Source organism: Xenopus laevis, chromosome 8S, assembly GCF_017654675.1.
Source record: "Xenopus laevis strain J_2021 chromosome 8S, Xenopus_laevis_v10.1, whole genome shotgun sequence".
NCBI classification, from domain to species: Eukaryota; Metazoa; Chordata; class Amphibia; order Anura; family Pipidae; genus Xenopus; species Xenopus laevis.
Window position 1 is genome coordinate 38,674,947 of NC_054386.1, and position 62,077 is coordinate 38,737,023.

A 62,077-nucleotide genomic window follows, 5' to 3' on the forward strand; every position below is an offset into this window, starting at 1 on the left:
CTATTGAATGTGCTCCATGCACTTCCATATAGCTGCACTTGGTGGTGCTGACTTAGGGCTCTTACACAAGAGTGTTTCTTGCTCCGTTCCCCTGTGGTCAGTTTTAAGGTATTCAACCACATGGGATCGCAGCAAAAAATGCATTCTATGCTGTACAATGAGACCGTACTCACACAGGTCCTTGTAAGCGCCACCTGTTTTCTGCACTTACAAGCGAGTATGAGTACAGACTCATTGAGAAGAACAGAATGCATCTCTTGCTGCGTTCCCATGAGATTGAATGCATTAAAACCACAGGGGAACGGAGCAAGAAACGCTTGCCCTTTCTCCTGATTTCTGCACAGTTGAACTTATTGTCATAGCGGAACCCTACTCCCATCAGCATCTAGCATTTAGAGTCCTGCATAGGATTGGGTACACGCAGAATACCGGCAATGTGATCAGGACTCGGCCGGATTATACTTGATGTGCCCATTGTGTGGGTGGCCGCAGGTACCCGATTCGATGCAGTGAGGTGGACTACAAGTAGCCAATCCTGGGATAAACTAAAGCGATCATGTGACGTCAATGCAGGTAGGCCTGCAATTGATGCTGCTTGTTTTACACATATTGGTCAGAATTACGGTTACAACAGTTCTATTGTACAGATATTTAGGGAAACCTATAGCACATACATCAATATAAACATTGCATGACAGATCAGACAACAGTCATGGGATGTCGGCTGCTCTTTGTTCCTAGGCCTCCGATTGGCAATGAGTATTATGACCAGGCTGAGTATATGGAAGGCGTACAGCCAGAAGCAGAGCGCACCGATGAACTGGAATACGAGGTTCTCTTTTCTTACAACATTATATCTGTATGTCCTTATTTACTTTTCATTTCATTTATTATTATAATCTTGCCCTCTCTCGTTATTTATCTCCTTGCAATTTAATTTGAACACAGATGAACTATATGCAAGATATTTTACTCCAAGAAACCAGAAAAGTTAGTTAGGTTGAGGTATATACGTAGGTTGCCGTTTTCAGTCACTGCTACTCATATTCTAGAGCAGGGATCCCCAACCTTTTGAACCTGTGAAAAACATTCACAAGTAAAAGGAGTTGAGGAGCAACACTAGCATAAAAAATGTTCTTGGGGTGCCAAATAAGTGCTGTGATTGGCCATTTAAAAGCCCCTGTGTGGATTGGCAGCCTAGAGGAGGCTCTGTTTGGCAGTACCTCTGTTTTTTATACAACCAAAACATGCCTCCAAGCCTGGAATTCAAAAATAAGCTTCTGCTTTGAGCCCACTGGGAGCAACATCCAAGGGATTGGAGAGCAACATGTTGCTCACGAGCTACTGGTTGGGGATCACTGTTCTAGAGTAAGGACATATTAATACTACCACCTGTTGCAACAAACGCCTAAAGTTCCACCTACCATAGATCAGTATATGGAAACTTTTCAAAAATTTGACAAAAACGGCCTCAATCTTCCTGATCAGATCCCATAGTAATATATAATGCCCTTACATGGAGTTTGAGATGCCATAACCTGGTGCCACCAGGAATGAGTTCTGAAGAACATGGGGCAGTAGACAGTAAAGGAATACTTCATGCATAGCATTAGCACAAACAACCCTTTCAGGTGGGACAGAGCCTATACACAGAGACACCAGAGGTACTACTATGGCCCTTTACCTCCTCATTTCTTTTATTTCTTCCAAGTCAGCATTTCATTTCTTCTTCAACATCTTTATGTTTTTTTTATCCCTGTTTTCCTTATTTTATTACCTTAATTTAACCCAGCCTGGTCTGTCATTCTGTCCCCCAATCACTTGGCCACACTGTCACCATTCTCTAAATGTCCCCGTATCTCAATGACTTTGTGTGTGTCCCTTTATCCTCCTTCTCCGTTGTGGGTTTCCCTTTCTCTCCTCCTTCAGGAAGTGGAGCTGTGCAAGTCTACTCACCAGGACAAGCTTGGGCTGACTGTGTGTTACCGCACAGATGATGAAGAGGACCTAGGGATATATGTGGGGGAGGTATGAAGGTTCTCAAAAAACAATTATCCCACCTCCATTGCCAATATCCTGAATATTCCCTGAGACATCTTCAATCATGCCATCTTCTTTTCTAGCAAGAGCTGATTTTGTATTTCCACTAAAGCACTGCATCAGGTCTATAGGATGATTCAACTGAAACATTCTACTTTATATGTAAAAACAATCATTAAATCTGTGGCCAACACAAGGCAAGGCTTACCTGAAGCTTTATTAATTTAATGTTCTGTCTGACAGGTGAACCCGAACAGCATTGCAGCCAGAGACGGACGGATAAGGGAAGGTGATCGTATTTTGCAGGTAATTCTGTAATAAAAAACATTGAAATATGGTCAAGACTAGGGTAGGTTAAACTCCTCTGAGTATTACCAGATTGACCAAAGCAAATATACAGAACTAATCTTGTGCCCAGTGATTCTATCTATTAGTGATCATAAACTAAGAGTTTCTTTGCTTTTAGATTAACGGAATGGATGTACAAAACAAAGAGGAAGCGGTGGCCATTCTAACGCAAGAGGAAAGCACAAATATTTCTTTGTTGGTTGCTCGTCCAGAGACCGAGGTGAGAAAATGGTAGAACTCAGGGAGTAGGATGTTTAAGCACTCAGCAATCACATCCCCTGAAAATGGGTATGTTTGACTACAAAAAGCAGTTGAACACAATTTGACATAGAACTGCACTGGCCAGGGGTGACATGGTTGCATATATAACACCTTTGATGACAGTGCCTTTTAACTAGAAATGGTGTATCCCCCATTTTGAGATGTAATAAAATATTCTTTACAGAGGACTGTTAAAAAAAACCTTAAAACGCATTTTACACTATGATGTTTCTAATACTCAGCATGAGTACCATGGCTAATGAATGGTTGAATGGATGAACAGATTAAAGTCAAGATGTAAAATTAGGCAGGCAAGTGACAAGATCTGCCCTGGCTTTTCCTAGATGGGAAGGCGATGGAAAGATAGTGATAGAGAGGATTTCCTGGATGATTTAGTTTCTGACAATGAGGAGGAACTACAAGCACAAAGGCTGAACTCCCCACCTCAGCAACAGGTAACAACAGCTGCATTTACACCTTTCCAAGCAAGATCACTTCTTATCATTCCATATTCCCTTTCATATTACTAAATGGCACAGGCTTTCCCCTTTATTGCAGTTTTGGTCTTGCTTACCCAGGGCCACCTCAACCAGTATCATCACTTGCATCCAATTATTCATTCAGAAGCCATCATTTCAGATATTGCCTTTTAAACAAAATTCTAATTTGCAGGTTTCATGTCCAGTCAACCCCCATATTGTTCTATCATCATTATACCAGATGCTCCAACTCTCACAAGCCTTTAAATCTTATGATCTTATGAAGTTTTATCATTTCTTGTTTTTGCTGTAAATTACATTGGCTATACTTTATTTTCCATAGTTGTCTACCTTTATTCTTAATTTGTGGGGAAAAAAGAATATATATCTAGAGTCTATAAATATTTCTCTTCTATTGCACAGAATTTTTAAGTCACAGTTTTTGCATCTCTGGACATCCCAGATTTTACAACCCTGATCATGCATTATAATAAGCTTGAATATTAACTCCTTTACTGATGTGATGTTTTCTTTTTTTCCTAGGCTGAGATTGAGGATGTTCAGGCCAGCCCCAAATCTCCCCGGCCTTTCCCTCACCCTGCAGGGCTAAGCAGGAGCCAGGAACTAGACAGTGGTGTGGGGCGGACAGATGAGAGTACTCGCAATGACGAAAGCTCTGAACATGACCTCTTGGGAGATGATCAAACAAGCAATGCCAACACTCCAGGAAGTCAACGTCGCCTGCGATTCCTTCGGGGTGACTCGCAGCACCCACTGCAATGCAGAGAATTCCATCACAGCCTAGATTCATTGCTGGCAGCAGATGGCTCAGCTCCTTACAATGAGATTCTTCCACCAGCAGCTGGGCTGACCGACGAAGAGTATGAAAGATACCGTGAGCTTTTGGAGATAACATGCCACCTAGAGAATGGTAACGGGCCTGCTTTCCTCTATGCTTCCCGCCAAGGTGGGCTAGACGTAAACCGCAATGAGAGTGTTCTTCGAGAAATGGCTGTGTTGGAGGAGGAGTTACGCCACCTGGAGTTCAAGTTCCGAAATGTTTTAAGGGCGCAAAAAATGCAACAACTTAGGGAGCGTTGCATGAAGGCTTGGCTTATGGAGGAAGAAGACAGTCTTTATGACTTTGGAGGAGGTACCGCGAACAGTGAAGCCTCCACAAAACTGCCAGATATCACTGAGTTGCCTGAGCGCTCAGACAAGGACAGCACCAGTGCATATAACACTGGGGAGAGCTGCAGAAGCACACCTCTCATGATGGAGCCTCCTTTGCCATTGGAGAGTCCAATTAGAAGGATTAATGACCCTAGCACTGCATCAGGTGCATTCTGCCAGCCAACAGAAGGTCACTGCTCCAATGCCAACATGAACAGACTGCATGCTAAAAATGTGCCACCCTATCCTGGAAGCCCTGAGCATGTACCTTCCAAATTCCGTTCACTTTGTCGTGAAGGCAGACACCCTTCAGAGGAAAGATTACGGAGGGGTACAAAACCTGTGACTGAGCTGGATAAAGGCAGCAGAGAAAGCAGTCCATATCTCAGCAGGCGCCAGCGTTCCCAAGGAGGGGACCGTTACCGTAGTTGCTTGCAGTTGGCACAACCAAGGAGCCTGGATGAGTTGGATGCTGACCCCACCTGTGGTAAAAGTATAGGGGCTTCACAGGGCACACAGTCCCAAGCAGAGCCACGCATGGAATGGAAAGTAAAAATCAGGAGCGATGGTACACGTTATGTTACCAAGCGCCCTGTGAGAGACCGCTTGCTGAAAGCCCGAGCAATGAAGATCAAAGAAGAGCGTAGTGGGATGACCACTGATGATGATGCTGTAAGTGAGATGAAGATGGGCCGCTACTGGAGCAAAGAGGATAGAAAAAGACATTTAATGAGAGCACGGGAGCAAAGGAAACGACGGGAATTCATGATGCAGAGCCGACTGGACTGCCTGCGAGAACAGCAACAACAACAAGGCTTAGAAGGCAAAGGGGAGATGAGCATTATTGCTCTGAGCCACCGTAAGACCATGAAGAAGCGCAACAAGAAGATACTGGACAACTGGATCACCATCCAAGAGATGTTGGCTCATGGGACTCGATCAGCAGATGGCAAGAGGGTCTATAACCCTCTTCTCTCTGTTACCACAGTGTGAGCTACATGGCAGAATGTATGATTACAGTCCTCTTTGCCAAATAAAAGGTTCTTTATGATTCATTGCCACTGTCCCTTCATGTTAACCTTTTCATGTTTCTTACACTCCACTTACAGTTCCATACACTCTCTAGAAACTTCTTCCTCTTGCATTCTGTTTTTGAAGGAGACCTCAGAAAAGTTAACACAGGGTGAACGCTCATACCAGCTTTTGTACATTTTTTGACTTGTAAAAGACTTTTTCAGCTTCTTTAAATCTTAAGCCTATACCTTCCAAACCACTTGATGGCATATGTATGTTATATGGGTTAAGTAGACAACATGGTCCATTCCTAGACAAGACTCTTTCTTAAATGGGACCCAGGCTTACATGGATTCCCAGCTTGGGCTGATGCTCCTCTAGAATGCCTCCATATGATACACAACAAGAGAATTCATGCCACTCTTCTTAATGAAAACAATTGTGACATCTCCAACTTGCTATATGTCATCCTTTGCCTGTTTGAAGAAATATGGTCATAACAATGTATGTATCTTACAGATGAATAACTGTCACCCCATGGATAAGAGCACATAAGACGACTGTGAGAACAGTTCTTTGATTTTTAATAAAGGACTATAGCACAAAGTCAGAGGTGGCTGTGGTATCTGGATACAAGACTTGCCTTCCTTATTAACCCTGCCCACCCCGTGCAGGCTCATGTCTTAGAAAACAATTGTCTGTTGTTATTTCCACTGTGATTGTGACCTCTGTTTGATTCTAATTCTTGTTGAGTTGCCACTCTATTGTTTGTCCTGGAATGTGTGATAAATGGAGAGGGCGATGCAAGTGAAACGTACAGTGCACTGACCCTTCACTCCTCTTATTTTTTCTCTTTTACATTTTAAAGCCTGTTGGTCTCTGATCCTTTCAAATTATTGATTTCCATAGAATCTTATATAGCTATGTGGGATGAACAACTACATTTTCCTACCTTGCAAATTTCTTTCTGTGTACTGCTTTAGAATAGGACAACTTGTCCTTAAAGAACATGGGAGATGTTATTTAAAAGCTTTCAAGGATTTTTTTTTATTAAAAGACAAAAAAAAGTTTCTATTTGGTTCAGTGAATCAATAAACTTTAAAGCCATAAGAGAACAAAATGTCCTTTGCAAAGGTCATGAAAACAAGTTTGCAAAAGCCAAACCAAGTTTTTAAAGAGCAAGTCTTACAAACAACTCCTTGCGCAGATTATTAACCTGTGGCGTTAGCATTGAACATGGGCATTTTAGATGGTGACTTACTATGTCTCCTTATATCTAGACAGGGCTTCAGGGAGAACCTTGATGAGGGCAGAATGAGCATCCAAACCGAAGAGAGCAAGAAATGTCCATTTCTGACTTCCATTATGATTTTTACAGCTAGTATAGTGCCTGCTAAGAATTTGAATAGCTGATTCTCCATAAAGTAACGTTTCCCTTTCTTTACTACAAATAAGTTATCCCCTTGTCACCTGCATTCAGTGCAGTCATATATGGTACAGCTACAGGGGACCCATTGTTGGTGCTGCTGTTAACTGCTACTTCAAGCAATATCCAGATTGCTTTGGACTCTGGGAGTGGTAGTGATAAATCAGCAGATAAATTTCAGGTTTGACGCCCAAGCTAATGGAGGGGTGCAAAATCTCTTTCTGGAAAGTGGAGTGCAGTAATGCACAGCAAGTTGCCTTGCACACTGAAGTTTGTAGTTCATGACAGCTGGAGCATGACACCACTACTAAATGAAGTCACACCTTTGTACTGTAGCTACACCATAATGCACTCTAACAGCACTTAAAGAGGAAGAAGTTATACACAACATCCCTAGCTACCAGCTTTGTGTTCCCGACCTGAGGGAGCATGCCATGGATTAAATAGCACAATAAAGATATAAAAGTGGATTTAATTAGAATGGAATGAGACCATTTGGAAGGATATTAAAGCAATTAATTTGCAATAAAAGCTTAAATTATGAAGGAGATTCGGTACAGCTATCATGTTAATGGAATGGAAATGTGACCATCAGGAAGATTGCACACTTACAGTAGAGATGGGCAGCCTATAGAGTGCCACAACCTTATGTTTTTGCTGGATAGTGGAAGTTGTATTTAAAAACAGATGAGGGTGACCATCGTTTATGTCTTGTTCTACTGATTAACAGGATCTTATGAATGGAATAAAGGGCAAAGCTTTTGATTTAGTGCATTTTGTAGCTTGATGGGTGAGGGATAAAGTGAAATGCATAATTCACAATGATAATTGTCATGAAAGTACTCCAAGCTCTTTTTTAGGCAACTCCAACTCCAGTCAAAATGAATAGAGGGGTGACTTTAAGTGTTGTATCCCCCCCACACCGATCAAGCTATTAATTTAACCCATGCGTCATGCCTTAAAGGTGCCACTGCTGCAGCCCTCCTCCAAATGCAAAACTTTCCAAACATGCCTGCACACTGCTTTGAGACAAAAGGTAATCAAAAACTTGTTGCATGGTGTTAAGTGCAGCACCAGAAGGAGGAGATCATTTCATTGTGGAATTAAGTGACAACAGATGAGGTTACATATCCTATTAGTGTTTTTCTGCACCAAACAGACACTGCCCAGTGACTTTACCTGTCCTTGTCATTAAAGTAAGGAAAATTACATGTACTTTACTGTATTTCATGTTTAAAAAACATTGATAAGAAGTTCCTTCTATATTATGTTATACATGAGGGCAAGAAGCACAAGCAATTGAAAATGCCTGGAATATGTGGACATATCATATTCACTTGCAATTTATCTTTACAAGGCTTTTTGGCAGGGGCTGAACTAGAGAGGAAGCATCTAGGGGGAACCAGGGGGTATATGGGGACCCGCGAGGCCCAAATAATGGGCAATTTCAACATATATTGGTAAAATAGAGCAACCTCTGGATATGTTGTGGGCCCTAATATTAATTTGCTGTGGGGCCCAATAACATCTAGTTACACCACTACTTTTTGGGAAAGCTCACAAAGCTAGGATTCCACTCAACCCAACAGAATGGGCAGGACTTTGACAACATGGCCAACAAAATGGCTAACTGAAACAGAGCTGATAAACACAAAGCAATAAGAGCAGGAGAGAAAAAACAATTCAGAACTAGCATTCTTTTGTTGGTGTTTGTAGCCTTTCAATGTGGACTTGAAAAGCACTCTTGAATCTAAAAACTCTACCAGTTCAAGAACATGTGGCTGAGGTATAAAACTTGTACAGACATAATAACTAGGACCAGGATTCCTATAATTGGCTGCCCCTGGATGCCCTGCCCCAACATGTAGTGGTACCTTCCTCCAGCTAATTAAATAGTGGGGACAGCGACCTCAGGCTGATTTACCTTGTTGTTGGCTCTACGTTTCCCTTTCTTTAACTCTAACTGCATTGTTATTGTATCTCATCTTCTCTTTGCTTCTGGGTTGAGAATCTCAATAAACTGTTACCCTTCTAATAGGAGGGAAAATGTGTGACTGTCTTCCTTGTGCTTGTGTCTCTTTCCTACATATAAAGAACAAATCATCTGAGCCCATCTAACTCTGGTTTATTGAGGTGGAATGGATCTCTGTTTATTAGCAGTACTAAGAAGACTATTTGCCGCCAAGACACCTTCGCTGGACCTTCTATACTTCTAACCTCCACTGGGTTGCTGTTGTACAACACAATTGCAGCCGCTATATTGCTTCCCTTAACTGAGCTATTTGTTCATAAACAACAATATCAACAGGAACTTTATTATGAATGATATAGGCAGTGTTGTAACCATATATCAATGGGATCAATGTCCTTAAAGCCACAGTGAATAAAATTTGTTTTAGAAATATAAATTTGAATTCTGCCTCACTGTATCACTGGGCTCCTCAGTATCTAGTGGGTTTGGAGACTCTTATTTTTTCCTTTGCTGAGGTCAGATATGGACACCCATTTATTCACTTAATCTTGTCTAATCCCTCTACTGGTCCATTCCCTCAAAAGCCTTTACCACTCTGTAAAACAGCTGTGGCTAATGTACAAAAAACAATCATGCCTTTCACGTGTTGTGTGGGCTACATGGAATCCAATACCTTTCTGTGCTTACCCCTTTGTAAAAAGAGCCTGAGAACTAGACTGCAGGATTAAACAAACAGACTGAGTTACAGCTGTTGTCCCAGGGAGGTACTGCTACTCAGTTCCCTAGGGGGTTGCAAGCTAGGTGTCAGGAATATATGGGGGCACAACAAATAAGCAACAATTTGTTTTTTGTAGGGAATGTGTTTTTAACTGTCCTTTAAAGTATGGTTTTTTAACCCTTTGTTTTAATATAAATTAAAACGTATGTTTTAACCTCTTTTCGCGCCATCACTGGGGGAAACGGCGTGAGAATTATATAGTAGAAATGGGATAATAGACTCTGAAAAGGGACTGCGGCTGTAGGATAGAATGTATAGTAGGGAGAGATTGTGCCTATAGTAGCAGTGTGGTAATAGTCTTTGGGAAGGTAGTCTGACTGTGGGATAGCGGGTATAGTAGGGAGAGATGGTGCCTATATTAGCAGTGAGATAATAGTCTCTGGGAAGGGGCTGTGGGATAGCAGGTATTGTAGGGAGAGATGGTGCTTATAGTAGCAGTGGGATAATAGACACTGGGAAGGGACTGTGGTTGTTGGTTAGCAGGTATAGTAGGGAGAGATGGTGCCTATAGTAGCAGTAGGGATAATAGTCCCTGGGAAGGGGCTGTGGGATAGCTGGTATAGTAGGTAGAGATGGTGCCTATAGTAACAGTGGGATAATAGTCGCTGGGAAGGGACTGTGGGATAGCAGGTATAGTAGGGAGAGATGGTGCCTATAGTAACAGTGGGATAATAGACTCTGGAAAGGGACTGCGGCTGTGGGATAGAAGGTATAGTAGGGAGAGATTGTGCCTATAGTAGCAGTGTGGTAAGTCTTTGGGAAGGTAGTTTGACTGTGGAATAACAGGTATAGTAGGGAGAGATGGTGCCTATAGTAGCAATGGGGATAATAGTCTCTGGCAAGGGACTGTGGCTGTGGGATAGCAGGTATAGTAGGGAGCGATGGTGCCTATAGTAGCAATGGGGATAATAGTCTCTGGCAAGGGACTGTGGCTGTGGGATAGCAGGTATAGTAGGGAGAGATTGTGCCTATAGTAGCAAAGGGGATAATAGTCACTGGGAAGGGAGTGTGACTGTGTGATAGCAGGTATAGTAGGGAGAGATGGTGCCTATAGTAGCAGTGAGATAATAGTCTCTGGGAAGGGGCTGTGGCATAGCAGGTATAGTATGGAGAGATGGTGCTTATAGTAGCAGTGGGATAATAGTCTCTGGGAAGGGACTGTGGGATAGGAGACAAGGTAGAGAGATGGAGCCTGTAGAAGATTAGAGCGCACAAACATACAATAACTGGAAACAGACTGTCAAAGCTTACAGCAGAAAGCTGCACCGCCTAAACACAACTCACAATAAGTGGGAAATTGAACAATTCTTTCCCTTTATGTGTTTGTTCGCTGTAAATGGATTTTTTCCCCCTTTAACTCCCAGAGCGTTGTAGTCGGTTACCATAGAAACCTTAAACACTCGAGAAAAGAATTTAAATAATTTTTAGCTGGTAGAAAACACAGCTAAAAATAACATGAAGCGCTGATGAGGAATTCAGCAGAACAGAAATAGATATCAGTAGCAAATAGTGCAAATATAACAGGCATCGGCCTCATTGACAGAGAAGGACAAATGACTGTGCAGTGATACTCGGTAAGAAATTGGGAAAAGATTAGTAACGGATTGTTCCTGCACACAATCAGAAATTCTAGGAATTTAAAGGACAAATTAAATTTGGACAAATTTGTGTAAGGGAAATGTAGACTCTGAGGCTCCTTCCTAACATACACCAGGATTGAGGCTTTGTACTTCCAGTCTGAGGGCTGATCCTGCTCACTATACTCACAGGACAGGCAAATCAGATAAAGGCTGCTTGATGGAGCAGACACGCCATCCAGTGGTCAAAGCCTGGTACTGCAGCTATCCAATGTCAAAAGTTAAAGGGGTGGTTCACCTTGAAGTTAACTTTTGGCTTTATATAGAATAGTGAGTAGTGATGAGCAAAATGTTTTGTCACGGCTCGCCGCAAATGAGATTCCAATGAGTGAAAAAAAAATTTCTGTCAAAAAAAATCATCAGACAAAGACTTCTATATGCATTTGGCGAGTTTTTTGCAGTTTCACAAAATTTCGGCAAAACTGGTCACATTCTCCCATCACTAATAGCTGGTTCTAAGCAACTTTTCAATTAGTCATTTTTGAATTATTTGCTTCTGATTCAATCTAGCTTTCAAATGGAGGGTCACTGACCCCATTTAAAAAAACAAACAAATAAGCCAACACTTTTATTGTTATTGCTACTTATTACTCATCTGTCTCTTCAATTAGAAGGTACTGTTTTATTATTACAACAATACAGTTTATTGTTGTTATATACTTGAAAATGTATACATTGTCCATTGGTTTTTTTTTGGCAACAGCCCTTTTGTCTGCAATAGAGAATTGTCGCTGACAATCTCTTCTAAACATACTGCATCTTAACTAAAAGAATTGTACTTTAATATGTTGGAAAACCAATAAAAAGATTGGATAAAAACAAGCAAACTGAGACTATGGGTCATTGCCTTTTTGTAATGAGCTTTCTGGATAATAGGTCTCCACATAACGGATCCTGTGTGAAATACCTTACTATTGCTGGGTGGGCACAGTTCCTACAGCATGTCAATGGGTGGTACAGGTACTCAGCATGTAATACCGGCCTGTTTTTGGCTCAGGCATGCCAGTTAATGCACCAGCATTGTGCCACCAATTGGGGGGACAAAGCCTAAAGCAGAGAATGGCCTTCCATGCCATATATAGTAAGTAAGGTGCAATGAGCAACTGCACTATTCACACAGGTACCATGAATAACAATTTATTAAATCCTTCCACTTGTAGGCATTTCCCCTAAATACAGAATATATACACTCTCTGAACAAGGAACCCTTAATATTCTCCCATCTATAATGACTGCCCAATGACTCACCCCTGTACCTTCTCAGTGTTTCAATCCACAAAACTGTTCCCTGGTTCCTCTGGGTTCTTAGCCCAATTCCCACACTCAGAACTTCCAGCCGACTAATTAATCTGCAGGTGCAACTCTGCTGAAGGTTAACCCCTAGGCCGGGGAATAGGAAAGTTAGCAAGTGGGAAAATAGCCCACCTCAAGCTGTTCAACCTGTTACATCCAATATATCTTTTGCTGGCTTCCTATTCTGGCAGATGTATTAATAAATATAAATGATTCCAGCACAAACAAAGGGTGACCGTCTCAGCATCTCAATCCCTAGAACTGTTCCCTGGTTCCTCTGGGTTCTGAGCTCAATTCCCACACCCAGAACTGCCTGTCGATTAATTATTCTGCAGGTGCAACTTCCTAGTATCCTGCTGTACAGGGGGCATAGGAACGTTACTCAGAGGGAAAATAGCCCCCTTCAAGCTGATCAACGTGTTATATCCATTATATCTTTTGGGGGGGCTCCCTATTTTTGGGAAAATATAGCCCACCTCAGATTATAGTGTTTATTTACAATGAAGTGCAAGATGCACCAGATGCAAAGTCCCATGTATCTTGCCCCCAATGCAAACTGATGCCCCCACAGGTATGGGACCTGTTATACAGAATGCTCGGGACTTGGGGTATTCCTTATTGGAAGCAAAACCAGCCTATTATGTTTATTTAATGTTTACATGATTTTCATTCATGCAGTTCATGGTATATCTAGTATAAGTAATTCAACAGCAACTGGACTTACTGGGTAATTTTTAAAGACGTTTCACTACTCCAGTATCGGACTGGCCCACTGGGATACCAGGAAAACTCCCGGTGTCCCAGGTGTCAGTGGCCCCTCCTCCTTCTAACCATTTGGCCTAATTCATGGTCCTTCTTTAAGGGGCTCAATATTGGAAGAATAGAGTATAGTAAGTTGAGATAAAAGACTAGGAGAATAAAGAGGTTGAGTGAGGAGAGAAGGAATAGATTTGAAATATTTTATTTGGTTTTCACAATAAACCATAAAAATCAATATAACAAATAGTATGCAGAATAAGAAGATTAATACAATGACATTAAACAGAATGTATAATTTACAATGAAGTAATATGTAAAATAAAATAGAAACTAACAAGAACTAACTATCACTAACTAAGCCAGTGGACGCATAGACATTCTTAATAGAAAAAGAAGAAAGAAAAAGCCCATTGTCTTGGGAATGTCAGATAACCCCCCCTATGAACATTTTACAGTTGAAGAAACTGAGATATTTGACTTCTAGTATTGGAGTTACAGAACTCAAAGTAAGGAGACCATATAAGTCTAAATGATTCTTTGGAATTATTTCCTTTAGTTTTTACTAATAAAGCTTCCTGCCAACCAAGCTGGTTCATATAAGCCATTGTGTCTGTAATTGAGGGAGACTCATTTTGTAGCCAACAGTTAAATAAAGCCTTTCTGGAGGCAGCCAAAAATAAAATTGTCAATATTTTATTATCTTGGGACTTAAATTCTATATAGGAGAGAAGGAATAATAGTTTGGAAAGTGGACACACAGTCTAAGATTTTCTGGTGGGATACTGCATTATGGCAAGTCCTTGGCACATAAACTCTTCCACTAATCCAATCGCTGCTCATATGAGTAGTGAAATGTCTTCAATGATTACTCAGCCAGTCCAGCTGTTCTAGAATTACTTATACTAGACATTATCTGCGATACTGAGAGTTTTAGATTAATGACAGATGGAGAGCCACAGCTGACACTTTACTAACAGTAGACGAGGGATAAACGTCAACCCATCAAATTCAACCTCCTTCTCTAGGTAAAATCTGCCTAACTTTGTTCTTTCTCCTTTAAAACAGCATTATCAAGAGATCAGGGGCAATCCTGCCTAATTTGCCCCCCGCCTCCCCACGGGAATCACCTTCAGCGCCGGACGGGGGTCAGGGGGTTGAAAACCGTAAATTCGGCTCTTAGTTACCAGGAGCGGCATTTTTGCCGCCCCTGGCAACCAGGGGGCGCTGTCGGCTGAGGCGAGTGCCTCAACTCGCCTCATTAGAGAAGCGCCCCTGCAAGAGATTCATTTCAACAGGCGCAGATTTGTGGTGAGGCCACAAAGGCCCTGGCCTAGGGCAGCAAGATTTTAGGAGCAGTGTACTGCCAAGCAGCAATCTTAGTAGCAGTGGGGAAGCGTATTCCTATATAACGAAGTTTTCACAAAGTTTGTGACACAGTAGACACACAGTCTGATTGGACCATTTGTCCCACTATTACCCCTGCAGGTGTAAATTTGAAAAGTACCTTGTCCTTTTACCCGATCCAATATAGAGGAAAATATGCAGAACTTTTTCAGAAATTGGTAGAACAAGACCTGGAAACTCTAGCAAAGAAAGTCAAACAAAAACCCAATATGAACTGTAGTAATAGTAATTTGAATAAAGAGAAACGGATGGCTTTAAAAGAGTTAAAAGAAAACATGGATATCAAAATTAAAGACTCTGATAAAGGGGGCTCAGTAGTTGTGATGAATAGACTTGAATATTTTAATGAGTGCTCTAGATAATTAGATGATTGTGAAACATATGAACCTTTACATGGTGGTCCAACAGGAGATTTCAGACTAATACTTGAACAAATTTTTCATTTTGGGGTATTGGTTGGGATCTTCACTAAGGATCAGCTTGAAGATATAATAATTGGCACTCCTAAGATCCCGATTTTTCACATACTACCCAAAGTCCACAAAGGACTAGAGAATTAAAGGGAGACCTATCATTTCTGGGATAGACAGTCTAAATGAAAAATTGTCCTCAGTTATTGATACCTTACTACAGCCTATTGTTAAAATGTTACCCTCTTTTTTGAGAGATACAGGAAATTACTTGCAAATTGTATAAAACATAGTATGGGATGATAATTTCAGTTGGATGATGTTGGATGTCGTCTCGTTATATACAAGCATTGAGCATACTACAAGTTTAAAGGCAATACAATTTTGGCTGCAATATTCCCATATATATGATGAGACCACACAGGATTTTATCTTATTCAGCATTGAATATCTTCTAACACACAATTACTTTATGTTTGAGGTGGTTTTCTACCTCCAGAGACGTGGCACGGCAATGGGAGCAAAGTTTGCACCAACCTATGCCAACCTAGTAATGGGTTGGTGGGAGCGGTTCCGCGTCTATGGAGGTGACAACCCCTTGTCACGATGAGCGCTCGGCGCTCCCTACCTTCCTCCCGGCGCGGTGGCGGATCCAAGATGGCGGCGCCCAGGACTACACATGGGCGCAAGGGCGCCGGAGCGCCAGCGCAGTGACATCACGCGCTGTGGCGCCAAACTCAAACATATAAGGACGCCGGAGACCCGGGTTCGATGCCCAAGTATAGCTCAATATTATATTGTGTTCCTGGGTCTCCCTGCTTGCCTGTTATACCTGTTATTGATCATCTGCCTGTTTCCTGACCTTGAACCTTGCTGCCTGCCATCTTGAACCCTTGCCTGGACTTGACCTCTCTATTGGATTTCCCTTGAATTGTACTTTGCCTGGACTCACTGGAAAAGGACTTCCTCCTTGATCCTTACTACACCCCCCTGTAGGTGCCGCAGGCCCCCGCTGACATTATACTCGGGCCATGGATCCCACTGAGGAAGCTCAGCCAGATTTCGGCAGGGCCTTTCGAGGTCTGCATTCTCGCATGGAGGCGTACGAAGCTCGGCAAAATTATGTCGGACGCACGCTGGAGGCGATTTTGGAAAAGTTATCCATGGTGACGCCGACTACTCCAACGCCGACAACGCCCACGCTAGTTGCTGCCGACATGGCTACACAGTCCTCCACTTCTGGTCCACATATTCCTGCACCGCCTCTCTACAGTGGCGACCCTCAAGCCTGTCGTGGTTTTGTGAATCAGTGCCAGATTCGGTTCGCCCTGCAACCTGCAGAATTTAACTCTGAGCGAGCAAAGGTTGGTTTCGTGATCACTCGTCTGGCAGGGAAAGTGCTCGAATGGGCATCTCCGCACTGGGAGAAGGAGTCTCCTTTAATTGACGATTCCAAAGCCTTTCTTCAAGAATTCTGGACTGTGTTCGTGTAATGGAAAATAAAGAACTCACCTCACGAAACGTCCAAGATGGCGACTTCCTGCTCCACCATGCGGCTCTTCCTGGTTGTGATATGCCTGCGACGGAAACGTGTCGCCCCAGGATTGGTCGCCGGCGACGGAATGGACGCCGGCGTCAAAACGTGCGTCGGCGTCAGGACGTCAACGTGAGGACGCCGGCGTCAGCGTCATGACGTCACGGCGTCAAGTTTTGGCGCCAACCTTGGACTATTTATTCCCATGTTCCCTTTCTGTCCTTGCCCAATTATAGGTCTATTTCGTATAGTTCCTGGGTGTGATTTCTTGATTCTTCTTGTTTACCGTGTACTGACTTCTTGCCTGTTTCATCGATTCTGATTCTTGCCGCCTGTATTGACCATTTGCCTGATTACGACTATTCTTCTGATAAACCCTTTTGTACTGCGAACTTGGTGTTGTGTCTCCTCCTTGGTCCTCACTACAACGGAGCCTTCGGGCCCTGACAGTTCGATGCTCCCGGTCGGGTGGCGACCGCTGCTTCTCGTCTGTTCCAGATCCGCCAAGGAAATCGCAGTGTAGCAGAATATGCCATAGAATTCCGTACTCTAGCTACAGAGACTTGTTGAAACAATGATACCTATCATGCTGCCTTCTACAATGGTCTCTCTATCCGCCTCAAAGATGACCTGGTCTCCCGTGAATTACCCACACAGGTTGAAGACCTCATTGCTTTGTCTGTCAAGGTGGACACTCATCAGAGAGAACATCAAGCTGATAGGGACCGAGTCAAGAAATTTCAACCCATGTTGGCTCCTTGCTTTCAAAGACCTCTATTACCTCTTACCCCCCAGCAGCCTTCTGTTATTCCTCCGGAGGAACCTATGCAAGTCGGAAGAGCTCGTCTCTCTGAACAGGAGAAACTCCGGAGACGTACGGCTGGACTTTGTCTCTACTGTGGTGGGCAATCCCACTTAGCTGTCTCCTGTCCTGTAAAGTTGAAGAATGTTCCTACTCAGAGTAAGACTGGAATTTCTTTTATCAGTGGTGTTTGTTCCAAGTCCTCTGAAAACTCACATCAGTTTCGTGTTCCTTTGCAGATCCTGCTAACCTCCAAGTCAATTCCTGTTTCGGCCTTCCTTGACTCCGGAGCTGCAGGAAACTTTATGGACTTGGCTTTTGCTAAAAAGATTGGTGTTCCTCTATCCTCCGTGTCTCCTCCCATACGAGTTTTCGCCATTGATGGCAGACCCCTCTCCACTGACACCATCACTCTGTCTACTGGTGAATTATCTGTCCAGACTGGAGTACTACATCGGGAGAAGATGTCCTTCCTGATCATTCCTTGTCCCTCCACTCCTGTCGTGTTGGGTTTACCATGGTTACGACTACATAACCCTTCCATTGACTGGTCCTCCAGTCAAATCTCCCGTTGGAGTCTACATTGCCAAGGACATAACTGTCAAGAACAGATACCCCTTACCCCTTATTTCTGAACTTTTCGACCAGCTTAAAGGGGCCAAGGTTTTCTCCAAGTTGGATCTCCGCGGGGCTTACAACCTCATCAGGATCCGAGAGGGCGATGAGTGGAAGACAGCTTTCAATACTCGTGATGGGCATGACGAGTACCTCGTGATGCCCTTCGGCCTCTGCAACGCCCCTGCCGTCTTTCAGGAGTTCGTTAATGATGTCTTTCGGGACCTCCTGGGGAAGTCGGTTGTTGTGTATCTGGATGACATCCTCATCTTCTCTCAAGATTTGGAAACCCATCGCTCCCAAGTCAAACAGGCTCTTTCTCGTCTTAGGGAGAATTCCCTTTTCGCCAAGCTGGAGAAGTGTACCTTTGAAGTTCCTAAGATCTCCTTCCTTGGCTACATCATTTCGTCTGAGGGCTTCGAGATGGATCCTGCCAAGGTATCGGCTATCCAGAAATGGCCACTCCCCCAGAGTACCAAGGCGATCCAGAGGTTCATAGGCTTTGCGAATTATTACCGCCAATTCATTAAAGGCTTTTCTTCCCGCATTGCTCCTATCCTCTCCCTCATCCGCAAAGGAGGGAAGCCCAATTGTTGGCCTCCTGTGGCCCTTGAAGCCTTTCAGTCCCTGAAGGATGCCTTCTTTTCTGCCTCGGTTCTTCGGCACCCTGAGCCTCACCTACCCTTCTTCATTGAAGTTGACGCTTCTGATGTCAGGGCAGGTGCTATCCTTTCCCAGAGACATTCTGCAGATGGTAAGCTCCATCCGTGTGCATACTTCTCCAAGAAGTTTTCCTCCACCGAGCAGAATTACGACATTGGGAATCGTGAGCTTCTGGCTATCAAACTCGCCCTCGTGGAATGGCGTCATCTCTTGGAGGGTGCACCTCATCCGGTCACGATTTACATGACCATAAGAACTTAGAGTTTATACAATCCCTCAAGAGACTAAACCCCCGTCAGGCGAGATGGTCTCTCTTCTTCTCTGGTTTCAATTTTGTCCTGACGTATCGTCCTGGGACCAAGAACTGGAAGGCAGACGCCCTGTCTCGAAGTTTCTCCCCAGAGGACCGCCTTCCTATAGAGCAAGATCCTATCATCCCTCCATCCAGGATCATCGCTGCTGTAGTACCCCAATTCGCTGAACAAATCATGTCTTGCCAGTCTGCCGCTCCTCCAGATACCCCCATTGGAATGGCGTTTGTGTCCCCTGAGTTACGCCTTCCCATCCTCCAGCAGACTCATAGCTCCAAACAAGCCGGCCACCCTGGTTCAGAAAAGACTCTTGAGCTCCTTCAGCGCCTAGTTTGGTGGCCGACCATCCGCAAGGATGTCAGAGACTTTGTCGCAGCTTGTACTGTTTGTGCCACCACTAAGGCCAGCCACTCTTGACCCTGCGGTCTTCTACAACCACTACCAGTACCCTCTCGTCCATGGACACATTTGGGTATGGACTTCATTGTGGAGTTGCCGCCCTCTTGTGGGAACACTGTCATTTGGGTGGTAATAGACCGCTTCAGCAAGATGGCACACTTCATTCCCTTAAAGAAACTCCCCTCTGCTGTGGAACTGTCTCTTCTCTTCATACAGCATATATTCCGTCTACATGGCTTCCCTGTGGAAATTGTCTCCGATAGGGGTTCCCAGTTTGTCTCCAGATTTTGGCGTTCCCTTTGTAAGTCTCTGGGGGTTTCTCTTCAGTTCTCCTCTGCCTATCACCCTCAGACTAATGGGGCAGCGGAGCGAGTGAATCAAGCTCTTGAACAATTTCTGAGAAACCATGTTTCCCTCTGCCAAGACGACTGGTCAGATCTACTCCCGTGGGCGGAATTCGCTCACAACAATGCCAATCACTCTTCTACTGGAAGATCTCCTTTCCTGTCTGTATACGGTCAGCATCCTCTAGCCTTTCCTCAGGACTTTCTTCTCTCTGATGTTCCCGCTGCTGAGGATCATGCAGCTCACATGTCTGCCATCTGGACTGCCACTAAGTCTAATTTGGAGAAGAGCTCCCTGGTGCACAAGACCTTTGCTGATCGTAGGAGAAAGCCTTCCCCTCCATACAAGGTAGGAATATTCGCCTGAAGGTTCCATCTCCTAAGCTGGGTCCTAAATTCGTGGGTCCCTTCTCCATCTCTGAGGTGATCAATCCTGTGGCTGTCCGTCTGCAACTACCTCCTGAGATGCGGATTCCCAGCGTGTTCCATGTTTCCTTGTTGAAACCTGTATTGTCCAATCACTTCTCCTCTGGTCAGTCCCCTCCTTCTGCCATCCTCGTGGACGGCCAGCAAGAGTACAAAGTCGAGAAGATTCTGGATTCTAGACTCTCCAGGGGATCTCTCCAGTACCTCATCCAATGGAAGGGCTTTGGTCCTGAGGAATGCTCCTGGGAGAAGGACTCGGATGTGCATGCTCCCCGCCTTGTGAACGTCTTTCATAGCCGGTTTCCCCAGAAGCCTCATCCTGGTGGTCCGGTGGCCCCCCCGTGGGGGAGGGGGTACTGTCACGATGAGCGCTCGGCGCTCCCTACCTTCCTCCCGGCGCGGCGGCGGATCCAAGATGGTGGCGCCCAGGACTACACGTGGAGTGCCGGCGCCGGAGCGGTGACGTCACGCGATGTGGCGCCAAATTCAAACATAAAAGGACGCCGGAGACCCGGGTTCGATGCCCGAGTATAGCTCAATATTATATTGTGTTCCTGGGTCTCCCTGCTTGCCTGTTATTGATCATCTGCTTATTTCCTGACCTTGAACCTTGCTGCCTGCCATCTTGAACCCTTGCCTGGACTTGACCTCTCTATTGGATTTCCCTTGAATTGTACTTTGCCTGGACTCACTGGAAAAGGACTTCCTCCTTCATCCTTAATATACCCCCCTGTGGGTGCCGCAGGCCCCCGCTGACACCCCTACAGACAGAGCATAGTATCATTTAATCGCTATATAGATGATTTAATCCTAATATGGAAAGGTACTGAATTGGAGGCTGTACATTTTGTGAAATATTGCAATATTAATGATTGGAATTTGGAATTTACACATACGTTGCATAAGAATACTATCAATTTTGTGGACATCACACTAGAAGGAATAACAAACTGTGGTGTGAAATGTGATTTATATGTAAAGCCAACTTCCAGAAATACGTTACTGCGAGCAGACAGTTGCCATCCACGCTCGGTTCTGGGAGGCATCCCAGTTGGTCAGTTTTTACGACTCAGATGGATTTGTACCACTTGGGATGACTTCCAGAGCCGAGCAATGAAACTTTGGGACAAACTGATAGAAAGGAAATATGATACGAAATCCATTAAGATGGCCTATGAAAGAGCAGTTTCAACTTCTAGACAAGAATTTGTAAACTCACAGTCTAAAAAAGGTAAAAGAAAAAATTGGAGAAAAAAATCACAAAACATGGAGCAAACACTGTTTATTACACAATACAGTAACCAGGCCACTAAGATTAGGAAAATAGTCGAAAATAGACTTGATGACTAGACAAAAGGATGTTTGATAACATAAAGTTTGTATATAGACGAGGAAGGACAATATCCAGTGATGTTTCACCCATCTTATATTGTCCTAAAAAACAACCAAAAAAAGAAGGGTCAGGTTGGCTAAAGAAAAATGGGAGTTACAGATGTGGAAGTAACAGATGCAAGGTGTGCAAACATATACTAGTACAGACCACATTTAAAAGCAACAATGGAAGATTAGGCAAGACTGAAAGTGACTTCTTACACAGGTTACAACAGACTAAATGAAAAAGTATACATTTACTTCTTAATACAGGAATAGGCTATATTATCTGGAATGCTTAGGACCTTGGCTTTTCTGGATAAGAGGCCTTTCTGTAATTTGGAACACCATATCTTAACTCTGCTAAAAATCATTTAAACATTAAATAAACCCAATATATTATTTTGTCACCAATATAGATTCATGGAGCTTAGTTACCATCAAGTACAATATACTGTTTTATTATAAGATTTAGTATAATTATTTGATTGTAATGGATTCTGTGGGAGATGGCCTTCCCATAATTCAGAGCTTTCTGGATAACTGGTTCAAGGGACACCATCCCTGTGTATACATTAGATAAAAGTAGAAAATAAATCAAAGTTCATGTCCCACAACAATATATAAACCCATGATGAGAGGTGCAGAGTGGTATTAATTTTAATTTTCGGTATAGTTCCCCTTTATAGCTTTGCTGTGAAATGCAGCCAACACAATGCACATGGAAGTCTGAAGAAAAACGTCCGATCAGATAAACGAGACTCTTCATTAGAGAACATATTGCCGTAGTTAAAAGGTATTAACGATGGTCCTTGTTATCCATTAAACACAGCGCAGCGACACTTCATTAGCTGGAAACGTATGGCAAGGGCACAGTTTCCCATTCTGGGTTGCAAACACTGTCTCACTTAGTATGATAAAGTACAAGCTGGAGGGAGGCAAACACCGAGCCACCTGACAATACAATACCATGGGATTAAGGTGCAGTATAACCTCCCCCCGTTTACACAGCAAACCCACATTTTCCACAATTTCACCCAGAGTAGACTATAAAAAAAAATGTGTTGCTTACAGAATGCAGTTTCAACTGCACCACAGGATAAACAGGTCAAGAAACATCCATTTGTAGCTACTTCTTCCATAACGTTATAACAGGTGCAGGGGGCAGGGTCTGCCTTAACCTTCATTGGGTTACTATACACTGGTTCCAGAACCCGGGCAAGGGGTCCAACTCCCAGTAGGCACAATATAATTAGACTCTTTATGTTCAGGTGGGTCCCCCACTTATGGTATGGAGGAAGGGATTACCACTCTGGTATATGCACGTAGTATTCAATCTTGATCAAATAACTTTGGGTGCCAGAGGTTCTTTAAAACAGTCTAATGATTTATTGAACTGATGATAAACTTCTCAATGGTCAATCACATATTCAAGGTGCATGCTCAGATGGTACACTCCATGAACAAGTAGTGGCAGCAGGTCATTTATACAACTATTTTATTCACTGATTCTGTCTGATCCTTTGTTAATCATCTTTCTGAATTGAGTGGCCTTGCCTGCCTTTGGTGCACAATCTCCATTGAAGGTGAATCTCACAGCTGGTCTCACGCTCTAAGGATCTGTCTATCCCTGAGCCTGACCACTAGAGTCCCTAATCTGGTGGACTTGACACTGCAGGGTGCTAAACCTTCACTAATTTCCTTGTTGGAGCCTTAGCTGCTCACTAACTTTCCTGAACCTATCTGTCACTCCTACAGTGACCTATTACAGTTCTTACCTGACACTTCACCTATTCTAGAACCTTCCTTTGTTCCAGGCTCTATGCAGAACCACTGTACTTTCTCTAGCAAGTGTGCAGTCCAAAGAGACTGAGCACATGTGGGCATAACTTTTTATAACCTCTGGGGAACTACTCCCCCTCCCCTCTGGGAAAAAAAATATAATACTACTGGCCAGTTACTAAACTGAGAGCAGAATACTTTCACATAGGAAAAAGGAAACAGCTTCCGTTCTGTAACGGAGGACCCTATCTAGCTGACTAAGTTATGCCCAGGTTACTAAATGACTTAAAGGTTAGCAAAACCTTTACCCTCATCTGGGGAAATAAAGTACACAGAGGCCCAAATAGACCCCCACCAAACAGTGACTGTGGCATCTTACAGAATCCCAAAATTGAACTGGACTGGCGAGATACTGGGAAATAAACCAAGTGAGCGTGTGATTGTTGTGCTCCCCCTGATTACCCCAATAACAGAAGTTAAAGGTTTGCATGGGGGGGGGGGGGTTGAAGCATAGAGTACTGCCTGGGGGCAGTGAGGCAGGGCCCCCCTGAGGCGGCAGCCCCGGTGGGCCCTGGACAGAATCCACAGTTTGCCAGTCCAGGCATTCTCCTGGGGATCTTTGCCAAAAATCCTTGCTGCCAACATGAAATGAAGATGCGTGTGCTCCCTATGACATCATGTGCACATGTACAATAAGTAACTGGGGGATTTTTAGCAATTTTCGGGAGACAGGGGGGGTGGGGATATAAATTGTAAGACTCCCGAACATTTTGGGACACTTGACAACTCTGCGTTAGGATACATAATTTAATACTGTGATACTGTATAAATAAATGATGGGGTTTAACTGAACCTAAAAACATTTCATATCAACATTCGTATTTTGCCTGACGAAGGGGCCTTGGTGCTCTGAAAGCTTGTAATGTATTTTTATTGTTAGCCAATATAGGTATCACTTCTACAATACTACGTATTTGTTTGTTTTTTTATTTGTTATATGAAGGAAATAATAGTGGAAATCCTGCAGTTGGATTACTAAGTAATCCCCTTCCAGCCAAATATCTATATTACTCTCATACCACAGGGCTGGCCTATGATCAGTTTAATAGGATGCAGATTGGTAGTGGAATAAGCTTCCTGAGTACATTACATACAGTAAAGGTCAGTGGGTACTGGTACCTGATCTAAATCCTACTGAGAGCCAGTGGGTAGTGATATCCCAAGCACATGCTATGCAGAGAGAGGTAATATGTATCAACTGTCCTGTTACATTATACACTGAGATGCAGTGGGTAGTGAAACCAGAAGTACATTACATTAAATGAGAAGCTGTGAGTAATAGAAGCCCAAGTAAATTATATATAGTGTGCCCAGTAGCTCAAGTGCAGTAACTACTATAGTAGATGGATGGCTCCTCCAGATATAAAAATTCATGAAGAATGAACTTCTCCATACAATTTCTAGCCCTGAAGTAATGCAGGACCTGCACATGGAGCACAGGTTTGTCAATACATAATTCAGCACTTTCCAACATAGTTTAGGGCACTTTGCTCAGCTGATGGGTCTTAGTATGCATAATGTAAATCAGGTCCAAGAGAAAGTTTGGGTATGGTGTCAATTTCCCGCTACCTATACAACAAATGTAGAGGAGCACAGCAGAGTATGTTGCTCACCAAGCCCTTGGATGTTGCTCCCACTGGCCTCAAAGCAAAGGCTTAATTTTGAATTCCGGGTTCAGAGGCAAGTTTTGGTTGCATAAAAACCACTGTACTGCCAATCAGAACCTCTTGTAGGCTGCCAGTATACATTGTAGCTACCAAATAGCCAACCACAGCCCTTATTTGGCAAAATAAGAAACATTTTTAAAGGAATTGTTCAGTGTAAAAATAACCTGAACCTATCTGTCACTCCTACAGTGGTTGTGCAAAATATTTTTTTTTTTCTAATATAGTTAGGCAAAAATGTAATGTATAAAGGCTGGAGTGACTGGATGTGTAACATAATAGCCAGAACACTACTTCCTTCATGACTGGCCCCTAACTCTGGGATAGAATACACACCCAAGTTACAACACTCCACGATTACTTACCGCTGTAAGAATTGTCATTTCTGCCTACCTGAGTGGAGTCACGCCATCTCTTCTCCTAAGGGGGTTCATCCGGTGCATGATACATCCATCCGAGTACCCGTGGGAAGAGGTTACCATTAAGACCACTTAACTCCACACAGCTACACTTTCCTGGAAGCTCCTACCAGTCTTCTTCCAGCGTGCAGAACAGTCTGTCCTGGAGTACACAAGAATCTTCCTCTACGAGTACCTGAAGATCAGAGACTCTTTCAGTTCAGGTATATACGTTTCCTTGCTGCTTCAATAGAGGGTTCACCATATTACTATATTAAATACCTAACAGGTACAATGAAAGTACTTGATGTTGATCAACAACCAAACTCTTTTGATTTTGGGGTGTATGCTATTGCCAATGCATTTGAGTTCCTATCCAATGGAAACCCCATCTGCAAATACAATCAGACAAAAATGAGGAGACACTGCATTCCCCAAACAAATAGATGAAAATGATAATTCAAGAATCACTATATTATGTAATATGCTTAACAAGAAGGAAAGGGATGGTATATCCACAAATTCTTATATGGTTACAAAAATCACAGGTCAACCCTTCATTAATTGGAACAATAAGGAAGAAAAGAATTGGAACAGGAAAGATGACTGGATCACTGAACTCAATCTGAAGAAGCAGCAGCATAAAAAAGAACTGCAAAATACTGAATTGCTAGATGATACAATAATGGATGCAGCTCAGAACCTTAATTGTGAGGGACGTCAAAGTAGTCTACTTTCACAACTTTAATTTAAGGCTGTTTATGGACCGTCCGTACAGAACCATTGGGTGACAAGCTGTTTTAAACCAAATCACGTGAAGATCGCAGACAGCGCAAGGAAAAGTTACCTTACTGATACACTAAAGAAACAAATAAGAAAATGTTATCGAGCAGTGGTGTTGGATCCTGTAAAAATGACAAAACTACTTAATGTTGATCCACAATCAAACGGTTAAGACTGTGGGGTTTATGTTATTGACAACGCATATGAGTTCCTTGCCAACGGAAACCCCGCCTGCAAGTACAATCATCAATCATAAGGAAATGAGAAAACACCTCATTCATTATTTTGAGAGGAGAGAAATAACTGCATTCCCTAAAATAGATGGAGGAAAGATCAAAATGTAATGGGCTCAATAGAAGAATGTAATCTCAAACATAAAATAAATTATGATAAAAATCTAAGTGTGTAACTTTGCCTCTATTCATTATGGCCAAATTCATTCACTTTTTTAGTGTTTCAAAGACTGTGTATTCAGATTGTTGAGTCTCTTTCCTGAACACTGTCTGACAAAAACTGAGAGGAGGCCCCTATTAGTCAATAAAGCTGATGTTGGACTTAGTTTGGAAAGTGGGTGCCTGCTATTTGGTTCATATGGTACTGATCTTGGGGATCAGCATGCCAGAATGTATGGGAATTTGTAAAGGCTGCACCGGGTATTTCTCCTCTATTTCTGTGTTTACCCGCATGGTAAATATGAACTACGGCAAGTGACTGCAGAGCAAAACAAATGGAGTGCTAGAGATTACCCTCTAATGGAATGAACTAGGTACCTCTGCAATAAATCTGGGAAGCTCAATAAAAGGCCTGTAAAGTTTCAGCAGAGGATGAAGCTTCTTAATGTGGACTTAGGCTAAAAGTTAATTGGCATCAGTGGCGTAAATATAGAGGAAGTAGAAAGCTTCATCTATAGTCATCTACTGGCAAACCTTTGCCGCCTGTTGTAATCTAGTAATAGCAGGCAATTGAGTAGTTTGGCCTCAGTACTATTAAAAAAATCTGTACATCTAACCACAACAGGATATTGAAGAAATTATCTCATACCCACTGTTATAAATCAATGAACTCTTTGCCAAAAGCTGGTGTTCTGCCTATGACTCTGAGGTTTCCCAGTCTTCTGGACACACCACAACATAAGAACCAAACTATTATACAATGGTTTACACACCTCTATAACAGTCCTGGCATTTAAATCAAATCTGATACATCCAGAACTGAAACGTACACCAAATCCGCAAAGCTCAAGGCAAGGGCAGCTGGAGAAAAGGCTTTTCAATATACTATGGCTATTTTCTATTTACAGTAAGCCTATCAAGACTAAAATCTAATTCAATATCTGCATCAGCAGCTACACAATGTAGCACATCACAGGGACAATAGAAATGGCACTTAAATGCTAAGGATTCTACAAATAATGCAGCTAAATATATTATATATATAAGTGCGCACAGGTGCAGAAACTGATCTCTATTTTCATAAATGAAGCTAAAAACAAGTAAAAATAATTCTTCCTAGCAGGTGAGGATTTCGCAACAGGGCGCCCCAAAGCCAAGTGTCCTTTGCGTGATGCACCCGCCCACACCCCTTCCCATGCTTGTTTGTGTATGCTGGTGACATTGTGAGCTGGAGATTTAAGCAGCTCAATCGCCTGTGTCCCCAGGTATTCAGAAACAAGTGCAGAGGTCGGCTGGGCGACATGCAGCCCCTAAAATTGTGCCACCCTAGGCCCAGGCCCTTGTGGCCTTTCTACAAATCCAGCCATGCTCCCTATGCTTTCCAATACCAAATGATAAGTTATTTAGAATTGACAAAAAAAAGTCTGTAGTTTTGGAGAAGTTGATACAATACTAAATGAGGATCTTAAAGGGGTGGTTCACCTTGAAGTTAACTGTTTGTATGTTATAGAATGGATAATTCTAAGCAACTTTTCAATTGGCCTTCGTTATTTTTTTTCTATAGTTTATATGATTTATTTGCATTTTTCTTCTGACCCTTTCCAGCTTTCAAAAGGGTGTCACTGACTCCATCTAAAAACAAAATGCTCTGTAAGGCTACAACTTTTACAAGTTATTGCTACTTTTTATTACTCATCTTTCTATTCAGGCATCTCCTAGTCATATCCCAGTCTCTTATTCAAATGAATGCAAGGTTGCTAGGGTAATTTGGACCCTAACAACCATAGCTTAAATTGCTAACTGGAGAGCCGCTGAATAAAAAGCAAAATAACTCACAAATAATGAAAACCAACTGCAAATAGACTCAGAATATCACTCTATACATCATACGTTAACGCAAAGGTGAATAAGAGGTGTATGCCCTCTTGTTATTTTCTATGTGAAGAAAATATTCCCCACTATCAGTCTAAGAGGCAAACATTTGCTTTCTCCCCTTGAGTTAATGCACTTTTTTTGGCAAGACACTAGTATAGCGTTGTACTTGTTAACAATGAACCTCATTTGCCAGGGTGCATCCAGTTTCTCCAATTTTGTCATGTTTCTCTGCAAAGTGGCAGCAATCTGCATGGATTTTAAAGTTTTGCACAACTTGTCTATATCAGCATAAAAATAGACAGCACTTTAAATGCCCACTTACAAGTTAAAAAAAAAACAAGGCACACCCCTGCACCACCCCACTAGTCCAATGAGAAAATGCCCATACATGAAGTTAATTTTTTATGCGAGTGCATGGAACTTATTCTTAAACTGAATTATTTCCGCTTTGATACCGAATTTTACCTGCAGATACAGGGAACAAGTATGGGGGCAAATATGGCGCCTGCATACGCCAATATGTACCAATTTGAATGTATTAAAACATCCAGTATACAAGCCACATATCGCCATGTGGCAAAGCTAAGTGGACGATATGTTCCTGATATGGACGTGGAGTGAGGAAACATTTTCTGATTTTTTATTTATCTAAATGGAATACGACACCATAAAATTGACTATGACTAAGGACCCCCTAACAGTAACCTATCTAGATGTACAGGTGACATTTTCAGAAGGAAGGTTTATCACAGACCTATAGAAGAAATTAACAGATAGGAACAATCTACTACGGAAGGATAGTTTCCATCCAGTAGGGTCACTAGAGGGCTACCTAAAAGTCAATTTATACATGCCAGAAGAATCACCTCCTCAAATGAATTATATGAAAGTCAAGCAAAAGGGCTTGTACAGCAATTCCAAGAGAGGGGTTATGAAGGAAAGGAATTGTAGGCTATGAAGGATGAGGTCATGGGCATTGATAGGAAAGACCTTTTGGGAACTAATAAAAAAGAAATTAATAACAAAAAACAAAATACGGTTTGTGTAACTACTTTTGGTCCACATTCTGCCTTTATTAGAAAAACTATATTACAGCATATGCCAATTTTACAGAGGTATAAAACATTTGGTAAACTCTTTGACAGTAAACCCCTGATTAGCTATACAAAAGGAAAGAGTATAGCTAATGGGCTTATCAGAACTGATTTTAGAAAAAATTTAAAGAAACCAATATCCAATAGGAAAGGTACTTATCCGTGTTTTCAGTGCAGGCATTGTAATGGGGTTAATAAAGGGGAAGTATGCCAACACCCCACCCTGGGCCACGATATTAAATAAAACAGTTCGCAACATGTGATACAGAGGGGGTTGTGTATTTATTAAAGTGCCCGTGCGGCCTATGTTACGTGGGTCAGACTTCCAGAGCATTCAAAATTCGGATGAACGAACACAAGAGTAGAATAAGAAACTATAAACCAGAAGAGAAAGGTGAAGGGGTTACTATAGGTCAGAAAAAAAGAGAAAGAAAAAGAGAAATTTAAAAAGGAAACCCTACTGGCGAAACCAGTTCGAGGCAAAACATAACATCGCACAACTCAGATGGCAAATATTGGAAGTAATACACAGGCAGAAAGGTGAGATAGATAAGAGGTCATTAATAAGACGGGCGGCCTTTTGGATTTGGCAGTTAAAAACACTTACAACAAAAGGCACTAATGAGAATTTTAGTTATACGTGTTTCTTATGAGAGATAACTTTTTAACCTTCTTACATGTTTCTATTTTTTACAGATAAGAACTGCTGAATGATAAGAATATTAAGGGTAACAGAAAATTAAGGGTGTCAAAACTCACCACTATGAAAGACAGACAAACTGAAAGTTTGGGCTAACCTGCCCATTTTCTTCCTAAGTTCCTCTATATTTTCCATAACTCCCAGTCCCCATTGATACTGCCCAATCAGCATTCCTCTGGGCGCACAAGCCCCCAGGTTTGCTAGGGCCAAATTAAGGGACCCAGCCAGTGAAGGGGGACTAGGCCTACCACATGGTACCTTTACTCAATGGCAGCCCAGATCTACTATATTCACTGGTGGCTCAACCCAGACCCATATAACCCGAACTTCCCACTCCAGGCCACCCTAGCAAGCTCAACAGACTCACTTACATATATTCCATTCCGTAAACCCCCCCCCCCGACTTACACACAAAACACCCAGCTATAATAACCCCCTACAAAGCATGGGTGGCAGCACTTAAAGTGTGCAATATCGTTCCCGACACATCTACCCTTATGGGGAAATTCCTTCCTCCCACACCTGCAAAACATAGTACAAAATATGGCCACAGTGGGATCTACACACACTAGGGGACCTTTACAAAGACGGTATATGATATGCCCCAGGAACTAAATCAAACATGTTCACACCCAGTAGCTCTCCCCTGGTTCTTCTACTTCCAGTTAAGACAAGACACTTATACCCAATTTCAGGGGAAACCCCTGAATCTCAGACTCTAAAATTGAATCAACCTGCATCAGGAAGCTTGTCACAACGCTATACTCCTCCTAGCGACTACTAAACCCTCATTTAATGCAGCAGGTGTGGCCTGGAGCAGGGACATTCCAAAACTAGAAGACAATGACTGGGAAGAGGCAACTGACAGGGCATAGGACTACTTGGTCTCAGCCAGAGACAGACGGATTCAATTTAAAATCCTACACAGACTTCACTTAACCAGACTGTTCCGTATTAACAAACGCAACCTCAATGCCGTAAGTGTAGCGCCTCAGAGGCAACTTATGTGGTCATGTCCCAGAATTCAAGCCTTTTGGTCCTAAGTTCTCAACTACATCCAGGACAAAAGAACACTGCCTAAACTATTAAACCCCAAAGAGTGTCTCCTTGGTGTGGTGGTAATTGAAGAGTATATTATACACGTGACCTCACAATGCATATGCTGTACTGAGATGTTTATATTAATTATGGAACCAAAAATTTTTACTGTTATTAAAATGCAAAATAAAAAGCATTAAAAAAAAAAGTGCGTCTACTAGAAAAGAAAGTGTTTTATTAGATGGTTACCAAGTTTTGAAAAGATGGGGCGGGGAAGTTACTGTCCCAAATTTTCTTTTGCCGCCTTTCTGATTACATTTTGCATGGTCCATTTGCTTAGCTGCCCCAATTACCTTGACAGACTTAATAATCTTTCTAACAAAATATAATGGTTTTACTTTGCAAACTCACAAGAGCAAAACTGGCATAAGTGGGTGGTGTGCAGATTTTTTTTTTGGGGGGGGGGGAGGGGGACTTAAAGTCAAGAGAATCCATAAGTTCACAATGTAAAAAGGCTATAGCGAGTATAAGGGGGTGGCAAATGAGTCAGGGATAGACTTTCATTTCAAATTTGTAATCGGGTATGTATATCTTTGGGTTGACTTGTACTTTCCATGTCTTCAAAGTAAGGCACAATCTAAATAACAGAGCACACATGGGGAAAACAAACGCCTTCAACTGAAATGAACAATTTCAGGGGCATGAGCAAAGGAGGAATAACTTATGCTTTCGTGTTCTGTATTCCCATGTAAAAGAAGATGTGTTAAAGAAAGGACAAGTTGTTATGTATAAAATTTTTATTACAAGCACACAAGACAAATCTGTACACCAGCACCCATCATTCCCTTCCCCAACCCTATTCTCTGGTTAAGCCTGGATGTTGCTCTTTGCAGTATATGCCGTGTAATATACCAATATGCCTATCAATGCTGCCAGCACTTCTGTAGATACCCAAGGACCATTCCATGCACCCTGAAAAAAAAAATAAAAAAAAAAATAATGACGTCTCATTTCTTTCATAGATCTATGTTGAATGTAAGAGAAGTGATGTAGAAATGAACAACATACACAATTTGGAGACTGACAGGATCTTACATTCATAAGGAAGCATAAAGAAAGGTGTATATACAAGTATATGTGACAGATTAAACACTGTTAAACAGACTATGGTAGAAAAGTAGACAGTTTTTCATCTGATCATAGACTTCCATTATAAGGATTCTCTATTGAAGAGCCAGACACTAACTTAAGGGTGAGAAGGCTCAGACTTTTCAAACCATCCCAATTTGGCAAATTAACACACAGCCCTCATCAGTAACAAGGACTAAATGTATACAAGCTTGTCAAGGTTACAGCTGTACTGCTCTCTTCAGTGGATCAGGCACACAGATTAACACCTGCCAATGGTTCGGAGCAGAAGTTTGTTCTAGCATGGGATACACTATGAGGAAGCCACATACAGGCCCCACCATAAATCCATAACCATGCTTCATCTTGCCTGGAATAATTTAAATAATCCTAAATGATTACTCAAGGACAAATGTCCTACCATTGATTGGTGCAGAAGGTTATAGGGAGTTAAAACAGTCTGGCCCTAAGATTGAGTGGAAGAACGGTCAACTTATTAATGCATTTAATGGGAGTATATCCTACCTTAGCATGTTCAAGTGGGTATGAAGGAATAGATATGCATTTAAAAGGTTGTTACATGATACAATTTCTACTAAACATGGCAAGCATGCTCTAAAGTAGATTTTTTTAACAAGGAGAATACTCAGAATAAAGCATAAGCTTACCCTGTGATCAACATTGACAGTGAAGAGAGGCTTGATAGAGGAGATATCCTCATTGTTTCTCTGTGCCTGCGATAGAAATGGTTTTTATAAATAACCAAATTTAAAGTTATATTCCACAGCACAGAATGACCATTAACTCCTGAACTGACCTTTCTTAGCAGACTGTAGGACTCCTCATCGAAAAACTTCACCTCGTATGTTCCAGAATGAGCATTTTTGTGCTCCAGGCTCCATGAGACCTACAAGAAGGAGCCAAACCATCAGCATTAAACTGGAAGGCAGGAACCAGCAGGATACCAAGCCTCTCTTGCATGCGGGGCTTGCAGTATGGGTATAGTGACATTTGTTTGCGAAGAACTAAAGCTCATTTAGTTTCCATTAATATTTATCCCAAATAGTTTTTACACGAGGCATTCCACTAGGGGTTGGGAATCTAGTCCAGAGCATGTAGGACAGTGCCATTGTCCACTACATTGGCTGGGCGTATTCCATGCCTGCCTAGTCACCATTCTGAGGAAAGGATATCAACTACAACTAATCCTTAGGAAAAATATGAGTTAGTCATTAAACTGCAAGCTGTTGATGAAAGCCGTAAGTACCTTATAACAGGCAAAAAATATTACAACTATAGCAAGACTGTCTTGCAGGGGGAAAATGCAAAAAATAGCTGCTCTCAATACACAATATAGAATATGCCTTGATATCATTTGCAAATACATAAATATAGGAGTACCTAAGAATAGTTTCAATAGAAGCTGTGCTGCTCACTTCAGTGGTTAGGCCTACAGGCAAAGCATCTTACCAATGGTTCGGAGCAGTAATACACTATTGCATGGCGTACAGAATGGAGTGATCACTGCACAGACCCACCAAATATCGATCACCGTGCAATGTGGTTTAGAAAAACTGAAGCCTTTGGTTATGTATCTTCTGGTAAATGTTTCTTTACCTGGTAGCGCCCAACATCCTGTCCTCTGGTCACAGGGAACTGTTTCCCATTCACATCAGCGTAAAGAGCAACATTCTATGCAGAGAGGGAACCAAAAAAACATCAGTAAAATAAAAATATAATTAAGCCTATAACATACCATTCAGTGCTACAGAGAACATTGCTAGCAGCTACACTAAATTAACAACAACTGTGCAGTTCACTTCAGTGGTCAAGCCCACATTTATTCGGACGTGCCAATGGTTCGGAACAGCAGCTCACTTTAGCATGGGGTACACTATGAAGGGGTCACCTCACAGACCTCTTCATAAATCCATTGCCATGCTGCTGTATTGGGCTTTAGTAGGTATACAAATAACAGTGAACTGTAAAAGACTCACCTGTGCACCATTAGTACAGGACAGGGATATCTCCACAATGAAAACCACTTCTGAAGATATAACTGCATCCGAAGTAGTGTAATAGGAAGGAACTATAACAGGCTCTGTACAGGGCTCCGCTGAAAACAGAAAAATAATTCAATCGGCAAAAGTAAAAGCTGCTATAAATTAAGGAACGCTAACAAGCTGGGTTAATGAGAGCTAATGTTCCATGCATACATTTAGTTCCATCAAGCAGGACTGACATCTAGCTGGTAGAAGTGATACTCAACAGCAATGTTACAAATAGGTAAAATATATAAATCAGTAAGGCTGGGGTATTAACACTAGAAAAGGGCACACTGCAAACTGCAAGGCATGGTAATATGGTCTCCCACCTCAATACTGCAGTTAATGAGCATAAACATCACCCCTTCATTAAATGGCGGACGTCCACATGAGACCAATTTCTTCTTATGTGTACTATCTGCTACTTGATGGCTCTCCAGATGTTGTTGTACTTCATTTCTGAATATTGCAGTTCATTATGACATTGAAGGGCCTCATCCAGTTATTGGCTTTGGAATTGCTTCTATGATTTAATGATAATCTGGAGTCCTATCACAAGGTATGGCATTGCCTGACTCTTTAGCCAAGCTTCCTAACAAATATATGTATAAATGAATACACCTGGGTTGTAATCCACTATAAGCTATCAGCACATTATCTCGTCCCTAAAGATGGCCACATACGTTAAGATATTGATCATTCATTACAATGCCACGATCTTAAGTGAACTATTCAGATTTAAACCGAAGGCAGAAAGTAGGAAAAAAAACCCCAGACAATGTTGTGGTTATTAATTGAGCAATTCTAACAAGATATTGTTAGCGGACAGTTTGTACTAGTCTGAACAAGTAAACCGCTGATTAGCATGTTAGAAAAAATGTCAGGAAGATTCTGAAAATACAAAATGATATTAGTGCTTCTATGACGAGCTTAAAGGAGAACTAGACCCTAAAAATGGAAATTATATTTACCGAACTTATTGCATCAGCCTAAAGTTTCAGATTCTTAAAGGGCACCAATCATAACTAAAATCGATTACTAAGTAAATACACTATGTGAAAGTTCAAGAAATTCGATTTTTAAAACAGTTAGAATTGTTTGTATAATGTAAATCAACAGCTCACTATACTTTCTGCAAGATCTCCCCTCTCGCCACTGCAGTTCTAGCAGAGGCAGGCATCTTGGATTTCCCTGGCTACTCCTACCTATATCTTCCCAGCCAACTGCAGCTCTGAAATCTCGCACATGCTCAGTTGAAATTCCTTGGTTGCTTATTAAACATTCTAAGCTATTTTCAAATCAACCAAACCTCTGTGTTAGCTGCTGTTCAGTAGTGCTGCCACCTTCTGGAAGTTAGTGTGTGCCCTTTATTTGCATAATATCACCAGCAGGGGACAACATAGTTAAATAAAGCTAGGCATTCTGGGTAGAATACTCAAGGCAGTGCTACAATCTGAGCATGCTCCTGAAATGTGCATGTTATAGTCTCAGTATGGACTCTCTCAGTGAAAGAACCCATTTGACAAAGAAGGGAGTTTTAAAAACCTAAAGTTTAAAAAAAAAAAAAAAAAAAAATCATCTATATCTATATAGTTTGTATGCGTTTGTTTTTGGCTGTGATAGGTGCCCTTTGATAGCAGCAATGATCCAGGACTTCAAACTGGTCACATGGGGTCACCATCTTGAAAAGTGTCTGCGACACTCACATGCTCAGCTGTTGAGAAGCTAAGCTTAGGGCTCATCACAAATTATTAAGCAGAAAATGAGTTTGGCCTGTAATATAAGCCGATGCTACAGGGGCTGATTATTAAATTATGATGCCAATTGCACTGATTTCTGTGCTACCATTTAGTAATTATCTGTATTAATTACTAATCAGCCATTTAATGTAACATTTCTATTCTATATGCGCTGTATATTGTTAGTGGGTCCCTAAGCTCAGTAAGTGACAGCAGCACAGAGCATGTGCAGTGAACCAGCAGAAAAGAAGCCGAGGAGCTACTGGGGCATCTTTGGAGACACAGATCTTTACTGCTAAAGGCCTGCAGTTGACTTGAGCTGGTACAGAAGCCCAAAACACAATGTACAACATTTCTAACTACTTATTTAGTTAAGCTTTAGCTCTCCTTTAAGGCAGCATTACCAAATAAATCATTTACAATTCTGTATGGTTTATTTTACGGGCAATGTTGGAGAGATGGTTGGTTTATAAATGATGCCAATATAATGCCAGCAGAGGTTCTGGTCTAATCAAGAGAGATCGATAAAATATTGTTGTGCCTCAGAGAAAACAAAATGAATAGGTACAAACATTGTATGCAACAAATATCAGCCAAAATGGGGGGGGGGACACAAAGCGCCTTATAGACTAGGGCCTATAGGTTATACAGACCTTTACAATGTGATCTGCTCCCAGTTGCCCACATGAGCGCCTGCATTTGTACCAGTCTCTTCAGAGATCTAGCCCATAGCAAGTGGGCCAGTCAATGGTTCAGAATGGCACCTCACTTTTGCATGGGGTACACTATGGAGGGGCCACTGATCAGAACCCCCCATAAATCCATTGCCATGCTCCCTCACAGGGCTGTTCTATAGATCAGAAAGCGGGTGTGTGTGTGAGACTGTAAGCTCTAATGGCAAACTACAACACTGAGCATCACCTGGCACTTACTTCACAGGACCCCATTTTGAAAGTCTTTATGTAAAGACTACTGGCATCAAATTGAAGTCAATGTGGTGCGGACAGAGAAGACAGGGCTGACGAAAAAAAAAAAACTCCACGTTGTAACCATTTCTGTAATAAAATGAGCGGTTCTAAATGAATGAGACTGCGCATAAGGGAATCAAGGAGGAGATCGAATATGTAGCTTCCAATACTCACCAGAACAACCCGCTAAGACGAGCAACACGGCCAACAGGACTACACGTGGCACTGCCATAGCTCCGACTGAGACACGACACCGATCGACTGCGGCAAAAGAGGCCTGGAAAGAGGCGGGGCGGAGATTTAGCCACCTCAGCGTGAGTCGCACTGCATGGCGGGATACGTACTCGTCATCACGTCATCCATATTGCGCCAAGAGAAGATCTCATTCCACCTCATACGCCCCATGTTAACGTAAAACAAGCCTGTAGGTCCCGTAACCATACCTGCAATGACGCTAGCGCAACCTATGAAACACTAGCTGGCTAATTTTATTCTGCGCGTGCCGAATTTGACACAAAAGTTTCCAAGGACGTGTACGTGACAGCCCCACCTATGACGCGTGCGTAAACCTGTCCTTGCGTCTGTCTATATCCGAACCCCCTCTGCACATGCGCATTGTTCATGCTGTCAGGTTGCGTACTATCCGGCAGGAGAATGGCTTCTCGTACCTTAACTGCTGCTTACCGCTTGCTTCCCTCACCCGCACATCTTCGGCCAGGACTCAGACAGCCGCAGCAGGTAACTATATAACAATAAGAAGTCTTTGAGTCTGTCTTACGCAGACGAGAAATCTGATTGGCTGAAACGCTACTTGCTTCCTCTGAAAGCGCCTGTGATGGATTCTGACGGGGGCGGAGCTAAGGCCGAAGTGGGCTGGTCCATTACTTGACATTGGGGGGGTTCTCAAGTTTGTGAGAGGAATTGAGTTGTCTTCGCCATTTGATAGAGAGGGTGCACCATAGGGGGGAACGGTGATGGGGGACTGTTAAGAATGAGCTAACTACGTTGTTCATTAACAAAGATTCATTAACGTATCATTTGGTGCTTTAGTGTGACCCCCCAGCAGTTGCAGGGTTCTGCTCTGACTTGAGAAATCCCAGTGAGACCTCCTGCCCCATTCCCCCTTCCTGCCCAGGCTTTGGGGATTGCTTTGAAGGGGCTGCAAGATTTACATGGTGAGGGTGGGTTCATGGGGGCCTTATTGGACTAGGCTAATGGGCCCACCAGAAATTCTAACTCCAGGGGTCCACCAAACAAAAGAAGGGCACCCAGCACTTCCGCTGCCCCCAGCTTGCACAAGCAGGAAGGACCGTCTCCACAAAAAATGGGGCCTTTTGCTTAAAGCAGTGCCAACATTTTTAGCCTCTGCCACTCCACCGAAACATTTACATAGACATGCAAGTAAGATCACTCCAGGGACGGTAGCAAGAAATTGCCAAGTAAGAAATGGACAATGAGCATATTAAAGGAACTCCAAAAACCAAGTATATTAAAGTAAGAAAATAGCATGTACAGTTGCCCTGCTTTGGTAAAAGTTATGTGTTGATTTAGAAACTCTACTATAGTTAATAAATAAACTGCTGTGTAGACATGGGGGCAGCCATTCAAAGATGGAAAAAGGAGAAAAGGCACAGGTTACATAGTATATAGTATACAATGAGATTCTTCAGAACGTATGTTATCTACTGTGTATCCTGTGCTTGAATGGCTGCCCTCATGGCTACACAGCAGCTTATTTATATAAAATATAGTTGTGTTTCTGGAGCAAACACACAATTTTTACCAGTGCAGGGCAACACTACATTAAAAAAAAAAAATGGACATACACCCCAAACATGCCAGAAATCACTGCAGAAAATGAATGCACCACATTGCCCAACAATGGCGGAAATTGAAAAAAGGCTATATGACGATAAATAGTGGATAACAAATAACATTATCTTCTACAGAGCTTATCTGCAGCTTGCAATTGTTACTTATTCAGTTAGACAATAAAATGTATCACCAAACCTTACATTTTCTGCATTTTTTCAATGGCTAACACGGTACAACATCTCAAAACTGCTGTATAACGTGAGCCTTTTCTCCTTTCAATGGCTGCCCCATGGCTACACAGCAGCTTATTGATATAAACAGTATCAGTGTTTCTGAAGCGTACACAGCAGTTTTACCAGTGCAGGGCAACACTGCATTATATTTTTATTACTTTAAAACAATTCAGTTTTTTGATGTTACGGTTTCCCAGTGAGACTGCCAGACTGGGCCTGAATTTGCTTATATATATTACCTTTGCTGATTCAGAACTTAAATATCACCAAGTAGTGTGTGGATAAGTGATTTTTAGGATTTAACACTTTATACTCCTGGGCTTCTAGAAGAATGTGCAGCAATGAACCCAAACACTGACCTAGATGATACAGGCGTGCTCCCCCAACCCCACAATAATCAAACTCTATGTACTCCTTGGAGATATGGTGAGGCTCAAAAAGCTCATCTATAAAATGCCATGAAGGATCTACACCTCCATTTGCAGTGTATTCTGCATATAGCTGTCTGGCCAAAGGCAATAGTGTATGTGTCTGCATTTTCCCCTAGACTTGGGTCTCCTTTCTCGGTATGTGGATATCATGTAAGCCTGTCTCTATTTAAAAAAAAAAAAATTAAAAAAACAAAGTTTAAAAAGTGCTTTGCTGCATACTATCTTTTTAAACAAGATCCATACTAGCAGCTGGACTTAATATTAAATGTTCCTTTTATCTTTTATTTTCAGGCACTGTCTGCTGTGTGGAAACAGAATAGAGATTATTCAATAGTAAGTGGAGTTATTCTATGATTTTGTGCATGGAATGGCCGTTTTTTTTGGACCAAAATCCTTTTTGACAATGATATTAGATGAACAGATTCCTTCCTCCGTTGCTGGCGTAAGGGATATATTGTACCCAAGTTATGTTGCATGTAGAACATTTCTCTATCTGGAGATTTCATCTCATTGCACTTGCCCCAGAACTGCATGTTTGCAATGAAGGATGGCTCTTTGCCTGCCAAACAGCAGGCTCCTGAGAGTCTGGTGTGGGAGAAGAACTGGCTGCAAAGTAGTAATGAGCAGGTTGGGCAGAGTTGGGCCAAGAAGGTGACTAGTGGTTGGTTTGGCCCTTTTGAGATGTAACAGTGCTGACCAATCCTCTGTAGTTACTGATCACACCCTTATAGGAGTCATTAGAGGGGAGTCAGGTCAGGCACACGTCATAGAGTAGAAGAGACCTTGGGTTGGGTGAAGTTCAAGTTGGGAAATAACGGTCAGGGTCTGACCTGCTCATCACTATTGCAAAGCCTTAGTAAGTACTTGCTTTACACATGATTTTATCTAAAGCTCAACTCCATTTGGTTATACAGGCTTGTGAAAAGTGACATTGGTGTTCCTCTGACTAAAGTGGAAGGTTTCAGCAGGCCAGAGGCTGCCTTTCCATTAGATCTGTCCATACTTCCTCCTGTTGGCACCATCCAAGGGCCACTCACCAAATATTGTAATAGTGTTCTACTCTCACTGTTTCTTTTCAGCAAGTCTTTTATTTCCTAACAGTCATCATCTTGGAGTGAGACCTTGGTTTTAAAATGAGAGCCTATGACTTCCAGGCAAAGTATGAATGAGATGTTTGCATGTCTGATTGCCCCAGATGTCCAGCAAACCAACTATGGAGTCCTTTGCCCAATTAGGAAGCTTGTATGTCTCCTGCCATAGTTTATGTAGGAAGGGGGTAGTGGCCAATCATGGTTAGACACTTGGGTTTAGGTGCAGATGCAGTTTTCCTTCTCACACATGGAGAGGGTAGGGAATCTTCTTTATATGCTTGACCCTTAGTTATCTACATACATTGGAGTTGTTATAGGGCCTTGTTCAGAAATATACATAATGACCAAAAATCATCCCTGATGAGCAGAATTATTTATGTAGGCTTACACTAGACATAGGCCTCAAATCCTTGACATCAATAATAGTGATCATTTCAGGCCATGTTGGTTTGTTCCAATCCCAGCAACCTGATGTAGGTTCTCCATCCCTCGGCCCCCTCACAATCTCATGTTTGTAATTTCAAGTCTCACTTTGTCTTTTTTTCTGTCTTTAACAGCATTCTTTCATAGTAAGTATTGCTATATGTATTTGAGTGTTCTTTTCCTAGTTATGGTTGACATGACCAGGCTGGTCGATTATACCCATACATGCATTGCTAACTCGTTTAGCAATCAGGGTTTAATGAACTCTATTAGCCCCAGGTGCTCTATCATCGCTGGTCTTTTTCTGGGGAGCATGGCTAATATGCATTGTTTAGTTCCACAATCCTAAACTAATGCAAGTGTTTGAATTATCAATGCACCAGCCCTGCCTGTTACCCTTTAAAACAATTTACACTAATAACATCCCCAGTTACAAAGTATAATAGAATATTTAATCAATCCCTTTAACATTTGTGCACTCCCATTCACCAATCAACCAATTAATTAATCCATTGTCAAGTAGGAGTATCTCGAACAAGGGCTCTTAAACCTAACCCATTTCATGTCTGTTTACAGCCCCCGCCAGCCAAGTATGGAGGAAGGCACACAGTAACCATGATCCCCGGAGATGGTATCGGGCCTGAACTTATGCTGCACGTGAAGGAAGTATTTAGGTATGTAATGCCTATAAAACTATACTGTAGTATTCAAACCAACTATTGGGAAGGTCTCTCTTAGACTGACAGCATTTTGGGGGTTCGGTGTAAAAATAAAAACTGGGTAAATAGCCAGTATCTATTTCAAACCTCAGCATTACATTATTTAGGAGCAAACATTTTTTTCTAACCGTGAAACAGGAATCATTTCCTGTTTGTTCACAAAATAATGTTATTTTTGCAGGCATTCCTGTGTGCCAGTAGATTTTGAAGTAGTAAATGTAAATTCGTCATCTGTTGATGAAAACGACATTCAGAATGCCATTACAGCCATCCGTCGGAACAGGGTCGCACTAAAAGGTACCTTTTTTTTTTTTTTTGTTTGCCCCTTGCAACTACAAGCTGCCTTCTCTTGTCATTAAGATATATTAGTATGATTGTTCTGACTCCCAGGTAACATTGAGACAAACCACAACATGCCGCCTTCCCATATATCACGAAATAATCTACTTCGGTAAGTCTTTTGCTTTATTTTGATGTACTGGGCCAGGAAAACCCCATATCTGGTTATATATTTATAGAGGGATTAGGATGAACCAGAAAAAATCTATTTTATTCTATGTATCTGAAGATATATTTTAGCATGAGTTAAGTTTCCTTATGGCGTTTTTTTGATTGCCTCCTGTTCACAGCACAAGTCTGGACCTTTATGCCAATGTCATACACTGCCGGAGTGTCCCTGGGGTTCATACCCGCCATAAGGACATTGATATTATGATAGTGAGAGAGAACACAGAAGGAGAGTACAGCAGCTTGGAACATGAGGTCAGTCTATAGCTGCATTGACCAATTAAAACAAACTCCTGGCTAATATGCCTAGGGCAGTGGTTTTTTTTTTGTTTTTGTTTTTTTCAAACATCTGTGTGTAAAATGGGCCTCTTACCTTTGGCAATTATTGGCACTGGAGTAGCCCTAAGCAACTCCCATGGCTTGCTAAATAAATCTACTTAAGTAAAGTCAGTGGTTAGCAGACTTTTTCAGTTCAAAGATGCCTTGAAGCTACAACCTCTGGCTAGTGTCCCACATGTTACTGAGACAGGAAAAAATATTGGTGTATCAGTTCTTCAGCAACATCATATAATAGGACAACACATTAATCTTTAATGCCACCATAATGGACCTTCAAGCTGGACAGCATGTGTATGTAGAGAACAAACAATTCTTACCCAAACTGGTGTGTGTGCCTCTAACGTTTCGGCTACCTCCATGGCCTTTCTCAAAAAGTCTCCCTATAATAAAAAGTATTTGGATTGTCATTAAGTCCTGTGAGTGCAGATCTCTTTGACAACAACACCATGCTATTTACGGCACCAATCTTGTAGCAGAATTTATGAATTGCTTTGCTTTTTGTTTCATACAGAGTGTGTCCGGGGTAGTCGAGAGTCTCAAGATCATTACCCGAGTAAATTCTCTCCGCATTGCAGAATATGCGTTTAAGTTGGCCCGGGAGGAAGGACGCAAGAAGATCACAGCTGTTCACAAGGCGAATATTATGTATGTGTTGGTTTTTCATACTCTGCGAACAGCAGAGTTTTTATTGATTTATTGATGTATCTTGCAGGAAACTTGGGGATGGGCTGTTCCTTCAGTGCTGCAAGGAAGTAGCCTCAGGGTACCCCGATATCACCTTTGAGAGCATGATTGTTGACAACACCACAATGCAGGTACCTGAATTAGCTCTCATCTCCATATCAATTTGTGTAATCATGACTGCATAGATTAATGCACAGATGTATAGATTGCTATTTCTTTTCATTATCCATCAGTAATTCTATATTTTAATGTAAAAATCTAAGTTATTTAATGGTTTCCTAGTTGGTGTTAAGATATCTGTTTTCCCTGTTAGACTGAATGTGTAAGTAGCACTTGTGTGGTTCTTCCATCTACTCTCTGTGATGGATCCACCTTCCTGCAGATATTTGAAATTAAGTATGGCGTCTCAGTTGCTACAGTTTTTCTATACCTTCATTTCTTTCTTTGACTTTTCCTCTTTTTATTTCTCTGTGTCTTACTAACGTAAAGGTGCTGATCACCTTTAATATGATGCAGAGAGTGATATTCTGAGACAATTTGCAATTGGTTTTCTTTATTATTTGTGGTTTTTGAGTTATTTAGCTTTTTATTCAGCAGCTCCCCAGTTGGCAATTTCAGCAATCTAGTCGCTAGGTTACGAATTACCCTAGCAACCATGCACTGATTATGAATAGGAGAGGTACTGGTAGGAAGATGAGTAATAAAATGTAGCAATAACAATAAATGTGGTGCCTTAGATGGGGTCAGTGACCCCCCCCCATTTGAAAGCTGGAAATGGTCAGAAGAAAAATACAAACAACGAAGTATAACATATAAATGAAGACCAACTGAAAGTTTGCTGGGAATTTGCCATTCTATAACATACTATAAGTTACTTCAAAGGTGAACCCCCACTTTAAAAGACACCAAGAGTGGGCACAGGATTATTGCTTCATTTATACCCACCATGTTTACGGTCTGTTGTCCTATAATCAAGTTAGCGTCAAGGTGTCTTTTTTTGGGGCTGAATCGTTTCTGGACTAGTTCAGCCCTTCCTCAAGCTATTTGTGCAGAGAATGGCACACACCAGCAGCACTGGGCAAGCAGAGAATGGCGCACACACAAGCAGCACTGGGCAAGCAGAGGATGGCACACACAAGGCGCACTGGGCAAGCAGAGAATGGCACACACAAGCAGCACTGGGCAAGCAGAAAATGGCACACACAAGCAGCACTGGGCAAGCAGAGAATGGCACACACAAGCAGCACTGGGCAAGCAGAGAATGGCACACACAGGGAGGGAAGGCAGAACAGAGCAGGAGATGGGACGGGAAAGTATCATTCTAATATGTACTACATACAGTGACACAGTTCTGGTGCTCCATTAGCATTTTGAATAAGGTATGAACAGGAGAACAATGGGCAGTTTCAATCTGGGTCTCAAGTGTGAACAGTACAGGCTTTAGGATATAAACAGTAGAGGCGTCGCAAGTGTGAACATTGCAAGGGGATCTCTGAATTTGAGGTTTAAACAATGCAGGGGCCAGTTAATCTCTGTAGTGATACCTTTTAAAGTTTACATATGGTAAACCGACACAGCATGTGGGGGGCCAACACTGACTTCCATTATTGGCCCTCCACCACATAGGCCAGTAAAATTTTGGCCCTCGGTACCACAGAAGTTGGACAGCACTGTACTAGATGTATATACTATCACAACACTGCCACCTAGTGACCATCATATGAGTCCAATAGAGGATAAGCATGAAATATAATGTCCACAGTGCAATATGAAAGGTCTGTTTCTTCCAATACCCCCCTTTAAAGTGAACACTTTAAAAAAAAAAAAAAACTGCATATCACAATTGAACAGAATAACAAGGCGTCCTGGCAAAGTTTGAGTACTCACTGGCTAGATCCTAGGGAAGGATGTTGCTGTCTCACTCATTCAGCTATTCTGCATCTTCCTCCCAAGATGCAATGCAAACAAAACAAAGTTGGTAACAAGGATTACAGGGACCATGTATAGTTCATATATTCATTCATTCGGGCCTTTACATTGCTGAAAGTACATTTAAAGGAGAACTAAAAATTAATGGCTAAAATGCTATTTTATATACTGAACTTATTGCACTGGCCTAAAGTTTCAGCTTCTCAATAGCAGCAATGATCCAGGACTTCAAACTTGTTACAGGGAGTCACCATCTTGGAAAGTGTCTGCAACGCTCACATGCTCAGTGCTCTCTGTTAAGAAGCTAAGTTTTGGGGTAGATGCAAATTATCAAGCAGAAAATGTGGGTTGTCTGTAATATAAGCTGATGCTACAGGGCTGATTATTAAATTCTGATCCTAATTGCACTGGTTTATGTACTGCCATGTAGTAGTTATCTGTATTAATTACTAATCAGCCTTATATTGTGACATTTCTATTCTATGTGTACTGTATATTGTTAGTGGGTCCCTAAGCTCAGTAAGTGACAGCAGCAGAGAGCATGTGCAGTGAATCCGCAGAAAAGAGGATTGGGAGCTACTGGGGCATCTTTGGAGACACAGATCTTTACTGCTAAAGGGCTGTGGTTGCCTTGGGCTGGTACAGAAGCACACAATATAATGTACAACATTTCTACCTACTTCTTTAGATAGGCTTTATTTCTCCTTTAAGGTGCATACTCTGTAGTGGATGTGATACAGTGCTCCCTTTAATTATGGCTTTACAATTTTGACATGATAGACAGGAGAAAGTGCCCACCATTGGTTTCCCTAAGAATTTTCGTTTATACCTTTGTCTACATAACTTCTCACCAGGGAATTGGCAGCATTTTTACCCCACCAGTAGGAAAGTATTGGATAATCTGTGATTACCTTCAAGGTCAAGGGATCGTTCAACAGAATGGGCCAGTATTTCCTAATAGTTTTGTGTACTTGTTTGGAGTGGATATCATATGTGGGTTAAGAAGGCTATCCTTGTCTTGTGTTTTTTTTTTTTTTTTTTAATTGTTGCTTCTCAATCCTATGGGGATTCTTACGACTTTATACTCCTCCAAAGTTGTGCAATGTAGGTTCAGACTCTCTTGTGTTATTTAGACTGATTCTCTTCTTGCACAATTCTTTACATTGAGTAGTGTGGCTTGTTTGTAATTCCAGGAATGATTCCCTTACAGATGACAAAATCTCTTGGACATTATATTTCATGCTTATCCCTTATGGGACTATTGACTGTGTTTGGTCAGTAGATGGCCATATTACAATAGGGTATAGATTCTGTCCTCCATGGAATAAATAGCTTGAGGAAGGGCTGAACTAGTGCCAAAACGTTTGATCCACATTTAACAGCTACACACTACATTTTTTTTTCTTACTGGCACATTATTTATATTGGTGGAAGAGCCCAGAGAGGTACCAAAAAAAAAAAAAAACCCAAATAAAACTCTGTTCTAAGTTTTACCATGTTTAACCCCATGGTAAAAGGTGAATAAATGGATCTACTGTCTGATCTAGTAGGGCCACTTCCATCTATATTAATGGCCTCATACAGATGCAAAGAGGGGGGAAAAAAAACAAAACATTTTTTTCCAACAGTGTGATACTTGACCTTTACATGATACAAAGAGGATCAGTCTTGGCAGAGACCTTGTGCAGGAAACCATAACACAATGTATTTACTACGATACAATCATTTTATTTACAATGAATTTCCTGCTGTTTTCTAATGAAACCTCTTTTCCTGATGCAGCTGGTGTCCAACCCCCAGCAGTTTGACGTGATGGTGATGCCTAATCTGTATGGCAATATTGTAAACAACGTATGCGCCGGATTGGTCGGGGGTCCTGGACTTGTTCCGGGGGCAAATTATGGCAATGTCTATGCAGTTTTTGAAACGGTAAAGTTTTTTTGAACATTTTGTGTTCTGTCATTTTAGGAAAACTTCCTGAGGTGGATTTTTAGTTTACCCAGGAAAACTATACAAAACCTTAAGCAGCCAGTATGTGTACTCGGTATGTGTATCATGTGCCATAATACCCCCTAACAGTAGGGAGACCCTAGAAAATCATATTTCCTGAAAGTACACATTCTGATGAATCCAAAATGGGTAAATACATCTTGCTACTGCAAACTACCAAACTGCAAAACTATGCTAAAAATATCAGTTTTTATGACATTTCTGAAAATCGTCCCAAAGCTTGCATCACATCCCGTTAAATACCCTACGTTACGTACAGTAATGTATCAGCATAGCACTTCTTAAGTATAAACCCCAGGGGTCTACTTGACATTTTGATACCCAATAGGCAGAGATTTACCAAATTATGAGGCCTACAGAGGAACCCTATTGGATACATAGCAGGCCAAATTTCAATGGGCAAGTAACAGAACAGTGCGGAATACAATAAAAAAACTGAAATCCAATGAAACTAGGGATGCATCCAATCTAGGATTTGGTTCGGGATTCGGCCTTTTTCAGCAGGATTCGGCCGAATCCTTCTCCCTGGCCGAACTGAATCCGAAACCTAATTTGCATATGCAAATTTAGGGGAGGGAAATTGTGACTTTTTGTCAAAACAAGGAAGTAAAAATGTTTTCAGCAGTGAGATTCACAGGTTTTAAAATCCCATTGGATCGAGGACCACACTGGTTAGTTGATGCGGTCCTCCATCAGACTGCCCATATTCTCCTCATTGTGGCAGATGTTGCCCTCAAGGTGGGCATGTCAGAGAGACCTCCACTCATTTGGCAACCTCCCCAAATGAATGGATCTCTGAATGTAGGGCCAGCTTTACACCTATGCAGAATTGAAAATGCAATAAAATGGCAAAAAATTTACCCAAATCATCAAGACTGTAATATAAATGGCATAATAACATACAAAAGGTATTGCACAGTGCGGTTAGTGAATGTGCTATTCGCAATGGAAATAAAACATTTTTTTCAGACAAAAAACAAGATGCAGTAAAAAAAAAAGACAATTGTGGCAGTAATAATAATAAATGTGTGTATACTTGGCAAACTGTGTGTTGTGTGAGTATTTTTACACACAGACACACACACACACACTGAAAAATGTAAACCATGCCATCTGACCAGACCAGTTCTGCAAACCAGCAGGATAGGCTTCAAATGTTTCTCTGATTGGAAAAGAGCAGAGACACCTCCGATGAGTTTTGTGCACATTTTTAACATGTTCCTCATCCTAATCCCTTCTTTAGGACTTGACACCCCACATTCACATACTGAACACCCCCAGTTTGGAGAACTGACCACAAGTGGCATTGTTGATTCACTTTTTCTATATATGCAGTGTAATAAGGTTTCATATACTGGTATGGGAGCTGTTATCTCAGGACCTGGGGTTTTTCAGACAGTGGATCTTTCCGTAATTGCTTCCAATAAGGATTAATTATATCTTAGTTGGGATCAAGTACAAAGTACTGTTTTATTACTACAGAGAAAAAGGAAATCATTTTTACAATTGTGGATTATTTGGATAAAATGGAATCAATGGGAGACTGCCATTCCGTAATTCCAAATCTTTAAGGTTGTGGACAAACAGGAAAATAAAACCGCAGAAACTGTGCTGCAAGGTTTTTTTATTCACAAAATGTTTCGAGTTAGTGACTCTTTTTCAAGTGTTAATCAGTGCACATTTCAAACAGGTTTTTAAATCCACACACACTCCACCCCCTTGGTGTGATAGGTTACTAAAAACATTAACTCCTCGAGGTCACTGCAGTTGGGGATTTGTTAGCCTGGCCATTCCGTAATTCAGAGCTTTCTAGATAATCTGTTTCCGAATAACCGATCTCATACCTGTAGTAAAGTGAAATGAATGCTTATGTAAAATGGTTTGTACTAGTCCAAGGCAGACTATTAAGATATATATCTCTTTTTTGCAATTTTGGCAAAAGTTGGGTGTAGGAGAAGAGTCGGTGGCTACATAGGTTTCTGAGAAATATGGGGGGTGTTCAGTATATGAATGGGGGGGGGGGGTCAATCCTAAAGAAGGGATTAGGGGGAAAGCTTTAGCAATTAAATTAATGTATTTCTTTTTCATAATGAAATATAATAAAGTTGTGTTGAACATGGCAATGGATTCTTGTGATCACTTTTAAGAGATGTCTAGTGCCTGGCGTTTCTTCCCTAACGTCATTAATGGTTTCTTTAAAGGCCACAAGGAACACAGGCAAAAGCATCGCCAACAAGAACATCGCAAATCCCACCGCCATGCTCCTTGCAAGCTGCATGATGTTGGATCATCTCAAGTAAGTCCTCACTCTTCTTCCTATTGTTGGTCAACATCGAACTCTTCATACTTTAAGGTCTAATTTTGAATGTATGTGAATTTTTTTTCTCTAATAAATTTGAACTTACAATTCGACTGGAAGGTTATTTATGAAAAAAATTAGATTTTGTCTAAAATTCGATCGAATGGGAACGATCTGGAAAATCGATTCCTATTTGATTTGAATACGCACACAATTTGAATGTCAGGAAGGCTAATAACCTCTTCAAATGGGCCAACAGACCTCTGCCATTGAACTGTAAATTAATGTTTTAGGTGGCAAATATTCAAATTAGAACTGTTTCCAGGGTCGAGGTGTGATAAATCTCACATTTGACTTTACATTCAATTGGGGGATTGAAATTCAAATGTGCGAATTTTGACACCAAATTTTTTTTTTGAAAATTCAAATTTAAATTTGACCCTTAATAAATATGCCACTGTTCTATATATTGTAGAAATATTTGTGCCACTGCTTCCTGTTAACAGTGCTTCTCTCTTTATGTATGATTAGTAGTGTCCTATATGTGATATTCTAAGGAAATTGGTTTTAATTTTTTTTTCTGTTTTTTGAGTTATTTGGCTTTTTATTCAGTACCTCTACAAGTTGCAATTTCAGCAAATTGCCCAAATTCCCCTAGCAACCATGCATTTATATGAATAAGAGACTGGAATATGAATAGGAGAGGGACTGAATAGAAATAAGTAATAAAAAGTAGCAATAACTATACATTTGTAGCCTTACAGAGCATTTGTTTCATAGATGGGGTCAGTGACCCCTATTTGAAAGCTGGAAAGAGTCAGAAGAAGGCAAATAATTCAAAAGCTATAAAATAAAAAAAGAAACAAATGAAGGCCAATTGAAAAGTAGTGTACAATTGGCCATTCTATAACATATTAACGGTAACTTGAATATGCATGGGACAAATTTATCTCTAGGGATTTGGCCTTCTACTTAAGTGCTGGAGCTGCCATATTACCTGCCTTGGAGATATTCTCTATAAAAAGTCTGTTGTTAATGCTGCATTAGAAATGTGTTTGTTTCAGCACATACAGGTATGGTATCCATTATCCAGAAAGCTCAGAATTCTACAAAGGTAGTCTCTCATAGACTCCATTTGATCCAAATAATCGCAATTTTTAAAACAGTACCTTGTATATTATCCAAACTAAGTAATAATTAATCCTTATTGAAAGCAAAACCAGCCTATTGGGTTTATTTAATGTTTATGTAATTTTCTAGTAGGGTAAGGTATGAAGATACAAATTACAGAAAGATCAGTTATCTAGAAAGCCCCAGGTCCCGAGCATTCTGGGGAAATGCCCCAAACTTTATACTTACCCCGCGTCGCAGATTTTGGCAGCGGCCTTCACGTCATCCATCTTCCGGGTCCTCTGTAAGCTGACAATATCCACCAATTTCAGCTCATGTGCAGTTGTCTAAAACCGGCAGATTGTTCCACCTGCGCATGCGCCAACATACCTCCCAGTCAGCTTACGAGAACCTGGAAGATGGATGCCGTGAAGGCTGCTGCCAGAAACTGCGCCTGTGCTACAGGTTTTCCTTCTCCTTTAAAGACCTGCTGCTAGCGTGCAAGGTGCAGCACAGAGTGCAAAATGTATGGCATTTAGCATGTAGGCTTTGCACCTTACCCCACATTTAGTACATGAACATTTTATATCTTTTTCAAAATGCTTTAACACTAAATAAGGTATGCTTACCCTTTGTGTGCTAGCTCATGCTGCTTTGTCTCTCTGCCGGGCACAGATTTCTAGTGAGGGGTACCATCCCTTCTACACATGCCATGGTTTCAAGGCTTCCTGTCAAAAATAATTCCATCCATGAGAAGTGGCAAAACACGTCTATATTTAGTCTCCGTGATACACAAGTGCTGTTGTCTGGAGTTTCCTGTTTTTGGTTTTAAAGTGAACGTGTCCTTTAACCTTTAATGTCACAGCTGTCTCTCTCCTCTATATTTCTAACCTCTTGTCCCCTTTTTATGCCAGGTTGCACAGCTACGCCGCCTCTATTCGCAAAGCTATTCTGGGCAGTATGAATGAACACCGGGTAAGTGGCACATCCTTATCTTTGCGCTGCTGGAAAAAGAGCAGCCGTCATGGACACTGGGCCTTTCCTGTGATTACTGCATTGGCTCAGTTCATTCAAAGATCATTTTGATAAAGCAGAAAGGATTATTTTCTTGAGCAAAGCATTACAAATTGTAGGTTTTCTTTCCCCAACTCTAATCACATGAGAAAAGGGGGGTAATTTATCAACACTGGGCAAATTTGCCCATGGGCATTAAACCATGGCAACCAATCAAATTCTTGCAATTATTGTTCTACCTGGAGGTGGCTTTTAAAAGTCAGTCAGTCACTGATTGGTTGCTATGGGTAACTGCCCGTGGGCAAATCTGCTCAGCGTTGATAAATTAGCCCCACATTCTTTGTTGCCTTAAAGGCAGCAATACCGCACAGGTGTCCCGCTTTCTGTTGCTTCATAGTAGTAGTAACTCTGCAAACGGCATGAATAGGAACCCTAATTTGCATATGGAAATCAGTGAGGGGGAGAAAGTTACAGTTTTAAGGATTCGGTTCAGCCAGGCACAAGGATTCGTCCAAATCCTGCTGATAATGCACAAAATATATAATAATATAATTATACCTCTTAATAATACCTCAACGGCAGGCACCATTGTATATTGTGTCATCCTCTTTCTGTATATTTGCATTGCATCAGAAGCTGCCATGTAGCTAAATGACCATTTTAAAACTGGGTCCTGCAGCAATATCATTTCAGGGCCCCCTAAAATTTAGGAATAAATCACTTTTTTTTTTTTTTTCCATGAAATTTCTTAAGTGCCCACTAGGCCCTCTACCTTCAAATGTTTTCATTGACTTCATCCAAAAAAAAAACCACATAGGAATTTTAACAGACTGTAAAGCAGAGTGATCAGAATAAAGCATGACATTGCTGCTTACTTGGTGAATACAAATGAAAGGGGCAATTGCGGTAATTTAATGAGCAGTTGAGATACCTGAAATAATGGAAACCATAATTGACCACAACATGGGTATAGAAAAGGGAGATCTCTTACTCATGTAGGTGGAGGAGAGGCAGAGAGAATCCATAGCTAATCCCAGATTGCAGCTAAAAATAATACCACCAGTATTAAAACTGCATGTGTTGTTTTTATTGGTACGTACGCCATGTTATAGTTCATCTTAAAAGCAAGACACGCAGTTTTAATGCTGGTGTCACTTACAAATAGGGTACACTGCCCTGGTGCTACCATAACAAAACACAGTGATGCTGCGGGTAAACCTGGTGCAATCATGGGGCATAATAATTAAAAAAAAAAGTGTTTCTTTCAATACCTATACCTAGAGCAGATTTTTCCTTGTTCAGCTGTAAAAGTAAATATAGGAACATTTATATAGGGGATGAGTGTAGCTACACTTGCTCAGTGGCTGACCAGGGAAGTAGAAATATTGCAGTAGAAATCATGACCATATACCTTTAATGGGGTTGTTCACCTTTATAGTAGCTTTTAATATGATGTAGAAAGTGATATTCTTGTTTTTTGAGTTATTTAGCTTTTTATTCAGCATCTCTCCAGTTTGCAGTTTTGGCTATCTGGTTGCTAGGGTCTAAATTACCCTAGTAACCATGCACTGATTTGAATAATAAAAATGAGCAATAACAATAAATTTGTATCCTTACAGAGCAATTATTTACTACATAGGGTCAGCGACCCCCATTTGAAAGCTAGAGAGAGTAGGAAGAAGAAGGCAAATAATTAAACTAAATAACGAAGATCAATAAAGTTGCTTTATAATTAGCTATTTATAACATAGTAAAAGTTAACTTAAAGGTGAACTTCCACTTTAATTGGCATCAAGGGATTCAAAGAGTTGTAGTAGAACAGGAGCACATTGTATTGGCATCACTGACTTGTATTTCTCTTGTAGATGCACACGGCAGACATCGGAGGTCAGGGTACCACTTCAGAAGTGGTGCAGTCAATCTGCAAGCAGATCATTGTAAAAAATGGGCGAGCTGTAGCAGTCTGAGAGGTGAGTGCCCACCCTCTGGGGGGACTGGTTTGGTGAGAAGTCAGAGTATCGGACAGGCTCATACTTTGCCATTTCCCTCTCTCTCCTGCAGGATATCAGTCACAGCCTGGACACAACACTTGCAATGGAAGCCACCAATGCAGAAGAAACGACGCATGCTTACTTTGTGGTTGGAATCTTAGGGTGACTGCTTATCTGTTCCCATGGTGTCCCACTGTTCGTGATATGTCCGCTTGTGTATAGTGACACACAGATCTAGTTCCTGTGTTGTTAAAGGAACAGTTACACCAACAGATGAAAGTGTTTTAAAGGAATGACAATATAATGTGCTGCACTAGTACAACTGGTGTGTTTGCTTCAGAAACTCTACTATAGTTTATATAAACAAGCTGCTGTGTATCTGTGGGGGGCAGCCATTCAAAGCTGAAAAAGTAGAAAAGGCACAGGATACACAGCAGATAACAGACAAGCTCTGTAGTATACAATGGGATTCTTCAGAACTTTTATATTATCTACTGTGTATCCTGTGCTTGAATGTTTGCCCCATGGCTACACAGCAGCTTATTTATATAAACTATAGTAGTCTTTCTGAACACACCAGTTTTACCAGTGCAGGGCACATTATATCATTCTTCCTTTAAAACACTTTAATCTTTTGCTGTTCCTTTAAATACACTTCCAAGATTAGTTTGTGGCAGATACAATGCTCTGCTTCTTAATGTGTGATTGTACCTCGCCAACAATGCATGTGTCCCCATGTGGGGCAGACTGGGAACAATGATGTGTCCTAGGGAACATGCAGTGCTGGTGAAGCCCAAAGACACAGAGAATCTATAATATAAGTTATGTGTGTTATAGGTTATATCAAATCTTGAGCTCAGATGCACTGATGTTACAGTATGATGCTTGTTTTCAAAACTACATAGAAATACATTATTCACAAATAAACTGTCTGTGTTAGACTATTACTATGTGTTCCTTTTGTTATAGTATTTTCCATTTCCAATAAGGCATGCAGTAACAGGAGCCAAGCTATAGCTGCCACATTGATTCATTCACTATTTATTAACTATGTAAAAACTGGAGGCACTAGTATATACTACAGTAGAAAAGCACTTATCTTATTGGCCTCTTTGGTCATTGTTATAAAGCGGTGGCACACTGACTTGATGGAAAATCTGCAGGTGACATATAAACATTTGAGGCCTTGCAGGACCCTTTATCAAGACTAAGTGGCTCTGCTCCCGTGCAAGTTATATAGTGTACAGCTAATTACTATGTGTGACGTAGTGGGTGGAATGGAGAGGGGGAGGGGGGAGTATTAAGTGGAGAAAAGAGCAGCTCATGTGGGTTATATTTCATTTAAAAGGTCAAAGTCCATTTAATTCATTATGGTCCCAAACTTAAGCTGGTCATAGACATTACAATGGAAAAGATATTTGCAGGAAAGATCATTCATTTCAACACACATGGGGCCCGATTCACTAACTTCGAGTGAAGGATTCGAACTTTGCATTTCGAAGTGTTTTTTGGGCTACTTCGACCATCGAATGGGCTACTACGACCTTCAACTACGACTTCGAATCGAAGGATTCAAACTAAAAATCGTTCAACTATTCGACCGTTCAAAAGTCGAAGTACTGTCTCTTTAAGAAAAATCTTCGACCCCCTAGTTCGCCATCTAAAAGCTACCGAACTCAATGTTAGCCTATGGGGAAGGTCCCCATAGGCTTTCCTAAGTTTTTTTGATCGAAGGATATTCCTTCGATCGTTGGATTTAAATCCTTCGAATCTTTCGATTCGAAGGATTTAATCGTTCGATTCGAAGGATTTAATCGTTCGATTGAAGGAATAATCCTTCGATCATACGATCGCACTGTTTGCGCTAAAATCCTTCGACTTCGATATTCAAAGGATTTTAATTCCCAGTCGAATATCGAGGGTTAATTAACCTCGATATTCGACCCTTTGTGAATCGGCCCCACATGTGTACAGCTGAATCGTCAGATCTACAAATAAAAACAATAGAATTCTACCTGTATCTGATCATTCAGCACTAACAATAGCCAAAAAAAGGCACCCGATCAAAATTTTCCGGCCCTCCCAATTGACTAGCCAACTGATATCCAAGTCTTCTGCTATCACTCGGCTTGTCTCCCACAAACACACCGAATATAGTACGAAAATTTGATTTGTACGATATCCGTGCATGTATGGCCACATTTAGCTTTCCGTGAAACTGCAACTGTCCAATTTGTGTTCAAATACTGGTATGGGACCTGTTATCCAGAATACTCAGGACCTGGGGTTTTCCGGATAAGTAATCTTTGTCATTTGGGTCTCCAAATCTTAAATCTACCAAAATATAATTTAAACATTAATTTAAAGCCAATAAGATTGTTTTGTCTCCAATAATTATTCATTGTATCTCAGTTGAGATCAAGTACAAGGTATTGTTTTATTATTACTAGGGATGCACTGAATCCACTATTTTGGATTTGGCGGAACTCCCGAATCCTTTAGTGAAAGATTTTGCTGAATACCGAACCCTAATTTGCATATGCAAATTAGGGAAGAGGGAAACATTTTTACTTCCTTGTTTTGTGACAGTCACGCGATTTCCTTCCTGCCCCTGATTTGCATATACAAATTAGGTTTTTGATTTGGTTCAGCCGGGCAGAAGGATTCGGCTGTATCCGAATCCTGCTGAAAAAGGCCGAAACCCAAACCAAATCCTGGATTCGGTGCATCCCTAATTATTACAGAGAAAAAGGAAATCATTTTAAAGATTTGGATAAAATGGAGTCTATAGGAGATGGCCTTTCCGTGATTCTGAGCTTTCTGGATAATGGGTTTTCAGATAACGGATCACATAGAATTCAATGACAGGCAGGCACCACTCCGGAACATCCATCGAACAAATAGTAGAGTCCAAGAGCCAAAAATGGAGTATAAAAATAATATATTTCTTTATTTTACATTATGTCTAAAAGGATATAACCTGACGAGTTTTGTGTCATCCAGGGACACTTAATCATAGGCTCATGATTAAGTGTCCCTGGTTGACATGAAACGCATCAGACTTTATTCTTTTAGACATAATGTAAAATAAAGAAATATTTTATTTTTATACTCAATCTTTAGCTCTTGGATTCTACTATTTGTATGATGGATGTTCCGGAGTGGTGCCTGCCTGTCATTTATTGCCGTGAATTACTCCCCTATGCTGAAGGTCTGGGGCATGAGCACCCGGACACAACTGGGAAAGCGGTAAGCTTATCCAGATAAATCCGATAGATTTATGCTTTTCATGTGATTATTTAGTTTATTGTAACGGATCACATACCTGTATTTTCAAACTCAAGTAAATGTAAAGACATAATGTAATGAACCATAATGTTACCTGAGCTGCTCATCTTGCATACAGTACCCATCATTCTCTCTGGAATCTTTCAACGAGATGAAATAAAATTGACTTTTATTGGCGAAATTTGGACTTTACAACGGGACAATGAACTTTTAAAAGAAATGCAACCTACCTTTTTCCCATCTGCCAACCCTCTCCATCCCTCCCACTTTCTCACATTCTTAAAGGGGTGGTTCACTTTTAAATTAACTTTTAATATGTTATTGAATGGTCAATTTAAGCAACTTTTCAGTTTTCATTATTTATTTATAGTTTTTGAATTAATTGCCCTCTTCTTCTGCCTCTCTCCAGCTTTCAAATGAGGAGTCACTGACCCCAGTTAAACAACAAATGCTCTAAAAGGCTACGACTATATTGTTATTGCTACTTTTTATTACTCATCTTTCTGTTCAGGCCTCTCCTATTCATATTCCATATTTGGATCCAAGCAACCAGATTGCTGAAATTGCAAATTGGAGAGCTACAGAATAAAAAGCTAAATATATAAAAGCCACAAATGAAAACCAATTGCAAATTGTCTCAGAATATCTCTCTACATCATACTAAAATTTAATTTAAAGGTAAAAAAACCCTTTAACTGTACACTGTTTAACCTGCACTGTAGCAAAATCACTTAGACTTGATAAAGGGGCCTGCAAGGCCAGAAACATTGTCTACAGGCCACTATGAACCAATAAATCACATTTTGGTATTTTCATAAATCCACTGTGCTACTGATTAACTGCATTAGGTTGTATGTATAATTGCCCCTAGCAGTTTATATCAGGCAGTTCGCATCTGGTTCTCCGAGCTGTGCACTCTTTACTTGCTGTGACTGTCAGCAGCACGTGGGCTTAGAGTGAAATGCAGTGACAGTCAAGACACCCTTATTAGTTACTAGTAGAAATCTGCTGCATTTCACCCCATGAACATATCCCATGTGCTATCACAAAGTGCATATTTATCCTTTATATACTGCTTTTTAGGTCCCTATCACATGCAGACACGCTAGGGCCAGTTTTATCAAGAGTCTATTAACCTGCCTGTGTGTGGGTGGAAACTGGAGTACCTGGGTTATATTTATTCCTATTCCAAATGGGACTGGGACCGACTAGTAGGTACAAACTGACATTAATAAATAAAAACCCCATCAAACCAAGTTGGCAGCTTATCTGTCCATACATTGGCTCTCCCACACAGAACTATGGGGCAGGTTTAAAAATCCCATTGTGGTGAGCAGTACACCAGCACCAATCCACAAGCACCTGCTGAGAATATAAGAAAAAACAATAGATTTCTACCTGTATCTAACGATTCAGCACTAACAATGGTCGATGTTCAGGTACCTTCAAAGCCACCCAATCAAAATTTTCCGGCCCTCCCAATTGAAGAGCCGACTGATATCCAAGTATTCTGCTATCACTCAGCTTGTCTCCCACGAACACACAGAATATCGTACGGAAATTTGATTTGTACGATAATATCAGTGCATGTATGGCCATATTTAGTTTTCAGTGAAACTGTAACTGTCCAATTTGTGTTCAAATACTGGTATGGGACCTGTTATCCACAATACTCAGGAGTAATTTTTCTGTTTTATTATTACTAGGGATGCACCAAATCCACAATTTTGGATTTGGCCGAACACCTGAATCCTTCGTGAAAGATTTTGCAGAATACCGAACCGAATCCTAAGTTGCATATGCATATTAAGGGTGGGAAGGGGGGAAATTTACTTCCTTGTTTTGTGACCAAAAGTCACGTGATTTCCCAACCCAGCCCTAATTTGCATATGCAAATTAGGATTTGGTTCGGCCGGGCAGAAGGATTCAGATAAATCCTGCTGCTGCTAAAAAAAGGCCGAATCCCGAACTAAATCCTGGATTCAGTGCTTCCCCAATTATTACAGAGAAAAAGGAAATCATTTTAAAGATTTGGATAAAATGGAGTCTATAGGAGATGGCCTTTCCGTGATTCTGAGCTTTCTGGATAAGGGCAGGGTCGGACTGGGAGGCCCGGGCCCACCGGGACTGCTGTCCAGGGGCCCCCGCCGACCCCCGCCCCCTACTAAAACCTGTCGGCCCAGCCGTTCGGCGCGCATGCGCAACAGCGCCGTTCGACGCGCATGCGCAACAACAAAGCCGCTCGGCGCGCATGCGCATCAAAGCCGCTCGGCGCGCATACGCAGCAACGCCGTTCGGCGCGCATGCGCAGCAACGCCGTTCGGCGCGCATGCGCAGGCGGCGCTGCGCATCGCCGCAAATAAAAAAAAATTTTGCGATTGGAAATATCGGGAGAAGGGTTCTGGCCCGGCGGGGGCCCACAAGGGTCGGGGCCCACCGGGTTTTTTCCCGGTATCCCGCCGGGCCAGTCCGACACTGGATAAGGGGTTTTCAGAACGGATCACATACCTGTATTTTCAAACTTGAGTAAATTTAAAGACATAATGTAATGAACCATAATGTTACCTGAGCTGCTCATCTTGCATACAGTACCCATCATTCTCTCTGGAATCTTTCAACGAGATGAAATAAAATTGACTTTTATTGGTGAATTTTGGACTTTACAATGGGACAATGAACTTTTAGAAGAAATGCAACCTACCTCACTGTTCAGTGAGTTTGCAGTTGATCCTCAGCATGCAGTTCCGATTCAAAAGCAACAGTTATAACCCATTTGGTTCCCCCTCAAGTCACTGATTGGTTACTGCCTGGTAACCAATCAGTGGAAAACAAGAGATCTGCAAAGCAGGAAGTAGTGTTCTGTTCTGTTAGACATCCACTCACTCCAGCCTTTATACATTACATTTGTGGCTAACTATATTGAAAATATTTTTTATTTTGCACATCTATTTACCCAGTTTTTATACTGAACCCATATTTTTATACTGAAGTGTTCCTTTAAGAAGATTGGCCTCCGGCTCCAGACCAGGATTTGGAAATGATCATTCACGTTCTGCTGTTTGTACCAATTTAATGACACAATACACACATTCCAGAATACAATTATTCAAATCCAGATGATGGTTTTGGGAATAGATTTGTGCAGCACAGGCAGAAACAATTCAATCACTCTGGAAGCAAAGGATTTCCATTATTAGCCCCCACCCAGACACACAGGGACAGCTGCTGCCAATCCTTGTCTGATCATGGGACATTCAGGATTCATTGTGCAAAAGCAAAGGGGCGCTCAATGTGCGTGTGGCTGTCGGGCAGTAGATTTACTGTACCCAGGTGCATTGTTACATTTAGAAGCTGGGGGCATCTTAACTTCCAAATGAAAGCAAAGCAGACACTTCAGTCATTACAAGGACCTTTGCATCAGGGAAAAACTTCACTACAACTGACAGTAAAATTAGTTTTTCAACCATATCCCAATGCATTTATTAGGTAAATTCCAGCCACTCTCATTGGGAGATTGGAAATTGTACAGTACATACAATGCACTGCTGTACCTACGGGAGCATAGAGATGCCTATATGTTAAACCCCCAGCCTGCCATTGGACACTTAGAGAAGTTCTCTCACTCTTCCATGCCTGTCACATACACTTAAGATCCGCTGCCACACCTAAATACAGCTTTATGCCTTACTGTATTCAGAAAAACCAGGATGACCACCACCCGGTCCGGCAAATGGTTTTTGAGTAGTAGCTCCCTGCTCTGTGTTATGCACCTTCCACTATGTTACAAGGTTAAACTCCGATTCCAAAGTAAAGGTTGAAACACAAAGCAGTAGTGCGCTGTACATGAGAAAGGACCAGTAACACCCCAACATAAGGGTATAGTAACATAAACATAGCTGCACCACCCATTCTAGAAAGCACAATATCCCTGTAGGGCTTTTGGGTGGGGGTCATGAATAGGTGGAGCATTGCTTACACATCAGGCAAAAGATGGCCGAACACAGCAAACTGACTGCAAACATGATGCAATAATAACAACCAAGGATAGAAATAAAAAAAACATGTCACGCAAGATCGACTATCTTTGGGGTTACTGATGTTGGGGAATAGTAACATGAAAAACTGGTGTGTTTGCTTCAGAAACACTACTATAGTTTACTCAGCAGCTTGTTTATATGAACTATAGTAGTGTTTCTAAAGCAAAAACACCAGTTATACCAATGCAGACCAACACTACATGATATTTACATTACTTTACATCATACTTTCATTTTTTGGTGTTACTGTTCCTTTAAGAGGGAAGGGGGGCTTAGCAGCTTTTAAAATCCTGAGTGCTTGCCAAATATAGTGTAACTCTCAGACCATATATGTTAACATCTCTGCAATATAGACATATCTCTTGCACTGTAAATACTTATATATTTCCATATACCTTTCAGCATAAATATATTCCTTTCTTGGGGTAAGGAAACTAAGCAGAGGCCAGTGCAATGGTACTGCAGAACAACAAGCCAACACCGCATCTTACACACTGTAGTAGTAGTATACAGTTGTGGTCAGAATAAAAACAGTGTGTTTACAAAAGTGAATAAAGCTTAAAATCCTTATAATAGTTTTTATTTCCATCCACGCAAATGCATTGGGAACACGGCACATTCTATTCCAAATCAAAACATGAAGAAAAATGTATGAACTTTGTGTTATTCCTTTACAGAAAGTGAAGAAAAGGGAATATTAGGTTGTTCCAAAAAATAGCAGTGTCTGCATTCTTCTTTACAAACTTAAACATTCACTGTATCAACTGAAAAATGTTTCAAGACTTTGCTTTCCTTTGAATGATTGAACTAATATTGAGTTGTATAATCAGTGTTTCTGAGAACTGCTGCACATCTGTGTTGCATGGAGTCCACCAACGTCTGGCACCTGTTACATTCCACAATTCTTCTGCATTACTTGCTTTTGCCTCACAAACAGCATTTTTCATGTCACCTCACAAGTTTTATATTGTATTAAGGTTCAGGGATTGGGCTGTCCACTCCCTAACGTCAATCTTGTTGGTCTGGAACCAA

General features: G+C 41.4%; 3 protein-coding genes, 1 long non-coding RNA gene and 3 other non-coding genes across 13 annotated transcripts in view; 2 read left to right on the forward strand and 5 right to left on the reverse strand.

Annotated features, from left to right (window-relative positions):
* pdzd4.S (PDZ domain containing 4 S homeolog) overlaps window positions 1-6,385 on the forward strand; it is a 60,411-nt gene extending 54,026 nt beyond the window's left edge. Inside the window, exons 3-8 of one of the 3 annotated variants that reach the window (XM_018232834.2) lie at window positions 742-832; window positions 1,930-2,028; window positions 2,284-2,346; window positions 2,507-2,608; window positions 2,994-3,104; window positions 3,672-6,385. In XM_018232834.2, coding sequence (XP_018088323.1) covers window positions 742-832; window positions 1,930-2,028; window positions 2,284-2,346; window positions 2,507-2,608; window positions 2,994-3,104; window positions 3,672-5,294 — 2,089 coding nt within the window. In that variant the 3' untranslated portion in view covers window positions 5,295-6,385. The remainder of the gene's footprint in view (window positions 1-741; window positions 833-1,929; window positions 2,029-2,283; window positions 2,347-2,506; window positions 2,609-2,993; window positions 3,105-3,671) is intronic. The other 2 variants (XM_041575352.1, XM_041575351.1) reach the window with 2 other exon arrangements.
* Window positions 1-13,060, reverse strand: part of avpr2.S (arginine vasopressin receptor 2 (nephrogenic diabetes insipidus) S homeolog) — a 450,241-nt gene extending 437,181 nt beyond the window's left edge. The window contains exons 1-2 of one of the 3 annotated variants that reach the window (XM_041575354.1): window positions 12,554-13,060; window positions 2,249-2,352 (exon numbers count right to left, since the gene is read on the reverse strand). The gene's annotated coding sequence lies outside the window, so the exon portion shown is untranslated. The other 2 variants (XM_041575355.1, XM_041575353.1) reach the window with 2 other exon arrangements.
* Window positions 13,061-32,027: 18,967 nt separating this feature from the next.
* On the reverse strand, window positions 32,028-37,458 carry ssr4.S. Of its 2 annotated transcripts, none has more exons than XR_001932919.2 (6): window positions 37,300-37,458; window positions 34,371-34,489; window positions 33,991-34,065; window positions 33,191-33,280; window positions 33,042-33,107; window positions 32,028-32,217 (listed from the first exon to the last, which is right to left on the reverse strand). It is a non-coding gene; the product is annotated as a signal sequence receptor, delta S homeolog (long non-coding RNA). The 2 variants fall into 2 exon arrangements; XR_005963860.1 differs by lacking the exon at window positions 37,300-37,458 and adding an exon at window positions 36,811-37,011.
* LOC121397807 lies at window positions 32,599-32,733 on the reverse strand. The gene has a single exon (XR_005963933.1). It is a non-coding gene; the product is annotated as a small nucleolar RNA SNORA42/SNORA80 family (small nucleolar RNA).
* LOC121397809 lies at window positions 34,179-34,315 on the reverse strand. Its single transcript, XR_005963935.1, has one exon. It is a non-coding gene; the product is annotated as a small nucleolar RNA SNORA42/SNORA80 family (small nucleolar RNA).
* Window positions 36,855-36,990, reverse strand: LOC121397808. The gene has a single exon (XR_005963934.1). It is a non-coding gene; the product is annotated as a small nucleolar RNA SNORA42/SNORA80 family (small nucleolar RNA).
* A 96-nt stretch (window positions 37,459-37,554) lies between the features above and the next one.
* idh3g.S (isocitrate dehydrogenase (NAD(+)) 3 gamma S homeolog) lies at window positions 37,555-54,667 on the forward strand. 2 transcript variants are annotated; one of them, XM_041574218.1, is made up of 14 exons: window positions 37,555-37,863; window positions 39,896-39,937; window positions 41,253-41,264; window positions 41,695-41,792; window positions 42,019-42,134; window positions 42,228-42,288; window positions 42,467-42,599; window positions 43,195-43,328; window positions 43,396-43,498; window positions 47,079-47,225; window positions 49,508-49,602; window positions 51,630-51,690; window positions 53,595-53,699; window positions 53,791-54,667. In XM_041574218.1, the coding sequence occupies exons 1-13, from the start codon at window positions 37,747-37,749 to the stop codon at window positions 53,694-53,696; spliced, it is 1,221 nt and encodes a 406-aa protein (XP_041430152.1). In that variant the 5' UTR covers window positions 37,555-37,746; the 3' UTR covers window positions 53,697-53,699; window positions 53,791-54,667.
* The last annotated feature ends 7,410 nt before the right edge of the window (window positions 54,668-62,077 follow it).

Bases quoted from the DNA above. Each gene is read 5' to 3' on its own strand.
- idh3g.S (XM_041574218.1), top strand. From the start codon at position 37,747: ATGCTGTCAGGTTGCGTACTATCCGGCAGGAGAATGGCTTCTCGTACC. The intron at 42,289-42,466 runs GTAAGTCTTTTG...TCCTGTTCACAG, and splicing joins TCACGAAATAATCTACTTCG to CACAAGTCTGGACCTTTATG. The intron at 42,600-43,194 runs GTCAGTCTATAG...TGTTTCATACAG, and splicing joins ACAGCAGCTTGGAACATGAG to AGTGTGTCCGGGGTAGTCGA.